Source organism: Numenius arquata, chromosome 10 (assembly GCF_964106895.1).
Source record: "Numenius arquata chromosome 10, bNumArq3.hap1.1, whole genome shotgun sequence".
Classification (NCBI taxonomy): domain Eukaryota; kingdom Metazoa; phylum Chordata; class Aves; order Charadriiformes; family Scolopacidae; genus Numenius; species Numenius arquata.
Window position 1 is genome coordinate 16,189,866 of NC_133585.1, and position 71,268 is coordinate 16,261,133.

The window sequence follows — 71,268 nt, forward strand, 5'->3', positions numbered from 1 at the left end:
TGTTTTACAGCCAAAATAAAAATATATCCAAACTGCTTATCTTTTATGGGAGTGGCTTACACGTATGAGTAGCATACAGTCTAAGCAAAAACGTTTATGCTTTTCCAGTGTGTGCTAATTGAAACCTCACTGGATGCATTGTTAAGGAGTATGACTATATCTTCCTTTTTAAAGCCAAGAACAGACAGCCAAAGACTCGAGCGTTGTTTTTCAGACTAGATTTCATTCTGCTATTTAATTTCCATTAGCAAACTTCCCTTTCAAGAGAAATCTTGCTCGGACTAAACCCACTAACTGTAACATGAAATAGTAATTATAGTTCATATAGAAGCAAAGTGATACTAACAACATCAGACCTAGTTTCTGTGTAGATCGTGCAGTACAGTTAAGGCTTTCATGCCAGACATACAGCTGGGAGACATCTATATTACTGCTGGTATTTCCAGGTCTTAGAAAAGCTTGTGTGTATATGACAGGAATGGAAGATGCTCCTGTCGTAACTTGCAGGAAAAGTCTAGCATTGGGAAGGGGAACTGGGCATGGCCAGCAAATTACGGAGTATATCAGGTATTTATATTTGCTTCCATGGCTTTGAGGAGTTGGGGAGGGTTCTTTTATTCTCCAACCTGCCAAATGCGGTCAAGTGAGCCTTCAGGATGTAGGTGTGTGTTTCTACTGTAGATGAATGCATCGATGAATGCCTGGTTCTGCATCAGTCTGTGCCAAGATCTCAGTCTGTCAGTAGGTGGAAAAATTGTTGTTGTCTCTGTTATCAAACTTGTTAAGGAAAGGGAGCTTAGCAAACGGCATTGACCTCAAAGTATCTCATACTGAACGAGTTTCTGAATGGCTTTTACTATAAGGGAAGGCTTGTGGCCCTTGTCTTCCTGCATTTCAGAGGAACGAAAGAATTAAGATCCTTGGTATTCCTTGCTTCGGGCAGTTCTTTGCCAATGTGAACAGACTGAAGGCTTAAATGTACTGTTGGTTTAATGGCTTAGTGTTTTGGGAGTTGGAGTGCAAGTAGTCTTTTTGAGCAACTTGGTGGCTTCCACTTGTATTTTTAAATTTTATTTTTTAAAAGATTACTTTTGGAGTTGTTCGTTATCCAGGTTAAGTATGCTCAGTGCCAGGACAATATGTGTGCAGGTGACTGCCAAATGCAAACGCAGTTGCTTTGCTTCAGAAGTGAATTTTTCAAATAGTTGTGCACTCCAAAGCATTTTAAACTGTAAGACTATAGATTATGTGATAATACAGAGAGCTGGTTATGTTTGTTTTAGAAAAACTATATGGATACACAAATACATTATTCCAATTTCAAGCCTTTTTGATACCCCAGTGCATTGGAGAAACATCTTTCTTTAAATGAGCAAAATGTCTGTGGAGGAAGTGGCTGTACCAAAATAGGGATGCTACATTAGTTGCTGAGTACAGCTGAAATAGCTAGGCATACAACTGGCAGTAAAATTATGTAGGTAAACGGGATTATCCATATATCTACTAGTAAAATAAGGTAAATGACATCACACTCAGCTGAAATCTGTTTCCATCTGTGGAATCTGGATTTGTGTTTGCCTGCTACGTTAGTGCAGTCTGCTGTTATCCAGTGTGAGATACAAACTGCAGTTTTAAAAATAACACTTAAACTTTTACATTTGCAAAGCCCTGGAATAATTTGGCACATCCTTGAAGTAAGTGTGTTGTATAATTACTATAGATAGACCAGAGGAGGGATGAACTTATGCCTAGCAGTACATGTTGCTAACAACTTTGAGATTTTTGGGGGTATTGATGCAAACAGGGAAACTATTAGAAAATGCTCGGCTGTTGTAGCTATCTATGTCAATAATACTGATAGTGCCTAGGCTCCCTGCTGCTCCTCTTCTATGTGTTTCTGCTTCAGTCAGCTGCAGCAATCTCTCTTTTGCCTGTATACTAATCTATCATGTACAGATGGAGGGTAAAAGTGAATTTGCTGACCTTCAACTACGCTCACTGACGACAAGTTGGCTTTTCTACTGTTAAATTGCCTGGTAGCTTTCTCTAAGATTAGATGACTTTGCCCGTGTGAAGGAGGTAGTGATGCTAGAATTGGCAGCAGCATCATGCCACACTTAAAATGTCAACTGTTGCTGTAAGGAGATAAAAACTTCACAGTACTGGTTCCTATATTTACTGGCTAAACATGCTGATGTTTTTCATTCTTAGTCCGATCTGCCTACTTTTTGGGGACAAATGGCAGTTTTTCTAACGCTTACATCTTACAACAGTATTGAACGCTAATAAGTAATAATACATTGGAGTGTAAAGTTTCTTATTCTTTGGTTTTAAAAGTGAGCTCTACAAGAAGTCTTTAAAGGAAAAAAGTGAGTACTAAAATAGGGATTTTTCTGACTCTTGGTTTGACCAGTATCGAGTAACATAAAGATTTGCTAGATGGGCAAAACTGGCTACCTTTATTGTGTTTGTCTCATGCTACTGTTCTTGTTTAGCTTGAAGTCATCTTTAGCTTAACTTTTATCATCATCTTATTGTTAGTATAATAAGCTTTCTGCTTGAAGATCAACTGTTTCTAAGGCAGTGTTCTCAAAAAAACCTCCTTTCTGTTTCAATTCTTGATTTTACCAGATTCTACAGGATGACACATTCAGAGCCTAAATTGCTGTTTAAATTTAAAAATATGACCTTTTTTTTTTTTTAAATAGAAGTGGTGCTACTTGATGGTAAAGTGAGTGGGAAAGTATAGACCAAAAATCTGTTAAGCAAAAGATTCAAACTGTTTCTCTTTCGTATGCTTTGTAGCAAGAAATTTACATGTGCTGTCATAGAACATGACTTGTGAGGAGAGTCTGAATGAACTGGGCTTCTTCAGCCAGAAAAGAGAAGGCTTTGAGGGGATTTACTAGCAATCTTATGGAACTGTTTGGAGGTTAGGCTCATTCTCTTGCTGTCCTACTCAGCCAAGAGAGACAATGGTTTTGAACTTCTGGTTCTGAGTGGATGTCAATAATAATTTGCACTAGGAGGCTCATAAAGCACTGGAACAGGTTGCCCAGAGGGGATGTGAAATCTCTTTGGAAGTCTCCAAGACCTGACTAGCTGAAGCCTTAATTAGCCTGGTCCAAATCCGATGTCAACCTTGGTTTGAGCAGGAGATTGGACTAGATGACTTCACAAGGCCCTTTCAAACATGAAGGATTCTGTAATTATGTTTCCAGAATTTTATTCTCCCCCATCATTTGTGGCATTTACATCTTAACGTCTGCCGATATGCTCCAGCCCCTGCAACAGGCTTCCTTCCACAGGTAACCTTGTGTTTGTCTTGCACTAAAGATGGAGAAACCCTCTCTCCATGGTATTTGTGATGTTGAAGAAAGTGTCACCTTTGCTGTTAATAATTCCATATTTTTTTTCACTTACGTACTATATGTTGTCTGTTGGAGATGACTTGAGTACTCTAAACTGTCTTCCTACCAAGCAGAAGACTCCTGCCTGTATATCAGATTATTGCTTGGAAGATGGTGGATATCAAACTGATTAAATTCAAACTTATATTGATATCTTGTATAATAAGAAAGTTCTGTGGTAGTCTTTGGAAATAACAAGAAGATGAAGGCTCTTGCAATAGTTGCTTAAAAAACAAATAGGAGTAAAGTGGGCTACAGGTTCTTAGAATTCTTTTCTTTCCTGGGTCTAACAGTAAAGCTTCGTAGAGTCATGCAGTCATCTGCAGTGGCTCTGTAGGTAGAACCACTTATTTACAGCTACCTGACACAATTATAACATCTTAAATTTTTAGTTCATTATTTAGTTTGGTAAATTTCAGCCATTTGAGTTGAAATCTTACATGCCAGGTCTGTCTTAGGTGGACTCGTTAAAAAAAAATGCATGATGCATCTTTTTTCACCTAACTGTGAGCAGTTAAATTACTTAAGAGTCCTGAACTTTGATAGAAGGTCTCTGGATATCCCTACAAGTGTGTATTTCACCCACGTAACCATCCTGAGCAAGTTGTAAGTGATGCTAGAGATGTAGCCGGACTTTGCTGTAATTGCTGCTTTAGGCCAGCTGGAATGAAGGACAGGCAATTGCTTGACTTCACAAAGTGTAACAAGCTGGTGAAATAGAAGTGTGGAGCTCTTGCATTTGTCAAGGAGATGGCAACTACTGCTGTTCAATTTCTTACAAAGAACTGTCCCACTAGTCTGTGGCCAAGACTCTTACTAGAAAATACCGTGTTGTAACAAAGTTGTGTTAGAGCAGATCTTTTCTGATCCTGCTCTCAGCATGGATTGCTTGGAACACTCTCACCCTGCTCTGCACCTTGTATCTGAAGAATTTTAGCAGAAATTGGCTGGCTGAGCAAAACTGGATTAATTCGTACTTGCCTCTGTTTCCATGTGTTGCTGTTGCAGAGTTGTAGTAAAAGAAGCTGAAGTTACGTGACTCCTGTCTTAAAATTGCTTTTGAAGAATCTTCTGGTAATCTGATAAAAGTAGATGATTCTGATTACCTACCAATTGTTGTTAGGGGCTTTTAAAGTGTGATAGCCCTGCCAATGCAGAAACAGTCTTTGGGTATGGACAGACTGCAGGACTGGTTTTGCTTGTAGCTGAACCAGAGGAGCTACTAGACTTTCATTATCTGTTAGAGGCAGTCTTATGAAACTGTTTATCTTCAGGGCATACAGCCTTTTACATTCATGTTGCTCTATTTTTGAGTATTGCTGAACTTCCTCCAAGCAACCTATAACGGTATGATTTTTTTTTTTTTCCCCAAGCTAGAGAATGGGATTTTTTTATTAATTTGGTTCCATGGCTTTAACGATGTATTGTCACCGTTTTGTCATATATGGTATAACAGGTTCTGAAAGCTCTTTTTTTTTTTTTTTTTCCCTATAGGCTGGTGTTTGGGATGCTGTATCCTGCGTATTACTCATACAAAGCTGTGAAGACAAAAAATGTGAAGGAATATGTAAGTTGCGTTCCTTTTAATTGCTGAATTAAATGCCTCTCCTGACATACGGCTGTGAAATTTGCATTAAGCAGTACAATAAGTCATGAAAACTTTATTCGACTATCTTTAATATTAGATATAACAGTTGTGTGAATCTAGTGGTAATCCTGTGATTTTGTTTGGAGAGCTGAAGTTAAGGTTTCTCAGTCTTCTCATAGACTTTGCTGAAAGGTGTTCAACACACTATGCTGTATACAAATATTTCTAGGAGGATTTTAAAACATAAACCTTAAAGTGTTGGCTGCATTTCAGCAAGGTGCTCAAAGTGCACTTTTGGGTAGAGGGGCAGAAAAAAGGATTCCTAATTCTGCCAACACCTGTAGTATAAGCAATGAAAAATTGATTCTTGGTGACCACTTGAACAGTAGCAGCAGTTTAATTGTCATTGCATGAGCTCCATTGTATGGAGCTCAGCAGGGGGCTCAGAATCTACCTGAGAAAAGGATGGCGCTGGTTAATCTATTGTTCCTCAAAGAGGAGAAAAAATGCAACCAGGGAAGCAAAAGATTTGACTAAGGTGATGTGGAGGGAGAAGCGGAACAGACAAAAGAGTAAAGATACAGTTACTGTAGTTATTGCAGTTTAGAATTAATCTGTTTAATTATTTACTTTTCAGTGTGAGCAATGGTGATTACCACAAGAATGTTACCCAGTTGCAGTCACAAGGAGCTTTGGTCACTGAGTTACTTACGTGTTTCAAGAGGCAGTGTAACTTGATTTTGGCAACTAACCTATATTCTCTTCTGAACCTTGTTCTTAACTTGGCTGCCTGACTCAGGATGGAGTCAGTGCCATCAGTTACTTAGGTCACAGCTACAGCTGCTGAGTTTAATGCCACTGTCTGGATGCGTGATGTCTGTGCTTTGTACTTCTTCATAGAAGTAGAATGCAGTAGCTGTTGTTTCCTCCCCTTTTATGTCTTCCATTTAGTCTGATCACTCTATCAAGGGTCCAAAGTGGGCATATTTATACTTCTGGTTTCTGTGAACAAGCTGATTAGAGTTTGTGCACATAGAGCCTAGTGCCTGCCAGAGCTAAGCTTCTGGGAGGAAAAACCCCATCAAAAATCAGAGAAGAATTTCCTTTCCCATGCTTACTTTACCCTCTCAAGAAAGTATATAATGCGAAGAATTTATAATCCCCTTTTCCTCACTACTCCCTCAAAAGGGATCCACATGCTAAGTAGAGGGTGGCAGTTTCATACTCTAATACAAGAAATCACTTTAAGAGGTTACTATTGCCTTTTGCAATATGCTTTCTAGAAAAAGAAAAATAATGTTTGTAGAATGCTGAGATTTTAACTCTTATCTCAATTGTCCAGTTAGCTATGCCTTACCTGTCTTTCTTGGGCATCCTTTTTTAGAGATGCTTGTCATTTACACAAGACCTTTAGTAGGGCCTGGAATCATATTTTTCCAACTGTGCATTTTCATTTAGTGTGAAAACCCTGCTTTTCAGTCACCTGGGGTTTTTGAGCAGTTCCTGAACTTGCAGTTGCATACAAAATGTTCATGGGGCTGAAATGAACGAGACCCAGTGAATTACCACTCCATTGCTGGCTGGGTTGAGTGTCCAGATAGATCTTAGGGATGATCTGTGGCTCAGTCATCTTCTTTCACAGAGGGGATGTAGGTTTAACTGTAGCCTTCCAGATGGCACAGCTCTGCTGCCAGTCATGTTACGGCCCAAGTGTAACTTCTTTTCCGAGGTTATGTGTGGCTCAGGAGCCATCTGTTTTTGTTTGCTGGATTGCAAGAGCTTTATAACAGTGAAATTTTTGACTAAGCCACACTTATGGACTTTAGCTCTAGAAATGAGGATCTGTGCCTTTGAGGAAATTTATTTGCTCTTGTAGTTATTAATTATTGATCTTATTATTCATACTCTGGTTTAATGGAGTTGACTAAGATCTTTGAGGAGTTTTTTCACTGTGTTGCATCAAAGTGCTTGTAATCGGACTTCTAAATTGCGTTTCAGATGCTTAATGACCAGTCTTCTCAAATTCTATTTTCAAAATCCTGGCTTGAAAGGATGTGCTTCAGCTAAAGCCAACAAAGATGAGTTTAACACTTGGATGGTAGGAAAAAAGCTCAACAAAACAAATCTGTGATAACCTTTTTAACATAAAAAGCAAATCTCAATCAAAGCTTCTCTAACTTCATCTTTAAGAGTTAAGTAGGTGATAGTCTTCTGGGCAGTGTCAAATATGATCTGTTTTTCCTGGATATTCTTTTTTTTTGGTATAAAAACCACTGTAAGTCACTCGGATTCATTTGTCAAGGATACTTTGGTACCATTTAGTGCAGTAGTTGTACTAGGAAGTGATTTGACTTGTTTTTGAGGATCCTTGCCCAAACTTCAGCAGGACTCCTGGCAGATCTCATGTGACCGTCTGCAGAGCATTTCTTACTGTTCCTAGCAGCCCAAGAAAAACTCCACTTCTACTGTTGCTCCTAATTGGAGAAATAGTTGTTGATTAAAATGAATAGCCTGGATAAAATATATTGGGAAAAAAAATTCAGTCTTGCATGGCATCTTAAAAATTGCATTGCATTGCCCTTAGGTTGATGGGGCAAGAGTGGGTGTTAATTTTATTTTTATTCAGGTGTTGACTCTGGTTCATGGAAGGGTCACCAGCCTGAATGTCACATGGCCTGTCAGAGATGACTTCAGCTGTTGTGTAGGTTTGTCTTAGCTTATTCAAGCCTGAAATATCTAAATCCTCTGAGAGATTGAAGTGAAGAATGTCATCACATGACTGAGTTTCTTTTCAAATTGAAATGCAGAAAAGCATTTAAGATGAATGGGTGTCAAGTTGTGACAGAGGAAGTGGTTTTAAAGCATAATGCACAGCTATGAAATAGGCAGCAGTGTAGCATTAGGTTTTGAGTACTTATTTAAGTCCAATTAAAAAAAAGATAGCTTTAAAAGTGAAGACTAAATCTGAGCCATGTCCTCTGTACAAAAGAAAGGTACCCTTTTGAAAGAGGGTACCATGAAGTTAGGACTTGAACTGATGTCTAGCAAATGTGGTATTTAATGCTTTGTGGGTATACCAGAAGAGTTGGTAGTCTGTGTATTGCAAATTAAATAAGGTTACTGCATCAGGTTGCAGATTGCTTTTCTTCTCTTTATTTTTTAAACTGTTTTTTTTTTCTAACAATGATATTGTTGGAATTTAAAGAACGTGTGGGCATTCAGTTGATATGAATAACCATTGGTGGTTTGCACTGACCTATTTTGGAAATATGAATGGCCAAATGCAATACATTTTAAAGACATGCTTGAAACTGATTTTATAATATTTATTCTGGAAGATGTAATCAGTTTAGACAACCAAATCTTAGCAGATGTTCAAGGTAAATGAGAGATTTGGTTAACTATTAGAAAACAAAACTTGTACTTTAAGAGCATTGTCTGACTTCAAAACAACGATGTATAGTGCAAGTCTTAAAAAAAAAAAAAGTATATAGATATAAACCCCTGAAGTATTTAGATACTTACGTATGAGCTCTTTTATTAACAAAACTTTGTGGCATGTGAATATAGTTAAATTTCCATTAAAATGCTTATTTCCTTTCTTGCCCTGGTGTTAATACCATAATGCTAACAACATATGTAGAACTGTAACTGCAAAGCATAGCTGAATAATATATATTGTGAAATGAAAGCAAAGGCTACCTGACTTACTAATGCTGACTTTTGTGTGTGCAGTATAAACATATGGATGAGTGCAATAACCTTTAGTACTATAGTGGGAATTGCATTTCATACTTATGATAATCTACTGGCTCTTTCCAGGGTTTTTTTTCTTATCACTAAAGCTTTCTAGAGGCAGAATCAAACCTGTGAAGGCAGCCTAGGTGAGGTTGTGACTGTGGTCACCCAGCCATTTCACTTAGCTTTTTGTAGCTGCCACCAGTTCTACTTATGAACAAAAAACCCTTAGGACCTTCATATAATTTAATTTGAAACCTGGTTGATACAGTTGAGGTACTGTTGAACATCTTGCTTTGACAGCTCTGAACTGACTGTACAGTGTATAGTGTATTATGTGAAAGATGAAATCACGATTCTTACTAAAGATGGTGTTTAATTTTCAGGTTCGCTGGATGATGTATTGGATTGTGTTTGCTCTTTATACAGTTACTGAAACAATAACTGACCTAACAGTCTCTTGGTAAGCGCCTCCTTTTAAGAACACTGGATGAAACTGTATTTGTTTCTGATGTTCTTCGATTTGTAATGATTTAACTTTAATAAATAAGTTGTGTTTGTTGGTAGCCCTCTTTTTTTTCAGGAAAAGATCTCAGTGTATGTGAAGAATAACATCTGTTTTAAAGCTTGTTGTAGACTGTCATTTGAAGTATGGACTATAAAACTTCCACCTTTGCTGGAGCAACTGAATAAGAGAATCTTAAGAACTCTTAAAAGTTCCTGTAGGAAGGACTGTAGTTTCTCTGTGCAGGAATGTATAATGTAAAGCAAGTATATTGTTTCCATTTCTTAAATGACAGTACAGTCAATTAAAAACATTAAATCCGTATGTCTATAATTAATTTTTGTCTAACAACTTTTATGTGAAGAGTCACATATATGCTAATATGTAATTGTGTTTTTTGAAGATATCTCTTCGTGATGATTAATTACTGTGCATTTTCTTATTGCAGTTGTTGATTTCATGCAATCTTTATTTTGTCTGTAGGTTTCCACTTTACTATGAACTGAAGATAGCTTTTGTTATTTGGCTCCTTTCCCCATATACTAGAGGGGCGAGTTTAATCTACAGAAAATTTCTCCACCCGCTTCTTTCTTCTAAAGAAAGGGTAAGAAATAACTTCTCATATTTCTAATGCCTAATATGGAAATAACATATGCTGAAATACTAACTGTTGCTAGATACACGATAAAAGCAGATCAGCGTGTTACTGGTTTGCCAGGCAGCATGAACTTGGACTAGCAGAGGCAAGTGCATATGACTGCTCATATATATGCTTCTGTTTCACTTGCATGAGCAGACAATGTACTATTTTTTTATTGACATGACATACCCTGGTGTTCTCTGGGCTATTTCATGCACTTTGGGGAACCCAGTGGAGTGGAAGTGATGCAGTTTGACTTTGTACTGGAAGAACATGTGTGGTACTCCCTGTGCAGAAGCATGAATGCGGTTTTAGCAACAGCTTTTAATGTTCCATTTTTTTCTAGCATAGCCTAGTAATAGAACTTCTGAGGACAAGTGACGACAATGACTTTTCTGGTGTGCAAACTTGACAGGATAAGAGGAGAGACATCCTTCTGAGGTTTAAGGGAAGACCAGTCTGCAACAGAAAATGCCCAAGTGGAAAATAAGTAAAGGATATTTAGCTTTAGCTGAAGTACAATAGGGCCACAGGTCTGCTTAGCTCTTTTTCAGTATTCTGTTTGGATGTGTGGAAAGAGTGATTAGCAAAGGTGTGAAGACTACTACTGAAAAACCTCACTGTACGGAAAATAGCATTCATAAAGGTCAGTGCTAGGCTTTGCCTTTATTAGGCAAAACAAGTAGCTGACATGATTGCCACTGATATGAACAGTACAGTCATCTTGACCTTCTGAAAGTTGAACTATAAACAGTTTGCAACTTCATAAGCTAAATGGATTTTTCCCTGTAGTCTGCTAGCTGTTGTGAACTACCTTGAGGCCTTTGTCTCCAGCTCCAGGTATTTAGCACAGCTGGGGATCAATGTCATGACTGTATTGTCCTTGGTACTTAACCTGTGTCAAAGCTCTGGCTTCAGAAGATCTTTGTGAGATGACTCTACCTTCTTAAGCAACTCTCTGATATCATCTTAAGCATGTTATTTCTTGAACAACTTTGGTCTGACAAGTTAAGCTTACTCCCTGTAACGAACTTGTTATATAGCTGCAATGTTTCTCAGCTGGACAAAAGTGATTTATTTTATCAACTTGTTTGACCAGACATAATCCTTTTCTAAATGAGAGAGTATAAGTGAATGAAACATCAGTATACAAAGGCAAGAATAATTGTCCCATTAAATATTTTCTTGAAGATTTCTTCTGCCTTCTTTATTGATGGAAAAATAATACTGTGGAGTAGTGTGACTCTCTTATGTAAAGCCCTCTAAAACTTCGGTATGTTTTGCTTTTAGGAGATTGATGACTACATCGTACAAGCCAAAGAAAGAGGCTATGAGACCATGGTGAATTTTGGAAGGCAAGGGTTGAATTTGGCAGCAACTGCTGCAGTGACAGCGGCTGTAAAGGTAACTTTCTGCTTGCGTTAATTACTTTCGTCCTTGATACAGAATGGTCTAATTGTACTGAGGATTTGTTGTTCCTAAACAAAAGGATTAATTCTGCGAATGTGTGGGAAATCTAGAACACCATTTAAGGGCTGCAGCCCTCTCATCCTCCTCACACTGTGTGTATTTGTTTAAGATGGCTTGTAACTATTTCTTCGATGATGGGGATCAGTTTACTGTAATTTGAAAGATACCATGCAGTTTTCTATGCAGGCTTTTGGTAAAGATGACCATTGTTTTCTTTTCTGTCTCTGTTGTGCTTTCTTGCTGGTAAACAAACTATTTAAAGGATTTCTGGCTTTTCTGCTGTTTTTCTCCAATCAACTTGAGGTAACTCCACATATGAAGTAAGGCATGAAAGATTACTACCACAGATAAAAGTTATTTTGACACAATTAACTTGTTTGCAACTTGTAGATTGAATTATTAAATTAATACACTAAGCATAAGATTGCATATCGCTGCTTAGCATACTCTTGCTTTGTTACATAATTCCCATTGAATCATGAAGTAACCTGTGGTTGTTCCCAAATCATCTGGAGCATCTGTTGTCCGTTTTGGTGGCCAGTCTGGCCCAAACCTTGTCACTTTCCTACAAAGCTCATGGCCTTCGGTTGAATTTCAGAGGGTTCTAGGTTTAGGAAAACAAAATGCAAGCTTGTAAATCAGAGTCTAAGCAACTTTTGGCCCACCAAAAGGTGTATAACTTTAGGCAATATGTATCTTACCAAATAGTCCTTTAAACCAAAACACACATACAAACTATGGAAAGAAAGATGTGTGTGGCCTGGTTAAATGGTAGTTTGAAGGTAATCAGGATTAATTTATTCCTGGGAATAAACAAAACTCCTGTGTTCATAGTAACAGGACTGAAAACCTGAACACGGTTAGCAGATGACAGCAGTGTAGAGATCCCTGGCTGTCAAAGTTAAGTAGGTACAGCTAGCATTCAACTTGAGTTTCTGTGCTTGTATGTGCTTGTATGTGAACTTCTTGCTTTATAAATCAAAGACATTTCTAAAAGCTACGTTGCTATGTTGCTCTAAAACTACGTTGCTGTGTCAAAAAGATTTGGAAAAATACTCATGTATCTTGTGTGCGTTCTTTTTAAAGACGTGGGTAACTTTTTGTTCTAAAATACAGACATAATGAGCCTAAAATATTGAGAAGGTGATTCAATTTGATCACTCTGGTTTTTTTCAAATTCTTAGTATTGCCTTGAGGCATGAAATAGAGTACATCTCTAAAGGGAGGAAAGTGTCCAGAGTGAGAATAGGTTATTTAAAACAAACAAACCCAACAAACAGAACCTCAAAGCACTCCACTGGGAAAAAGTTTAAGAACTATGCTAAATGCTAAAATGCAAATTGTTTGCTGAAAAGCAAGTCATAATTTGTTACAATGTGCACCTGTAGTGATACTTGCATTCTATGTGCTTTCCTTATGTCTGGCTAAGGTTGGATATTTCCTTGTTAATCTTTATGGTGTTACAGAAATATTGTGGGGGGGAAAAAAAACCCCAAAAAGCCAAAACCCAAAACAAACAAAAAAACCCCACCAACCCCCCACAAAAATATCTCCTCCCACTTTCTTATGGAATAATGAACAATTTTTTTCCTAAATGTCTGTGTTTAGATTTCATGGCTATTCAGCCGTGACTGGCAAGATGCCTGCTCTATTTGTTAAAACTTGTTAAACATACTCATGAATACTTGTACAGAATTAGTTCAGTGCAGATGAGATGCTTGGGCAAAACAACCGTCACAATACCAAAGACCTAAAATAGACATGATTTTTAAGCAGTATGAAAGAGGAGACTCACTGAAAATCTTTATTTTGGCATGTTAAAATTCTCTGAAGTTTGTCATTCCAAAAAGCTGAGCGTGACTGCTCCATGCAAGCAAATGAAGACAATGCATGTGTTCTTGATTTTGTGCTGTGTTTCTCAAGAGTTGACTGCTGCCTCCAGCGGGTGAAAAGATTATCCCTGCAGTATGAGGTGGTGGAGCATGCTATAGGATTTCAGAAACGGAATCCTATTAGATTAGTGTGAAGGAGACACATTTTCATCAGTCTTGTGGTTGGTTTTTTTTTTTTTTTTTTTTTAAGGAGCAGCCATGCTTATTCTGCCATACCGGATCTCAGATTAGGAGTAGAGAATGTGGGAGGTTAAATAGAAGAGGAGGTCCAAAGAAACCTTCTGTTCGCTTAAGTGTCCAAGCAAAAGATGCTGTGATGTCTGCTTGTGCTGACTTTAGGAGAGTGGTAAAATAGCTTGAAAACTCTCTGGAATCTTTTCAAGATCAAGTGTGGGAAAGAGCAGTTTTCTCAAAGGGCTTTCAAAGGAATATGGGATTAGTACTGAAAGGCTAGTTGGCTGTGTAGGGGAGGCTGGAGCAGCCAGCCAAGTTTGTCTACCAAAATTTGCCATAGATCTAAACCTGCTCCGCTGTAGTGAAGCTAAGATGTAATTGGCAGGAGCCATGGTTTGCAGCTTATGTTCCTGTACTGATATTTTTAGCTGGTACTAGTTAGCCACTGTTCATACAAAATTTAGTGTTTCAAAACCTGCTAAATAGCGTACATAAACTTAAATTGTGTTACTGCCATGTTAATGTAAGAAAATAATTCTTTGTGAAATCCTGATTTCAGGAGACTTAAAGATGAAATACAGTCTAGGCTTTTATATTTAATAAATTTATTTAGAGTATAAAAGAATCAGCAACAAGATGCCTTTAATGATAGGAAATTTGTTGGAGATCTTTCAGTTCAATAGTATGTGAAATTGTGGAAATTATGTCCACAGCACTAAGTTCCACCAATATACCTTGTGTGTATATATATGTATACCTTTTGTGTCTGCTTTCCAGATCTTGAGATGCCAGTTACCTGTACGTTCCAATTTTGGCCAACATGTAAATTCTGGTTTCTCAAGCTAGTAGTGAAAACTGGTTTTTCCGTTACCACATATGGGATGGCTGCTAAATAAGCTGTGAAATGCACTGTCCTTCTTTGAGGTCACACAAGTATTTTTCATTTGTAAAGTATTACTTGGTGAAAAAAAAAAAACCACCAACAGCATTTTGAGGGCTGTGTTTCTGCATGTCTTATAGTTATCCTGAATGTCCTGCCTCTTTGCTGGTTGAATATTATTCTAATGGCCTTGCTCAGACTTCCCCTTCTTCCCACTCAGGGCATGGCAGAGGAAGGAGGTGTCTTGCAGCCAGCTGTGGCGAGCAGCCAGTATCACTGAGCAGCTAAACTCACCAGCAATATTCCTTTCATCCCTCCTCCCTGCTGGGACTGCCTAGCATGCTGCAGAGGTCATTCACGGGACAGCAGTCCCTCTGCAGGTTGAGAGGGAACAGAAGTCATTCCCTGTCAGCACGCATTGGATCAAGGAGAGAACAGCTGGGAATGTGGGTGCCGCACGCTGCGGCTCGGCGGCCACAGGGCTCCCAGCAGCTCTGTGGACACGCGGTCCATTGAGAACTTATCCAATGAAGGCAAGGAGCTTCGTTCAGCGATCGTGACTACTGAGGGGGTGCAAGTCCAATTTAAACAACAGAAAAAAAGAGTCCCCGAGGCAGACATACTGTGTGGCGTCAGTTTACACCAACTTCCCTGGGTTAAGTATATAGACTATAAAAATACATGCCCAATAAGAAAATAGAGAAGGGCATTTCATACATGAGGGTCAGCTGATGAGACGGCATACTAATAGCTTACTAGAGTCTCAGTAGTCTCAAAAGGAGTCCCTTAAGTAGGCTATATTTATCAAAAACTAGATATAGAAACCCGTTACAACTTAAATTAGGGCTTCAGGTTGGTCGCTAGTAATGAACGTGGCCTCTGAAAAGCGCTCAACATATTTATTCAACAGTATTTCCTAAAACAAGCAGGCTTATTCTTCAAGACTTTTATTTTAAGACAACAGAAACTTCACAGTTTCTCTCTCTCCAACGTTCATTTACATAGAAATTGGAGCACTGAAATTGTTCTCTGCTTTTTTGCCTGCATTGTAACTGTAAATGTGTGTGTCTCAATCTTTTGTGGTGTAGTTTAGTTGGCAGCCTCTGGGCTGGTTCTTCTTCTTTACTGACAGGAACTGTTGAAATAATGGGACACCAGTGCAGGCATGGCAACTGCTCTGCCATCTTCTCCCGAGCAGCATCTCAGGGCTGTGTGTAGGGCTGGGGAGAGGTGATGGCTGCTGCTCTACCCGTGGTGTGAGTGTGGAAGCAGGAGATCCCCCTTCAGCTCCACCTGCAATTGGATTGCTCTTCCCTCTCTTCTGTGGGCAAACATCTTGCTTTCAAGCTGCGGCTAGTAACTCTCTGAACTTTCAAACAAGATATCAAAGCTTTTAATGCATTAATAGTCTAAATGTGAATGTTACTGTCACACTTCCTGCAGTAGAGGGCATGCAATGTGGCGTTTCCTGAAGCAGAGGGTACTTAATATTTTTCAGCCAGGTTTTCATTCTGAGCTGATTGTAATCCAGATCCTTGTGGAATGCTTTGTTTCAGCAGAAGGCAATTACCTACTGCTTTTGAGCATGGGATGGGTGGAAGAATCTTCCTAAATTTGAAGTACTGTATGAGCATGGGGGGGTGTGTGTGTGTGTGTTAATTATAAAAATATTTTAAATTTTAATTATTAAAAAAAACCCACCCACAGTCACACAAAATGCCTTGAAAATTGTCCTCCAGTTAGTCTATGCAGTGGTGTGCAGCAGAAATCAATCCTGATTTTTGCTAAACGGGATCTTCCCGGGGTGGGATGGAGACTGTATTCAGGCAGGAGACGGGGTGGGGGGGGACAGTAGGGAGTATGTGGATGGGATTAGTATAATGTGTGACCATGACTGTGAAGTACAGCAGTGGTTGTGTAGCCCCCATTCCTACTGTGACTCTCAGGCACGTGTGCTGCATCTCTTTTTTGTGTGTGTATATCTATATATCTATCTCCTTTCAAACTTTCTAATATTTGCTGGGTGTAACTTGAGTGAAACTTTCCATCTTGGCAAGTACTTTTGGAATGAAGGGGCCATTGTATGAATCTGTTATGTCCTTGCTGAATGAGACAGTGCTCCATGGGAGCTCCAGCCTCATTGAGTGTGCGGTCTGGTTAAGGGCACAATGTTATTTTATGGCACATAGTATGACTTTTTTCCCCTTACAAAAACAAAATTCTGTAACCAAAAGCTGCACTGAAAAATAAGCTGAACATTCCCAGCTTGGATCTAGTCCTCTATATCTACAGTGGAATAGGAAATACAAGCTTTTGATGTGACTACTTCTTAGCATGCTATTTATTATAATCCTAATTACATTATCTTGTATGATTTCCAAATGTCTCTTTGTAGCACATCACATGATGAATGAACTTGCTGTGTAACTGTTATGCAAGTGTGTCTTTTTGTACTTCTGGACAAATCCAGCTTCTGTCACTATTTTATAGTAAGTTCTGTCCACACTTAGTGAGTGGAGTTGTGCTGAATTTGTATGGATTGTGCTGAGAACCAACCGAGTCCATATTATGCATTCGTCAGTGTGCAGTGATTGAGACCTGAGTCCATTTGCATCTGTTCAAGCAGAGGATGCAGACTGATCAACAGTCTTAAAAGTTATAGCAGATACTGTAAGCTGTTATTTGTCAAAAGAAGCAGTCCTGTCTCTTCAGTTCTTTTCTCTAGTGTCCTAACAGCTGACTGTTAGTTCTCAGGCATAGCTGGTTCCTGGTTTGGTTTACTGTGCAAATGCTTTTCAAAGCAAGAACTGAAGTAGTGGAAGGGCAGGATTCCTGCTTTAAGGGCAGACAGACCTGCCATATATAAGCCATTTTAGGGAATAAAATTAATTTCAGAATTTCTAAAGTAGTTCGTACACAGGCTGTACAGTGTCAGCAGTGCATTTCAAATTAAAGGCCAGCAGTGGTTGTGTTCTTGAGAACTGTCAGTCATCCCAAAAGTATGTAGAAAGAACCAGAAAAGTAAAGGCTTCTACTTCTTTTATAGGAAACCCTTTCTTCATTATTTTCTTACACCACAAAAGGTGGTGTAAGAATTAAAACCTGTTCTTCTTGCCTGTGTAGCACACTGTCTTAGCTTTATATGCTGTACTAATGACTAGGCAATTAGAAAATAAGTATTAGGTTTCAGCCACTCTCCCCCCCCAGCCCCCCGGGCTTTGGTGGTCATGCAAGCTTAAGGAGTATCACTCTGTCTCTTCACTTTACCTGGCTATTTTTAGCATGGAATCATTTAGTGTTCTGGTCTACCAGCTGCAAACAGTTGTTGCCATGAGAGTGGGAACAAATGGCTGCAGCCAGTGGTACAAGAACTGCCTTACGCTGGTGCTGTTGCAGATAGAAGTGTGGAATTGTACCTGGATTTCTGGTACTGCTAGCTAACATAATGCTCAAATGAGGAATTTTAGTAAAAGCTTCACTTGTAAGAATGAAACAAAATCTTGAACCCTTGCTTGAAGTGGGATTCATGCACAGGCTTGTCAACCTTCCTCTGAAATGGTTATTTTTTGCCTCATATGCCATAGATGGAAGAATTGAATGTTATTTTAACATGATACTGAGTAATGTGCTTGTCCTTTTAGTTGCTTGTACAATAAATTAAGCTTCAATGCTTTAAGATCATTTGGTGTAAGATGAAAGAGCTGCTTGACGACCCTCATTTCCAAAGGGGAACTTTCTGTATGTCCTATATAGAAAAGATGTAAAGGTACTCAGAGAAAGAATACTAATGCTCAAATGTGATCAACTATCCTTATATGTAGCATTAGGTTTTGGGTTGGCAATATGTCAGTAAAGCTACATTAGTAAGAGAACCTGGACCTCTTTGGTTTGTGGTTTTAAGTTTCTGTCAACTAGAGCTTTTGTAGTGCTGCCATTTTCTCAGTTACTTGAGTTAATGTTACTGAGTGTATTTTTAACGCTTTTTTCCTTTCTTATGCATATTCAAATTTGTAGAGGGTAAAAATGTAAAAGGACAGAAATCTTTATCTTCAAACTTTTTAAAACTGAAGTGTTAAAGCCACTGTCATGCTACCTAGCACTGCTAGGGAGGTATGTTTGAAGTAAATTAAGCATTTCTGATGTTTTTGGTTTTTTTAACACTTCCCCTCACCCAGAAAGCCTTTATTTGCTCAGATTAAAGGAGTGAAATGAGACATTTGTAATGAAATCGCTAGTTTATCTGTAACTTTTTGGTCTAGGAGCATTATACAGTTAAGCTTGGGTAAAAGCAGTGCTTAAAGCAAATGTAAATCTGCCGCATGCTTATGTTTAATGAATTTTGTAGTGCAACGAGGAAGCATGGGCTTAAATATCCTAACCCAGCTTGAACAGCAAAGTCACTCCTCTGCTTTGTTTTTAAAGATACTGTTGTTGTATTTCAGAGTCAAGGTGCGATAACTGAGAAACTGAGAAGTTTCAGTATGCATGATTTGACTACTATACAAGGAGATGAGCCAGTAGGACAGAGGCCCTATCAGACATTGCCAGAAGCAAAAAAGAAAACCAGAGCTTCTGCAAGTGAATCTTCAGGTAAGTATCTATCTATTTTTTTGAGCTAGAAGAACAATTCACCAAAGACTGAAGGTGAATTGGAAAAGAAAGGTGGGAAAGCAGAAATATATTAACCCTAGTTAGAAATGGAAAGGGCCTCAAAGAATTCCAGTGAATTTGAATAGAGTTGACCTGGGCAAGATATATTACAACAGTTGAAAAATGCCACCTGGATTATCTTCTCACAGCCACTAACAGTGTAGTCATACTGTACTCATTACTCCTATCTTTGCCGATTAGCAACGAGAATTCCTTGCCAAAGTAAAGCTTATAGGTTTTTTTACTTACAGTTATGATTAAGTGGTGTTTCTGTGACAAACGTACAAAAAGTTAAACATGGAAATTTATGGAAGCTCAATAAATAGGAAGAGAAAATTAATGGAAACAAATTCAGTAGGTTTGTAATGATAGTTCAAAATACAAAATTGCTTGTAGTGATAGGAATCATGAAGGCATTAAGTTATCATAACTGATATCATGGCTTATGCACATCAACACCCAAAAGATGGTGTGGTGACCAAGATATATTTTTGCAGAGATACTTTATTAGTCTTATTATTTTATTATTATATTACATATCGTTATCATCATTTTCCTGTTGAGCCAATGGTGCTTGAAGGAAGGTTTCAGTGGAAGGCTGTCAGTTGCACCTTTTAAATGCTGAGGCTGCAATGTAGAGTAGTTGGTATTTCCGCCAAATGAAATAGCTCTGGTCTACTTACTTTCTTTTTGCCTAAGCCTGTCATTTCTTCTTGTTCCTCCACTTGGAGGAGGGGTAGTGCTTGTGGGGTACAAGGAATTCCAGGTATCGAATGATAGGTAGCCCATGGTGTTTCTGAGGAGTAACTGGCCACCTGGATGGCCTGAAGCTGAATTACTAATTGAGCCCAGAAGGTATCCTGTGCAGGTCAGTGCAAAGAAAGTGGATACTGGCCAGAGAGCCCATGAATTCATCAAGAGTTGCATTAGGGATGATGTCATGCAGCTGTTGTGCAGGGGCTCTTCCTTGGTAATAGAGCATTATCTATCTGAAACAGCTTGAAAATGCTCAAATTCCTTTTTTTTTTTTTTTTTTATTACTCAGTCACAGATTATACTGTGTAAATAACCGCTGATGGTCAGATTCAATCTCAAAAGTCAAAATGCTTTTTTAGAGCTAGTGTAAGTTAATTGTTCCTACTTCTGGACCCAAACATAGTATACACCTCTTCTGTTTTCTTTGAAGCTTCTTCAGTGTTAGAGATTTAAAATAAGAACAAACCATGGATAGACTTAGGAGCACTACATAGTGATATTTCATTGCACTTAACAGAATATTATTTTTTTTTTTTTTTTTTGTGATCTGAGCCAGGAGCTCCTGTGCAAATCAGTTGAAAAGACCTAGTTGTGGAAGAATATTGATCGTAGGATGCTGAGCTGCCAGTATGCTTGCTGTGAAAAAGACAAATGTAACTTTGATGCATCAGAAGAAGTGTTACAAATAGAGATAAGGAAGTATTGGTGTCATTGCAAACATCCCTAGTCAGGAGCTGTATGAGTAACAAATGTGATTCAAATCTTCCATATTGAAAATGATGAATTGAAACTCAATTGAAGGCAGAGACATGTTGCCTCCAGAATGGCAGATGAGGCAAGTCTGCCTTAAGTAGCTGTGGAGTAGGTGAATGTGATTCTAATTTCAGGGAAAAAATGAAATTACCAAAAGAAATCAATCTAATCAAGCCTAAATAAAATAGTGGTTTAAAATGAAGCATACATTACACATGAATAAAGTAGGATTTGGAGTCTAAAAGGTGCCTCCGAGTGTTATGGCTTGTACATTCTGGAATGGCCTTATGAAAGGAGAGCTTGGCAGGGGGAGGAACCAGACTACATTTGGGGTGTTTATGATAGGTGTGTGATGGGGATTCAGGGCTTTTGGGCTCCAAGGTCCTCAGCACCCGTTTTTAAGCAGCTTGCGCCCTCTAGTGAGAATCCTTGGTAATGATCTTGGTCCTATCTTTGCTGGATGTAAACATTTGATACTGTATCTTTGTGAGGACTTTGGTATTAAGTATGCAGAGAGGTATGCAAGTATGTAGAAAGATCCAATGAAGCAGAAAATGGCTTGGGTTGGAAGGGACCTTTAAAGATTATCTAGTTCGACCCACCTCCCATGGGGATCGTGGCCAAAAATCTTAAGTACTTCTCAAGATGACCACTGAGGTTTTTGCAGTTCAGTGTAAAGCAGAAGATGGTAGCACATCAGTGGGTTAACTTTTGACAATTAAGGGATCACTGCATTACTTATCTGTGGAATGAAATGGCTTGTTAATTAAAAATGACACGATTATAAGTATCAAGCTCCTGGCAGACTAGATGTTTTGCTGTTCTGAAACAGCTGGCAGACTCACCATATGGTTTAAAAGAATAGGGGATGTGTGTTAAAGATGAAACTCATGGCTTTCTTCAAAATCTAAAAATTACAGCTGCTTCTTATTAAACATTTTCATTAAACTGTTTTTAAAGGTTACAAAACTCCATTGGAAAAAAATCCTGGAGATGATAAAACAGATGAAGAGATGGAGGGGACACATTCAGAGGATGAAATGTTTGCTCAGAGAGGCCTTCGAAGAACTCAGAGCATGAAATCTGTGAAAACTATTAAAGGCCGTAAAGAGGCAAGTGTGACCATAGAATCATAGAATTGTCTAGGTTGGAAGGGACCTTTCAGCTCATCTAATCCAACCATCAACTTAACACTGGCCAAAACCATCACTAAACCGTATTGCGAAGCACTACGTCTGCCTGTCTTTTAAGTACCTCTAGGGATGATGATTCTACCACTTCCCTGGGCAGCCTGTTCCAATGCTTGATAACCCTTTCAGTCTAAAAATTTTTCCTAATATCCCATCTAAACCCCCCCAGTACAACTTGAGGCCATTTCATCTTGTCCTGTCACTGGTTACTTGGGAGAAGAGACAGATGCCACCTCGTTACAGCCTCCTTTCAGGTGGATGTAGAGAGCGATAAGGTCTCCCCTCAGCCTCCTTTTCTCCAGTCAAAATAACACCAATTCCCTCAGCCGCTCCTCATAAGACTTGTTCTCCAGACCCCTCACCAGCTCCGTTGCCCTTCTCTGGACTCACTCCAGCCCCTCAATGCCTTTCTTGTAGTGAGGGGCCCAAAACTGAACACAGCACTCAAGGTGGGGCCTCACCAGTGCCGAGTACAGGGGAAATAATCTTAGTTAAGTATTGAGCTTGATTTTAAAAGTGTACCTTGAGATTTTTAGTAATGCTTTTTTTTTTTTTTCCCCTTAATCTTAGAGGGGTTATCAACTGTTACTGGGTTGTAGAATGCTAAATGGAGAAGGAAGTACGTGATAACAACTGCTAAGCTTGGAGTTTTTGTACTTTGGGGTTTTTTAAGGGCAATACATGAACGAAGTGAACAAAGCAAGGAGAAAGGGAGGAGGAGATGAACTAGACTCTGTGCTTGGAATACTAATGCTGACACCAGCAAGCCCAAATTCCAGGAACTGCTCACCTTGAAAGGGGTATAGATCGCAGTATTGTTATCTGCATTTGCATGTCTTGGTTGTGCACACTTAAACATCTGCAATTTAATGGATTAAAGAACATTCAGAATTGTTTAGTTCCCATAGCCATATGGCCTGCTTTGACTTGTAACCCACAACGTGAAGATTCTACGTAGGATTCAAAGTGCTTTATATCTGTATGTGCCACAACACTTAAAGATACTTCAGAATAAATATGGAATCTTATTAAATTTTTTGGGTAATTCTGGGAAAACCTTTGAGACTTACCCTTCTTGCCCAATTCTCTTGAAACTGTATCTTGTTCAGTCATAGGTAGATGTTCTTACTTAATCTGGAGTGTCCAAAGCACATTTAAAGGCACTCACTAGATTCACTTAGTGGAAAGGTACTTAATATTTCTGCTTGAAGTCATCTCAGGTCTTTGTTAAGTTATAATTATTGTTTTTTCCCCTCAGATACGGTATGGATCACTGAAATACAGAATAAAGAAGAGACCCGCTGTATACTTCTAAGTGTATTGCACAATGCCTGCAAGACAAACTGCTGTATTATAATAACTTGAATTCAGTGTGTCGAGTGTTAAAGATCTATGTATGATTCATATAATGAGTATGTATGAATAGATATGGTAGGACTTGGTTTTATGAACCGAAACGGTTGGTAAAGTATTGCTCTGCTTTTCTGTAATTGCTTATTGTTTAGACTTAAATCTGGACACATTACAGTATGAACTTCAGCACTCCTTAAATGGGAGTTAAATGTGTAATAGGAAACAGCCTTTTTCCAGAGGTACTGAACAGACCGAAATAATTACAACTCTGATTGAATTAGCAGAAGTTTTAAGTGTTTGGAACTTGTGAAAATCGAACCCATAGTGTCCCTAAGTTTACATGGAAAGATAGGTATACTTGAAATATTTTGCTGAACTACAATTCCTGGAAAGGCCTTTGTGTGATTTGGAAATGTACAGTTTAAAGGACAGTAGATGATGGTGGGGAAGGAATAGGAAAGATGAGGTAGATATCGTACATCCTTAAGATCATCTTCTTGCATCATATTGCCAAGCTTAACAAACTTATATTAATAGGTGCAAACTGGGGGTACATTTAGCACTTTATGCAAAACTGTATAGTTTTGCACACTCTTACTGATTTACAGCTGCACATGTCATTTTAGTAACTTCTTAAGTAGGTTAGACTTACCTTTTTGAATGCCAGCAATTCTTGTGTTTCATGGTCTTTTTAAAACTTATCTTGATTGCTTAAGCACACTTAGAATGCTGTAGATAATTGCTACTAACAATTAACAATATTATCAGGTGCCTTTCTAAGTATTACCAGGCTCTGTGGGTTTTTGTGGGGGGTTTTCTTTGTTGCTGTTTTGTGTCTGTCTTCCTCCTTCACCTAGAGAGATCTAACATGATTTAAGTCAGTTTTTGGTTACAATTGTGGTAAGCAAAACTTGTAGCAATTCCAGTGATAGACCTCAGGGATCTGATCAGCCCATCAGCTGTGTATTAAAGTCATGCTGACATGAAGGCATGTATGGTAGATTATTCAGGTCCTGGTTTGGTTTTGCTCTGCGTTGTTTTAAGAGTGAATATATATATATATATAAGAACATGTATGTATGTTTATTTCATATCGTATGTAGATTCTAAAATTGGCTGGGTAGTACTTATTGCTAAAGTTATTACTAAAATATTTACATGCAGATAACTTTTTCTAGAAGTCTAGGTGATTTAGTCAGCCATTTTATTAACTTAGAGTCCCATGGCGTAACTGTTTGCACAGAGATTAATTTTGGAATGTCATTCAAGGCAGGGACTTGTAAAAATGACTTTTTGAGGTCCCCTTTGGTTCTACTTTCTGAATTAGGCTGATTTTTCTTTTTCTGTGTAATTATATTTCTACTGTGGATTCAGGGAGAAAACACCCACTTTTTGTAGATAGTATTTTATTACTTGGCAAGGGGGGAGATGGCATTACTTCTCTTGAAAAGAAAATGCTATGTGATCCCTCTTATCCTTGGATGTCAGACTCCAGTCCTTAGACCTTCCTCCAGGTATGGCAGTCACCTACAACTCTACTGCAGTGCTTTAAACAAATTCTTAAGGCTTGCAGTTCTTTTTCCTTATATTACAGCTGTAGCAGGTTCACTGCTGGCAGGCACTTAATGACCTGTTAATATATACTGGCATGTAAAATAGTCTTCTGTAGACTTTGGGCCAGGGTTGGAATTGTATGGATAAAAATGCAGCTGGTCTGTGTTAGCCCTGCGTTACTCACTTGCTATTGTAGGCATTTGTAAGCCAAGTGCAAAGCCTTGGTCAAATATAACAATACTGATGGTGCAGCGCTTTTAGCATCTCTGAGGAAGTTGCACCAGTCCATATGTGATTAAAAGGCCGAAACCTGTATTACTGTATTCAAAGAGGCAGCACCAGAAGACAGGAAGGCTGCTCTCTCCCAAATGAGCATAGTGCAAAAATCCCATCCTCTAACCAAAACTGCAAGTTGTGATCTAGCTTTTATAAGGAGATGCATATACAAAAGCCTCAGTTTCCTCTAACATCTTACGTCTTGCTCCTTTTCGAAAATTGGACTAACCTGGGCCTTGGGTGGAATCTCTTACACTCCAGTTGAGGGTCCTCCTTGAGCACTTGCTGCCACGTGTTGCTTTAACTCATTACGTTTGTTTTACTGGCAAGCATGGCAATAAAATTGTCATCTTTCTACAAACCAGAACCTGCATGAAGGAGCAGGGTAAGCCCTTCTTTCAGAATTACAATTCCTGTTACAGGTTCATGTAGATCCTGTTTTGGGGGTTGTGTTCTTTTTGCATTTCCAGGGCTAGAGATCATTTGAGTAGTTTAGGCTTTGCCACACTCGTGGTCAGTAAGTTGTGCTACGTGTTGTTATGTATTTGAGGCTGTAACTTCTGGCAGACTTAACTCGCTCATTAAGTAGTGACAAAGGCTAAATAACCTCTCCTTTTTCTGAACTATGCATGGAGCTAGGAAAGCTGGCAGTATTATTCGTATTCGTTTCTGTTCACGTATAAATGTTCTTGTGTTCTCTCAGATACTGTCTTAAGTGATAAAACTTCCAGTGTTTTCCTAGCTGTTTTTTTCAGTCTAATATCCTACTGTAAAATTCTTCTCTTGACAGCTCGATTTTGCTCTTCGAATTAATTAATCCTGAAACTGGTTCACTGTATTATCTTAATTATTTTTTTCCTTGCTGTTCATTGTCAGCTGATGCTGGGCAGGGCACAATGGTGTGATTAGCTTTCATCCCAAAGATAGGTATTTCTCTCTGCTTGTTGGATTTAGTTTCATTTGGTTTTGAACCACTACACAATCTTCTAAACTTTGTGTACAGGGAATTTTCAAACTCTTCTGCCTTAACAACTGCAAAATTGATCTGTCTAGCTTTTGCCAGTAAACTTCTTGGAAAAACGTTGAAAATCAAAATTTAACCTCACTTTCTTTTTGGTTTTGGAATGTAAAATGTAGTTGATGTCAAATTATATATTTTTACGAACAAAGCGTTTCCTGAGAATTGACTGATTGCCACCAACAGGACTGCTAACATAGCTAAAGAAAAACTTACACAGAAGTTAAAGGTACTTTCAAAGAGAATATGTATTTCTTGTTAAATCGTATAAAGGTTTCAAGCCTTCCCAAAATATATCTGAACTGACTCGGATTTCTTAGCAAGAACCTACTGTACATATTAAAATGCACGGCTTGAGATGAGGATAAAATTGATGGCCTCGGTTGCAAATAAACCTAGGCCAGACTTCAATTACAAGGTAATTGCCAATATTAGCTACTTAATGCTAATTGCTTTGCTATCTGAAAGCAACTGAATATTATCCAAGATACTTTTTGCAAACTACTATGAATTCTAAAATTAACACAAGATAATTTGGTTAAATGGAATGGTGGAGTAAATGCTAGATGCATTTCAATGCTGTTCATGACAAAAGATGCGTTTTATTTTTGGTGTTGCATTTATTAATGGAAAGTTGGTATTTTAAAGTATTTTTCTACAAAAATGTGTTTGTGCAAAGGCAATACTTTAACATTTTTCAAGAACTCTTATTTTTAAATGTTACAGACCAGAGACTGTCTACATTAAGACTGAAGTTAGTAGCTTTAAAAAAATGCAATGTAAGCTTTAATTTTTATATTGTAATAATAACTTGCTGTCAACTTGTTTACATATTTGTAGGAGGGAAAGCTTCATTACGCGTTGACTTATCTTGATACTATCTTTAATAAATGCTGCTTTGAACAGGATGCAGTGGATATTTTATTACCTGAGTTATGATTAACAAATCAGTCACTATGTCATCTGTGTTCTGTTATTTATTATAACAATTCCAGTACTGAAACAGCCTGTCTGAATTTTGAAGAGACTTTTAAAACTGTTCCAAGTATGACACACCTAGTAAAACCCAAGCAAAAAACCTCAGTAACCACATTTTCTGGACCTTTTTCGCAAGGCTTCCTGACTTACTGCCTCAAAGGAAAGAATTTCTTGATACGGTAAATTGGGAGGAAAGACTTGAAAACTACTGTTTATTGCTACTGTCTCCTAAGCATTTTGTATTTCCCAGAAGCACAAACTGACTGTAAGGGACCTTGCAGTGATTCAGTTCTGAATGTCAGAACAGTTGATACAGTACAAACCCCCCGCTTACTGAAGAAATTGTGGATGTCAGAAAACAATGCTGACTTTTTTTTTTCCCCTTTATTTGTTCAACTAATGTTTAGCAGGTAGCAGGAACACTTGTGAATGTGGGCTAAAAGCTGTCTTCCTGCTGTCTGACATGATGCTGGTGAGACCTGCTCAGGGAATGATTATCTGGTGATTCTAAAATAGCGCTGGTACGTATGTCCTAGGCTAAAAAGATGAAGCGGATGCAGCAATGGTGACAGTTTTGGGGGGCTTTTTTTTTTCTTGAGTCCTTGTGTTGTGTGTTTTCGACACTAATGTGGGAAAACAGATGACTGAACATGAGGGGGAACCTAATTGGTCTTGTAAAATCAGTAGACTTCCAAAATTATTTTCTTCCTTTCTGTAGATCGGTTCAGGAACAAGACAGGAACTGTCTTGTTTATGTCTGCCTGCCTTTGCCAAGGTTCAGCAACAGATTGCTCTGCTTGAATTAGGGTAGGAATCGTGAAAGCAGCTGGAGCAGAGGCTGTGAAGACTTCAAATAAAACCTAGGATTTCACTACCATCTGCTAATGTATGGTGACTACGTGGATGAGGAAGCTCAGAAATTATTTAGAAAGCAGCTTTTATCCGTGCTGTCACAGTTCCAAGGTAAGCAGCACTTTGACCCTCGCTTAGCTCTTCCTGGGCAACATACCCACTATGTCGCGTGGCACTCGCTGCTTTCTCGGTGAGCTGCGCTGTCCCATCTAGTCTTTCTGCTAATTTTAATTTTCCGGGACCAAGAATACTATGGGGATGTAATCCTAATTTACTGCCTCAAAGGAAAGAGTTTCTTGATATGGCTAACTGGGGAGAAAGACCTATCCCCAAAGCAGAGACTTAAAAAAATCTAAGCCACCCCTATATAAAGCTAGCATAATAGTAAAGCTGCATCTTTAAACCTGATGACAGGAAAAATGCAAGCATAACCATGTGTATTGCAGCCCTGCAGGAATTACACCAAAGGCCACCTGCTGTGCTTTTGTCAAACCCCTTTTCCCCAGCCCTAATTAATAATAGTTAATGTCTCTCTTCTTAATACAAGAATCACCACCTTAGCCGGAGTTCCTCCTATTGTCCACAGCATGTGGAGCTTTTAGGTGGCACTCTGCAACCTGGATGGAGGCCACCGGGTGAACAGAGTATTTATGGTAGTTAAATATGTTTTATTGAATCAGCAAGCAGAACGGACTTGTTTTGTAGGCGCCCAATTACCCGATCTGGGGGGAGGCAGCAGCCTGGGGAGAAGGCTGCAGAGCAAAATTAACCTTCGGGAGCAGCCTGCAATTACCTAGGCTAGGTTAAATCCTGATGAAAAATCCTGATGATCCCTTAAAAACCGAGGTCATGGGAGAGGGAGGGGGAGCTGCTCCCGTTTTCGTGCAGCGCTGGAGCTGAGCGGTCCCTCTCCCCTCTGGGGGTGTCCCCTTGCAGCTGGGTTTTTTGGAGAGGCGATGTGGCCCTATCCCCTTCCAGCGCCCTCCCCTCTGGCCGGCCTTGCGAGGCTGTATCCCCCACCCGTGCTCCCCGCTCCGCTCATAGAGTCGATTCTTCGGGATCGCTGCTTTTTTTTTTTTTTTTTTTTAAATACTAAATCAGCGGATGATCCGCGCCGTGCAGCGCTGGCAGGTGTGTGCGGAGGCGGGCGGAGCGGGGCCGGGCCGGGGCGGGGCGGGGGCGGCGGCAGCAGCTCGGGGCGGCGGCGGGCGGGACATGGCGCTGGGGCTGGAGGAGGCCTTCGGGGCGGCCGGCGAGTTCGGCGGCGTGCAGCGGCGGCTCACCGCCTTCCTGGTGCTCCTGCAGGTGAGGAGGAACGGGCTCGGACTTCCCTGCCTCCCGGGCTTTCCCGGGTTTGGGGGTGGTGCCTCTCGGGGGGGAGGATGGCCAAGCAGCCCGCCCCTAGCAGCGCCGCGGCGAGCATCCTCTCGGACGCCCCCCCCCCCCTCCTCCCCTTCCCGGTTCCGTGTCCGCTTCGAAGGAAGGATTTGGTGGGTTTGGCGCCTGTTGCAAGTTGTTTTTCGCACCCCTTGCTGCCCTCAGCGCGGTCTTACGCGCTTAACTCCTCAGAGTTTGTGAGCGGTTTTCCTTGTGTCTGCGCCTGTCTTCCACGTCTCGAGGAGCGCCCCTCCAGCTGCTGCTGGGTGGAAGGAAATGGAGCCCAACCGCAGCAACGGGGGTTTTTCTGGGGGGGGTGTGTGTGTTTTGTGTGAGGGTTGTTGTTTTTTTTTTTTTTTTGGTGTTTTCTTTTTTTTTTTTTTGGTTTTTTCTTTTCGTTGGTTTATTTTTTTTTAACTCTCCTGTGAGAAGTGGTTTGCAGGGCGCTTGTCTTGAAATAGCGTCCACACCCCCGCGTGCAAACACTCATCCATTTCGCTCCCTTAGTTTCTTCTTAACGGGCTTCCTCCTGTTAGGGCAGTTCTGCATTTGGAATTAAAACCCTGTTGGAGGGAGGGAGGGAGGGAGATTGCGGGGTTTGGTTCATAATGTGTTTCTGCAAGAAGGTCCAAGGTAAGCAGAGGGTAGGATGGCACACTGAAACTATGTCCAGCCAAATCCACCACCCAAAGACTTGTGGCCCAACGAAGGAAGCCATGCTATATTCAAAACACTTCCATCGGTGGTAACGTGCTGAAAATCACCAATACGCGGATATGCTTAAGGATGATGTTATTCGAAGTTAGAAAAAATAAAATCACATGCAAAAAGCCTGGAAGACATTCAAAATATCTCGAAGCCCATAGCTTCATGAATAAATATTCCCATAAGTGTTTCTTTATGAAAATCTTTATTATTCCTGCACATTCTAGTTCTCCTGATGATCAGGTTAAAATTTCAGCCTCTGCATTGGAAAGAACTAGCAGAGACTTCTAAAAATATAACATTATATTTCTTTTTGACTTGTCACTACGGGTTGCATTCTTTTGAGTATAGTGAGTAAAATATTTATTTATAATAATAATCTTGGTCTAAGTATTAGATCTCGGCTGCGAAACTAGGATGAAGGTCTCAGTGTCTTCCTTTCCTGTACCTGGCTACAAAACAGCAAGAACTGAAGAACTTTGCAAGGGGGGGGGGGGGGGTGTCAATACAAAGCTCTCACTGAAAGTGCACCAGCATCCCAGGGGTGGTACCCGCTGCTCCCAACGGCCTCGATGATCCCATCTGGGATTTAAACACAGTAGACTGCATTTTGTTTGTGATGCTGGGTGGAGGGAAATTGGTAATTGATAATGAAAAGCTTATAGTATTCCATCAGGTCTCCTTGGGATTGTTTAGGGTAAATAATTCTGTCTTATTTTAAGGTGTATGTGGCCTGTCAGTCGATGCTTATTGTGCTTGTGGGAGCTGTGCCCGAGTATCATATAGACCAAGAAGTAATTCCAGCGAGCAGAGCTGAGCTTGCCAGGCATATCCATTTTGCGGACAACTTCACATCTATCGTAACTGAGGCAAGTACTTCCGTCGCGCCTGACCATTTCTGCTCCTCTTGGGATTTGTGCCACTAGTGCAGGATGTGGCGCTTGTAAAAGCTGAGTGGGGCTTAGTGTAATGTTTTGCTTATGCTACGAAAATTAGTGGAACCCAGCCATCACATCCTCTCTTATTATTATTTTTAAATCAGAAAGTATATGACTAAATTTTTAGTTTAGCCTTCCTAGCATAAATCTAATACTTATTAATATAGGGTAAACTTCCTTTCTATTATTTATTTTGGCTTCAGTTTTCTTTATCTTCAGATGTCTTAGGAAGTCATTACTAATGAAGAATGATCATTTAACTACAGTTTATAATTCGAGAATTTAGGATGAGCTCCTCCTGATAATTTGTTTTCTACCAAGAAAAGGTTCAATGTGTCGTGTAATCTGCGCAATCTGCATGTGAGCTTTACCATGAGCTGGATTAGTTTCTCACAGAAGATAAAGACTAAAACTAGTATGAAAATGAAACTCATGCACCACGTGTCTGGGTATTTTTAGCGTGTGCTGAGAGTGGGAGATGGAACAGATTGAAGTTTGCCGAGTGGGACAGAAGCTTGACCCTTCGTCCTCGCGCCTTGTGAATTCCATGCAAAAGGCTGTGTTCGCTTTCTGCTGGTCCCTGGGCTGTAATCACTCAGGCGAGCACCAGTGACCTAAGCGTTGCTGCCGGTGCCAGAAAAAGGACTGCGTGGGTGGCTTGGCTTGTGGCGTGAACTGCCAAGAGTTCTGCTGATGGAATTCTTGGAGCGGTTGTCAGTAAACTCGTCTAAGACAGGTTAGCACTTGGTGCAGCCGGTGCCAAATTTTTGCTTCCTTCCCATTATTCCAAATGTGAGTGTGTAATGTTTATCTTGGAAAAATGTAGTGACTAGACATAAGAATGAATGATGTAATATTGGATCACATCCTCTGTCAGAAACAGATTTTGCTTGATTGGAGTGTTTTCCAAGATCACTCTTCAGTTTCAGACTCTCAGCAGGATGCGTGAGATGGGGTAGTGCTTAACTTACAATCATAAATCAGCAGATTTTAACTAATAATGTGTTTTTAAATGGAAAAGTTAGTGTCCCTATTTCCAAAATATGTAGTAATTCTCAAGACTTATTGAAACAAATTTACATTCCCGTTCATTTCAGTAACTTTATGGTAAGGATTCTTAAATTACATTGTTAATAGTTTTTCATGGAATCTCTAGGTGCTGGCCAACATCTCGCCGTATGCTAGCAGTCTAGTAACTAAATCAAGCTGCCATGTGAATTTAAAGAGCTGAGAGGATGTCTGTTTTGGTGATAGCAAAATTGGCAACGTTTTTGTTGGCAAGCTACAGTTAATTTTGACAAATATTTAACAAGTTCCTTTTGTGCAAATAAAGTAGGCACATTCTTTTGAGTTATTCTTCACAGATTATTATAGCAGGCTTATTAAAATATGAGCAACTTTGTGACACGCTAAGCAGCACAATTAATAGTTTGCAATCTTTTCTCTTGCTCTATCTCAAGAGAGGAAACTGATTTCGTCAAGTTTATTTCCTTTATTTTGGTCATGGAGCTTAAACTGTAAATATTTCCAGTTCTGTTCTGGTTTGGCAGGGGCACTGTTCTGCTCTGGAGCACAGTGAAACTTCAGGGCAGCTCTTCAGTTCTGTTTCAAGAACTAACCATTGCAATTAATTTTGGTGTAACTAAGACTTTGTAAATAATAGCTCAGGCTTGGTTCGTGGAAAATACAGTTGGTAGAATTGCTTCTTGGTCTGGCATCAACTCAGTCCCCTGCTTTAACAAGTGATGATGCTTAGGAAGGTGAGTTCAGGAATGTCTTACATCTGGTATAGAAACGGTCCTTTACTCAAGTAGATTTTTAGAACCATATTCAGAAGCATAAAGTTTATTTTATCTCTGAAACACTCCGCAGCCAAGGGCGGGGAGTTTGACATTTGTATGCTGTGGAGTGCTAGCACGGAGAAGAAGGACTTAGGCCAGCAGTGCTCCGTGCCTTGGAGAGCACACGCTGTGTTATTTTTATACTTGAAATTTCCTGAGGGTTCGTGCCCAGGAATATTTCATTGTTGAAGTCTCCTCAGAAAGTTAAGAAACTGTAAGTTTTGGGGCCACATTCTTTATCCAATGTGATAGGGTAGAATTTACTACCCAGCAGGGTATAGCAGAAACCAGCTGCAAATGCTGCTGCACAGGAATTTTACCTTCGCGAGGTATCCAAAAGTCCCTTAAAATTCCACAGTGCTGGGACACTGGGTACGTTGGACTAAAGAAGGTGTCCTGTGAATGTGGTAAATCTTGTCCTGCTCCTGCAATCTGCATCTTGCAGGCTGCTGGATGAGTGGAGCACCGGTAACTGGTGGGTTACTGGGTGGACGGAGCCAGGTCTTCTCTGTACTTTGCCACTACATGAGCTCTGATTGAGTAAAAGTACATGTTTCTTGAGATTGCTACAATTAAAAGTTTCAGTAAATTCCTAATATTCTTTGGGGATCTGTATTAATTCAAGACAGACTCTTCAGGGCTGAGGTCCTAGTACTCTGGATTGGATTTTGGTCGTGGGCCTCTTCCCTTAAGCTTTTTTTTTTTTTTTTTTAAACCACCTACTTCTTTAAAAAAAGCAAATCGGATTAGGATTCTTCTTCCTTTACCCAAAGGACATACTGCACATGCCACTTAAAAAAAAGTCAGTATGACATTCATCCACTTCTGTGAAAGTAAATTTTCTAGTAAATACTGGGAGGTATTTGAAATACTCAAGTAATGATTAAAACTTTTTTGGGGGTAAAGCTTTCATTCAATTAGTTAACTTTTCTTTTTTTTTTTTTTTTTCCTGGAAAATCACTTAGGATTTTCTGATTGCCATTCTTTCCCAGGTTCATGATGTCAGCAATGTCTGTGTAATCTCAACAATCTCAAATCTATGAGTGTTGATTCTCTGTTTGAAGCAGGGGGGCTGCACAAGCTCTCTGCGCCTTGCCCTGTCAGGAAGTAGTATGAGCTTCATTCCCATTTCAACCCGCTGTCAGTTCGTTTTCTTCTCTTCTGACAATTTTTGGTAATGCTGCCTCAGTTTAGCTTTTGGATGAGGTAGAAAGTACATTTCTAAAGAAAACTGATCATTTGTTTATAACTCTTGTTTGAACATAAATGTATGTGCACCATAAGACACTAAAACATCAATGAGTAGTCAATAAGTAGTTCTTAAAGTTTTTATAAAACAAGAACATCCTTCCATAATCACTCCCTGCTTATCTTCTAGGGGGAGGGGAAGTAGAGACATGAATCTGTTAGGGAGGAAAAGGTATGACTATTGTTGGCTTACCTATCAACCTTTGAACAAAATTTTAATTGGATATAATGCAGGAAGTGGGAGATGGCAAGAGAAGACTTTTCATAGATTTTTATTAGTTTTGAGGAAGCTAGTGAGTTGGTGTTACTACTTCTAACAATAAGGAGATTCTTTTTTTGACAGTGGTACCTGATTGAACAAGAAGCCTACAAAGTAAACCTTGCATCATCCCTGTTTTTTGCTGGATTGCTTATTGGAAATATCACATTTGGCCCTTTGTCAGATAAACTGGGCAGGAAACCAGTGTATATCTCAGGTAAGATTTTTAAAAAGGTTTTTCTTAAGCATTCTGTGTGGATAACATCATCTCTTTTCTGCCTGTGGGCCACCCTACCCGGAGGCTGCCCGTGGGTCACCTGCTCTGTCAATGATACGGACTCAATGATCTGTGTAAGCTTACACTCGGAGTAGAGCAGCACCAAAATTTGTTAGTGTGTGTGGGCTGAGCAGCATAACAGCCACTGGAATATCCATGGGAGATGAAAAAAACCCTGGTTTTGCTATGACTATTACTGTTGGAGCACAGTATTCCACACATTGCCAACCATATTGTTCCCAATAAAAATGATTTGCTTTTTTTGGAGGGGCTGGGAGAGGATGGCTTACCCTAAACATCTTTGGAGTGGGTTACTCGTGTCCTGGTGTTTTCCAGCTGTGTTTGCAGCCAAAAGGTCTTTTTGTCTCAAGGGAGCATCATCTTTGGCACTGCAGACCTCAAGTGTGGCTTGAAAATTATTGTAACTTTCATATGCTGTGATTTCAGAAAGCCAAATGTGAGAGGTTAGAGACAAGGACTAGAGAGTACTCATTACAGTCAGTAACTGACTGTTCTCCTTGCCTTTCTTCTGAGTTCAAGCTGCGTAGCACAAGTGCTAATTACATTTTATTCTCTCTCTACAGGTCTATTTTTTGATGTTGTTTTTGGGTATGTCACAGCATTGGCTCCGAATTATGACATATTTGCAGTTTCACGTTTTTTTGTTGGAATTGTGAATGGTGGAATGGCTCTTGTGTCTTTTGTCCTAACACAAGAATATGTAGGAAAATCATTTTGGTCATTTACAGGTGGGATTTGGGAATATTTAATCATTATTGCTGTGCCACATGTTGTTCTGACTATCAATACCTTACATTTTAAGTTCATACCAAGTAAAGTCAGCTTGTAGCGTAAGTGTGATGTGATTCGTCCAAGTTCTAACTTCTGTGGGAAAGGTGCTTGACTAAGGAAGATGTGATCAAATGTGATAAATAGCAAAACTGTGGTTTTAAAATTGGTACATTGATTCCTAAAATTTCTCTGTTTGTACACTGCATTACATTAAAAAAATAATATACGTTTTGGCAGATCCTGCCAACTTGTGAATGATGTTGTATGGTGTCTTGGGAAGGTGTTCTTGAAAGCATTCTCTTGAAGTTTCCTTGCACCACAAAATGACTTAATGCCTGGAGAGTGTTTTTCCCACTGCTGGATGTGCTGACCATCCAGTATTTTTAAATGTCCTTTTTTGTATGCCTCTGCCAAGACTTAAAATAAATTTAACGCTTGTTGTAAAGCTGGAGCAGCTCAGACTGTAACGCCTTTTTGGCTGGTGCAACGTGGGGGAAAACTTGGTCCAAACGCTGACTTTCCATGGATGCGAGCAATTTCTCTCTCTCATTTCTTCAGTTACCTCATTCTACTATTTTTCTTATTTCTTCTCTGGACTCTTGGGGATGTATGAGATAGTTGTGGTTAATTTTTTTTTTTAAGTACTGAATTTTCTTCTTCTCCTGGGTTCACTTTTTTGACTCACGCCCTCTCTCTCTCTCCTGCCCCTCTTTCCCCCTCGCCCTGTTGTCTCTCTCTGCTTTTCCCAGCCTTTCTCCCTGCAGGGCCAGCCTCCTGATGGACCGAAGAGACAGTCCGTTTCCTGCCGCTTGTCGCTCTAGGTGCTTTATTCTAGTTCTGCTCAGCTGTTGAGAAAGAGGTGCTGAACAACTGGCCAGGGGCTGAAGGAGAGGGAGCTGCTGGATGCAGCTCAGCAGGGTTAAAGAAGCTCTCCTCCTGGGTGTTGGCTGTGAGCTGGGCTCTGCGGGTGATAGCTGGGGGTTTCTGGGTTAGTACGAGATCTCTTGTGCTAGTCTGCAGAGGGTTTTTTAGGCTTTTGGAGTTCAAGTTGACCCCTTATTTTTAACATGGTGTTGTTTTTTTTTTATATGCTTGTTCAGAAGCGTGCTGTAATAATCCTGTGGCTTGCAGCTGTTTTTGTACTGAACTCAGTCCTCGTACTTTTATAACTTCCATTCTCTGTTCCAGCCTGCCACCTCTATTCAAGATTACCTTAATAGACTGAAATAAATCACTCACTCTTAGTGCTTCCCCTTCCTGTCCTCAGGTTTTCTTTTAGTCTGTAGGTTCCTGTTAATTTCTTGTGCTTTCCTATGTACCACCCTTTATTTTTGAAAGAGGAAATAAACCCCAACTCTGCTATATGTTAAACAAAGCTATTCTTAATTGGGTTTGCATAATGCACTTAAGCCAGTTCACAGCTGCCCTAAAGATACCTCATAAAATTGCTATTTTATTTAGATATATCATGGGCTGGGAATTTCAGGCTTCTGCTTAAGAACTTTTTTTTTTTGCCAGTGGTTTCTGTAGTCACCGTCTTGGTCTTGTATTTTCAGGTTCGTTAACTAATTTGACATTTGCAGTTGGAATTGCTGTTTATGCTTTATTGGGTTACTATGTAAGAGAATGGCGCTACCTGGCCTTGGTATCGAATACTCCAGGAGTCATCTTCTTCCTTCTTTCTTTGTAAGTGTTTCACATGTGTTATAAGAAAAAATAAACAGCAACTTAACAGTTACTTTTTTTCCTCCAAGAAAGTGGTATAAAGAAAGATGACACTTTTCTGTATGGTTTTGTCAACCAAGCAAGAGAAAAATCATATTGTGCGAAGAAGCAGCAGTTTTAAATTAAGCAGGTGGTCAGGGTTACCCAGAAGAGAAGGTTGTGTTTCTGCATGCTGTTACAGTTGTGGTGGCCAGTGCTGCGAAGAGCAGCTGTGTGCCAGCTGTCCGATAAAACTCGATTACAAATCTGCTTGGGGAAGGGAAGGCCTGCCAGAGGCTGTGAGCTGGAGCATCAGCCAGGAACACTGCCTTCTGCCAAGGAAGGGCTTCAGCGCTTGAGAACTTTTGGAAGTGATCCTAGAGGGATTTTTAGAGTTTCTTTTCATGAGACGCATGCATGCAAAGGGGAAATAAGTGAGAGCACTTGGAATAGCCTTTTTAGTGAGATCCGCTATGTATCTGCTTGCTTCTGAGGTCCGTTGTGTCTGTTCTCAGCAGTGTTGTGTTTGGGGGCTCCTATTTAGAACTCCTGCATGGACATTATCATAAAGGTTATGAAATGCATCAGTATTAAAGGAATTAAAAGTGCTAGTTTTGTCTAGCCTGCGTTGTTACAAAATACTCTTTTAACAAATAAAGTAATACACCTTATATACTTCTGATCCCTAGTTGAAGCTGCAGAAGAAATCAAAGAATTGGTGTAGTAGGTTGCCTACATGTTAGTACAGGGAATGTCTAGCATACAGCATAGATAGAAAAACTTTTTATTTAAATTTCTAAAATTTTCAATTATTTTTTAGATAGAACTGCTCTTGAAATAAGTTATGTTTAAGAATATGCCAGCCCTGTCCCCCTTTTCCTGGAGTCAAGGAAAACAAAGCCCCAGGGCTGAGAAAATAAGTTCTGCGTATTTTCCTCTATGGTGTCCTGTTTCTGATGGAAATATAATTCCCCCAAATGCTAAAAATACTGAGATCCTCTGAAGTAATGGAAGTTTAGTTTGGTTGTAGGATGTATATCTCTGTTAGGAGTACCAGAGAAAATAAAGGTTCAGTTAAAAAGATTCCATTCTTTGTTTTATGGCTTGTATAAAAGCAGCAGCACACTCTATAACCTGAGAAAAACAGGAATCATGAACTGAAGTTGTGGTAAGGAAGGTTATTCTGATTGTACTTGGAAAGAAGAGTTTTAAAACTTAGGTGGCCAGTGATGAGCTAGTACTGGATCCTGGTAATTAATTCCCCAGTAACGCTTCTTTTTCTCTCTGCTCCAACTCAGAGCTTCCTATAATAGAGAAGCTTGGAATGAACTTTGTGAAAACAAAGTTTTATTCAGGCTGTTCAGATAATTGGGATTTGAGATGCTTGCTGGACAATGTTAGTGTAGTGTTTCCTAAGAAATAAGTTCAGCACAAGTCAAGATTTAGATTTTAAACATGACTGAGTGCTTTGTCAAGCATCTCCAACAATCCTTCTGTGAGGTTAGCTGTATTATTGTCAGAGTATGTGGAATTTAACATGCAGAACAGTGCGAATAGAATGTTCTTCTCTGAATTTTGTATTGGTTTTTTTTTTTTTAAAGTATTGATCTACAAAATGTCAAGATTGACTGTAGTGCTGTGTTCATAGGAACGAACTTGTCATCATTGTTTTTCTGTTCTTTCCTGTTAGTATGCTCCCAGAATCACCACGATGGCTGTATTCCCAAGGGAAAATAGCAGAAGCTGAAGATGTGTTGCAATATATTGCCCTTGGTAATGGAAAAGAGAGATTAAATATAAAATTAAAACCAAGTGCAGGAACTTTGAGAAGGGATGAATCGGCACCTGGTATCTTAAACTTAGTAAAACATCCAGTCCTTCGGTGGCGAACCATCGTACTGATGTACATCTGGTATGTAATAACAAGATGCTGAGATGTTGTGCATTGGGCTAACATGAGGAAACAATTAAGATTTCATCCTTTTCCTTTAAAAATTCTGTCCTCAAACTAAATTGCTAATTTTTCAGTTGATGGCAGGCAATAATAATCTAAAGTGATGTGTTGTAAAGTTGATGTTTCATTATTATTGCTGCTGCATTTTATTTTTGGTGTGTTACTTAGAAACCGTTTCAAAACCTAAGAAATAATCTGGTGACAACATATTTACATTGAGTGAAATGAGAAGCTGAAGCAGAAATTACTGAGAGGACGTGTACTTGAATCAGTCTTAGGAAGAAAAGGACTACGTGGATTAGACAACAGTAGAGATTTAGAAGAGGAATAAGCGTTGAGAGCCCGAAAGCACATTACACAGGTTCAGTGGAGGAAAACCGTGGGCAAGATAAAATACAGATTGGGTAGATTTATATTAGGTGCTGTCTTGAAAAGTGGTACAACTTGGAAAAAAAAAACAACCCCACCCCAAAGCGCAAGAGGATGTAATATAATATATTGGCAATAAATGGCAGGGCAGAGGGAACCCCTGGGGTGGGGAGGGTGTTGGGTTGGTTGTTACAGCAGCAGCTGTTGCAAATTGGCTTGAGCTAAAAAGTGTTGGAGGAACAGCTCTTTTCCAAAATGCCAAGAACAAGTTTTCCTGTTGAAGTTCAGTGTCATTTGTTGTTCAATGATTGTCAGGATATAGATGAGAAAAATCAGTAGTTTGATGTGTGGGATTGTGAGATGTGCAGGATGTGGGAGAAGTGGCAGGAACATCTTTGCAAAGTGGGACCTTTCCAGAAGCATCTTAGACTCTTTAAGTTGCTGGTAGGTAAATATAAGTATGGTGATAAGAAATTACACAAAGGCGTCCTTGCCTTCTGGAAGAAGAGGTCGCAGCACTGTGTCTTCTGTCTCAAACCCTGTGAAGATACAGCGCACGGAGCTGTTGGAGTGGTGTCACGGTGGTTGTCACCCAGCTCTTTGTGCTGTTGCTTGGGAGCCCCTGGCACCATCCTCAGCTGCGACTGGCAGAGGACGTGCTTCTCCCTCTGTCAGGCAAACCCTTTCCCTTTCTGCATCACTTGGACAGTAAGGGAGCAACTAGGGAATAGGCAAAATGTCTTTGTAAGATCTGGTGGCCTTTCCAACCCACTGTTGGTTGTTGTGGGGCGGGGATGTGGGGGCTTAGTCTTTCCAAGGACAGTGATCATGCATTTATTGGGGAAGCCCTTCCTAGGTTTGAGGAAGACACTCTGTGTTAAGCAATGACTGTACTTATTATTTTCTTTCATAGAATTGCTTTACAGCAGTTAAGCTTTACGTCAGCCTCTAGTTAAGCTTATTAGACTTGCTAAATAACCTAGGAAAAAACCCAAGCTAATAGAAAATTCTGAAAGTTATGCTGTGCATATATATATGAGCACTTGTCTTCTTTCAAGAAGTTACTTTAATTAAATAGGAACTATTCTCTTTGCATTGTTTCCCTTTTGGGGAGGAAGTAAGAGTTGTCTTGCTAGCATGTAACTCAATATAGCTCATCCGTAAATCAACATAATTTACCTTTTAACTGCCATCTTAGTCCTAAAGATTAGTTATGGTAGTAATATAACTTTTGTGGTTATTTTTAGGTATGTCTGCAGCTTTGTGTACTATGGACTAACTTTAAATGCTGGTGAATTAAGAGGAAATCTGTATTTAAATGTGGCTCTTTCTGGTCTTGTAGAAGTTCCAGCATTTCCTCTCTGCATGTTTTTTATTGAGAAGTCCTGGTAAGAAAAATTTAATTCCCAGTTTTCTGCATATATTTGTAGATAGTCTAGGAAAATATTAACGTTTTTCTTAGCAAGGTACTTCATTATTTTTCTAAACATTGTTGATTATTTGGGGGTTTACTCTGTTGCAGGGGTTTCTGCAGTTGTTACAGAAATAGGACTCTGATTTTCTACCTCTTATGTTTTTTAGTTTTATTCGTCTCTTGAATTACTCAAGAGATGAGCTTTTCAATGATTAATGTTATTTAAAAAAATTTGGTCTTTGTGGAAAAAATGTGAGTAAGCTAGTTACTTAAGTATGTATAACATATGTATCTCTTACATATTATATTCAGAATGACTTGGTTTTGTACTGCCTACCAACTGCTGTTAAAAGTAGTTTCCAGCATTGTTCACTCTTACTTAAACTTTTCAAAGAGAACTTTGAAGTGAGAGCTGTTGAATTTTCAGTAAGGCATGAACAATCGATGTCACATATTTTCATACTTTTTATTATACTTGGAGGCCATCCTTTATGTTGGGTGCTTATTTCCAAAGGCCGAACAGTCTGGCAACCCAGAGCTACTCAGGGTTTCGCGTAACCTTCAGTTTGCCTATCTTTGTAGTGATACTTTTGGTGTCACTGAGGTCAGTGGCAAAAATCCCATTTTCCTTAGTCAGGTGAGGATGTCACCTTTTGGTTTTTTTGGGGCAGAAAAAAGCTGTTGGCTTGGTCAAGCTAAAAAGCAAAACAACCAGCCAACCTTCGCCTCAAGCGCACAAAGCCTGAGTCAAGGACATGCTTTTAAACCACAAACTGCCAAGTCCTCCTCTGTTTTTATTTTCATTGTAATCTGTCAAAGTAACGCTAAATTTCAAGCTTTTGATTTCCTGAAGTAAGGATATGTGTGGTTTTAGGTGCTTAATGAAAAACAGTATGTGACAAGCTCTGGTTTTGTGCGGTTTTAGTGAGCAGTATCCTTAAAGTATAGCTTTTTTGTTGCAAAAATATTTACAAGATTTTAAAAACAAGTGGTGTATGTTTGTTATAGATACTGCCTCTCTACTAGTATGGGATAGTAGTTAGGAATAGCTGTGAGGCTTCATGAAGTAACAAGCATGTATAGTATTTCTACATGCCTGCAAACTGTTATTAAGAATATCTTTATTTGAGATCTTTTGCAAATAATTATGAAATATTTAAGTATGGCAGATGTGGAGAAGGGCCGGCGACTTTCTATCCTTTTATCTTCTCTCATGTTTTAAAACATTAGGCAGTAGAAATAGCCTCTGCCTATTTCCATGTGTATACTAGTAGACACAAAAGCTTACAAAATAGTCTTACTGTGTGTCCTAACTGCATAGATTTATGGAAAGTTGTAAAAGAGAAATACAGAGTAGGGAGCATTAGAATTACACTTTCTTGAGCAATATTAATTTGATCTTTGTATGCACTGTAATACCCTTTTGGTGACAGGGCCCATTGCCTTGCTCAGTACAGAGAAGAAAAAAGCCTGAGTTCCTGTAGCTGAAGTAGATGGGTTCTTCTCAAGGCTGCAAATTCAATAACTTAAAAATCAAAACTTGGGTAGACGTAGGAAAGCTTTTGTGGGAGGACTTCAGTACATAGAACGAGTGAAATAATGCAAGATTTGAAGCACTTACAATAGCTCTATAACTGTTATTAATGCTGCGGTCTACTTCAGTTGATATTTTGCAGACTAATTAAATACTGAAGGACTTTGTTTCCATTCTTATCGGGTGTTCTTTTCCTTCTAGGTCTGGAAGACGTAAAACTACAACATGTTTTCTGGTATTTGCAGGATTTGCTTGTATATTTACCATGTTTTTACCAACAAGTGCTGGTAGGTGTGTACTGGTGCTAAAGCAGATGTTTGTTAATTTGGATAAAAGCTGACAAAACAACTTAATGACTTTTTTGTGACCGAGTATATCAGGGCGTAAAGCCCTATCCACTTATACTTCTTTTTCTCTTCCTTCTGGGGCTGCTCAGGGAGCCAGGGTCTTGTCTATATTGCTTTTAATTTCTTGCAGGCATGATTTGAGCCTGTTAATTGACTAAGTTTGACTGCAAGCCGTTGGCTCTTTGAAGGTCAGGCCAAGCTATCATGTTCTGTCTCGAATACTGACACTGCATTCATTTATCGCTATTAAGCAGTTTACCTTAAAATGCTGGATTTAATAGCCAGGGTGCAGTGCAGTGTAATGTTAGACTGGACCTTGACAGTGTGAGATGCCAAGCTTAATTTTGCATTTGTTTTGGTGGCATGTAATATTTATAGAAGTGGTAACTGAGATTTTCCTGAATCAGAAACTTAATTCATCATTAAAAAACTCAAACCACTAGAAAGCTTTTAAAAAAAAAAATAAATTTTCTGCTTGAAAATCAGAAATGGAAGTCAGAATTGCAGTATGGAAGCCATAGGGATGGCAAGAAGCCTGCTGCTTTCCTCAATCTCACATTGCTCATTGCTGCACCATGCAGCTGTGAGGACAGTTTATGGCAAGAGTGGAGTATCATCAAGTATACTTTTCATCTCAAAAGATGCATTTTTTCTGACGTCAGTGACATTCACATGTTAGCTCTTGTATTTTCACTTTTCTTTCCAAATACAGTTTTTCTGTACTAATCTTTATTTTAGCTACTGAAAACTTAACGCGTATATGACACTGACAAGCAGAAGTGGCTGCTCTGTGCTTGTATTTTTCTTAATATTGCTTCTGTAGAAACGCTTTAACCTTAACAGTGTTTTGACTGAGGAGCATGAGTGATGTGATTACAAAGTAGCCTTCTATAGATTATGTTTGTCCTTAACAGCTATAAATGCTGTCCAGCATCCAATTGATCTCGGAAAAGTCTCAGGAAGAAAAACAGAGATGAAATATCCTGTAATCCTATTTGCCATGCCGGTGTTAATTCAAGTTCTCAGATGTTTTGTTGCTCCTTTTATTGAGGCGGTTTCTTCCGTTGTTCCAACAAGTTTACTCATTAGTAATGACTAATCAGGATAGGGTAATAATTCCTGGAGAGTTGCTAAGTTTCAGGAAGTCTTCTGCCTTTTCCAGTTGACTTGACTTTAACCCCATTAAAACGTCTTACTTTCCGCTGTGGTAAGAGTAAAGCTGGTTCTTGGCCCGGAGCGATCTGTGTCAGTTAAATACAAAGAAATTCAGCTCCGAGCGTGATGAATTTGAGTCTACTTCGGATGAAATGAGGATTGTTGCATCTCTAGTCTGACCCTCCTGTCAGTAAAGAGAACACCTCTTACGTTTGTCTAAGTCTGCATCCTTCCAAGTGGTTTTATTACAAGGGGTTTAAGATTTTAATGAGATCTTGGGCACTTGCCTCTCATGTCTGTAACCTTCACTCGATTTCTAAATAATTCTGCTAACTTGTGAATGAGAATCTGATCCGAGTAATTTCCCCTGTGGAATAAGCCAAGAACATTTCTGTTATTAAATATATGTACTGAATTTGAGACTAAAGCGGTCTCAATGGCTAAGTAGAAACTGATATATCCCTCAGCATCCTTTTTCGTTATCACTTAGAACTCGTCAATTAATTTGTGTGAGTATCAGATTGGAAGATGGTGAGGGAGAGTGGCAGCAGAGGGGGAATGGAGCCATAATATTTTTTTCTTTCAGAAGTTGCTGTAAAGCACGAAGACATCTTCTGTGTTTTGTCTACTTTATACTACAGCAAGAAAAAGAGACTTTTAGTCTAGGGGTAACTAGATTTTTTTCTTCCATTGAGATTTATCTGCTTCTGTTGAACACATAGTAACGTTTTGTGACTTTGATTAATGCGCTTTCCACTGAAGAAGGAAAGAAAATGTGCAGTTATGAAATCAATTTTGTCTCAGCTTTTCTTCATTTTGGATATTTCCTTGTGTATTGAGAACTGCTCTTTCTTGGTGGATATTTTTTTCTGAAGTAAATTTAAAGACTCCTTTAGTTTCAGAAGTACTGCTTAAGTGAACTTTTACTCATCAAGATGACAGCCAGAGGGTGAATCTACATAATGGCACTGCAAACGAGACTACTAATGGCATTGATGGCATCAAAACTTAGTCACAGAGTGACTCCTGTTCCAGAAGGTCTAAAACGTCAGCACTGTTTGTTACCGCTTTCCCCCATTTTACTTCTCTAAATTCCAAAGATCAGTTAATGGAAGATTATCCCTTATCAATAAAACTCAAATGCAATAATCTAGTAAGAACTTTTTACCTTTTACCAAAGTTTGAAAAAGTTTCCCTGACTGTACGGTTTCAGGCAGAACTGTGTGCAAAGTGTGCACTGCTACTGGATGTTCAGGTGAAAGGGTGTTAGACAAAATACACCAGAATTGTTAAAGATGCTGCGTGGACATGCTTGTCTGGGCCTAGCGAGTCACCTATAAATGGTCACCAGAATCCCGGTAGGAGAAAGTGTATTCCTGCTTGATGGTGTGAAATTTTATAGATGTAAAGAAAATAATGGACTGTTCTGCAAGAATTGCTACAAATGTGTTCCACGACCCAAAGGAAAATATAATGACTATGTCTGGGCTTACATACAGAAGGCAGCTGATGTGCAGTGAATTTCCAGTGTGCTTCTAATCCTGCAGTAATTTCCTACGTGGCAAGCCTTCAGCCTCCCCTGAGGGGGGGCACCTGGAGAAGACAGTGCACTTTAAATTCACTCCTGAGCTTCTGAGTGCTCATGTCTCTGTCTAGACAGACTCTTTCTTCTCTTTTGACAGAAAGACCAAAACTTCCCAAGTGCACTAATGCTATATTTCTAATATGTGGATATGCAGTGTTCAATTTAAGTCTCCCTGGGAGAGAAACAGCAAGTTTTAAAACACATTTGAGAATTACAAATCTCTTCTTCATTGCTTCATGTTTGGTTGATGGGAAAAAAGGGATGTCTCAGCTTTCTGATGGCACCCAGCAGGGCTCTGAGGACCAGGTTCACACCTTTGCATCTGGCAACTCCTATGTAATTTTCCAGCTCTTACTGCGCAAAAGGAGAACTTGGACGAAAATGCTGCATCTGTTTTGCATGAATTACAGAAATAACTGTAAAAATGCATCACGCTTAAAGAAATGAAATCAAACTTCTGGATTTCAGTTTACATACAAATGAATTTCTGTTTCAATCGAAATAGAATCTGATCAAATGAATAGAACTGAAAATATTCAAGGGCAAAATTAAAAGAAAAGCAACTGAGAAGGAATCGGACTTTCTCAATAGTGAATCGACATTGTTTGATCCAATCCAGGACATGCTGAACTCAGTGCTGAGGAAGAGAACCTGAAATACAGCTGGTTGTACCATTCGTTCTTTTTTGGGCTTGAAAAATACATAGAATCATAGAATCACCTAGGTGGAACATTAAATTCCCTTTTTATTAAAGTGGACGGCACAAACATAATCGTAACCAAAACCAGGATAACAACAGCCAGGTTTCTTTTGGATTTTCAAAGATGCGCACTTCAGTTTAGCCAACTAAACTCTGTCTGTTAGTAAACTGGGTCGCATTAGTATTTGTTCTTTCCGATTAGAAAGCTGTTGCATTTTAAATCCCAACAGGATGTCCTCGGGGAGCAAATAAACTGTTGAGGTGAATCAAGTTTTATGGTTTTAATCTAATAAATTAGTCTAGGAGGCGACGTTGTCTGTTTGTGTCCGTCAAATACGCGGTTACCTGGTAAGGTATTCTGACTGCAGAGCTGGATGCATCAGCCCGTCCAATTAGAGCTGTGATAGTTTTATACTTTCCCAAATAAATGGGTGAGATTTTCTTGGTCCTAAATATAATTTTACGTATCCGTTATTATGCTAGCTCTTAAAGTGGTTGGGAAGAACTGATATACTGGTTTTTGTGCTTGAAGCTGAATGGCTGAAACATTGGTTTTGTGTGACAGTCTCTTAAAGAGGACTGGGTGTTTTCAATATTGTGTAAAAAAGAGGAAGAAAACAGATTATTCACGCTTACAGCTTGTTTTCTCTTTCCTGAAAGGTCTACTCCTTGGCCCCACTTTGTTAGCTTTGTGTGGAAAAATGATGGTGAGCGCCGCTTTCAACATCATGTATATTTATACGTCTGAACTATACCCAACAGTACTGAGGTAACTTAACAGAGTTTTTGAGTAAATGAAAATACTTTTCATGCACAGCGTTACTGATTGCTGGTGTGCTTTAATATTTATCTGTAACTAATTTTACCTAAAATGTCTATGTGAGTAGTTCTTGTAATTAAGGCACCTTGCCAGGGCTTGAAAAGACTTCGCTTATTAGTGAAACGTTTTGCACCAATGCACTTTCCTGGGCTGTTTGTGGCACCTTCCTCTAGGTCTGAATCCAGAATAAAAATATGAAAACTAGCTTCTTACACTGCAGTGCTAGGTGCTCTATTTCTCATTTCTACTATTGATTTTTGGGAGTAAAATTGCAGGGTGCAAAACCAAACATAATGATGTAATGGAAGTGTATGCTAACTTAATCATAAATATAGACTGTGCAGTAAGGACTATTTACAGTCCTTCTGTATGCTTATGTCTCCTATATGATTGTTTGTTTGCCTGCTGAAAAACAAGTGCTTTCCTATGTCTTTTTTATTTAATTAAATATTCATAATGCAACTCATTTTAATAGTTTCTGCATGACAGTAATTTGCTTTACACCATTTAATTCATGAACAGGTGGGCTAAAACCTTAGTTTATGTTTCGTAGTTCTCGCCCAACTCTTTGCGAGGTTACTCTTTTCCTGTCATCCCAAGATAAACCTGAGACAGGAAAATATAAGACCATACAGTCTTGTTCTTCTCACCCCCATCTTGGTTCCACATGACCTTCTGAACGGTGCTCCAAGTACGTGTTCAGAGTCTGAGCTGTATTGCACTCCTTGCTCAAGAACAGCAACTGCAAACATTGAGCCAGCCCTCTTTAGAGAGAGCAGGAAAGTTGGAAGCTGATGTGGAGTAGGGAGGTGTCCCAGCTGGTAGATGGGTCCTATAGCACCGTAGAGGTAGTTTGGATGGTGACATAAATCACTTGATTCCAGGACACTGAGGGCTTTGGGGGGAGGTAGTGGTGGAAATAAATGTGGGTGACTCCTTGGATTGGCTTTTTTGTTCTTTTGAGGTTCACAAATTACCATATGTTACGAAGGCATAAAAGCTAGTCTGCAAATACAGTTTTTGCAATAAAACTTGTGAGGATGGAGGTGGACTGATTGTTTCTAGATACTGAGCTTGTGATTCTTGGCACAGGTTTAGGTTTAATATGCAAGTCCCAGGCACGCTGACTGCAATGGGATGTGAGGGTTTGTTTACATCCCTGTCCAAACTTTTGTATTCTTTGAGCTCTTTTTTTTCTTTTTTTTTCAGTGGGTGAGTTTTGACTTTTTTTTTTCCTGTCCCCTCTGTTTTTCTAGAGTTGAGAATCAAGAGAATTAAGTCTGAAAACGTTTTAATTTCTCAGCTTTTGCTTGTTTGACTGTGTTTTCATGTTACGCTGTCTTCCTAAGTCCCACTGATATTTGGTGCCAAGTATGTGACGGCTCATACCTAGCAGAATTACAGTAGTGGCTCTGGGTGTTTGAATCTAGGTGTTTGTGATTAGGAAGATTTTAAAAATGATCAAGTGAAGTGCTGCTTCATTTGAGAATCTGCACTAATATTCTGGCAAAAAAAGTAACTTTATGTGTCAAAGATACAGGCTGCCAGTGGAGAAAATGAAATGCAAGAATAAAGACGGTTTAAAAAATTAGCAACTTTATTACACCACTCATGTTTAATAATATGGCAAACTTAAGTTAAACCGTATGAAAATTCCTCACACAAGAGGAATTTTCATACATTTAAAAATATGTTTTATCCTTCTGGTACTTCAATTGCAAGTACAGTTTATGCAAGAAAAGCAGCGATGGGCAAGTGTTTAGTTTAGAGCGAAGCATCAGCACCATCTGGTGGTCTTCGCAAAGCTTCGTGGTGATCCTGGCACCGCTCTGGCAGCGGAGCTGAGGCTGTGATGAGACATGAACCATTCCACAGCAGTGGAGAGGAGGTAGAATAAACCTTTTTCTAGATTTTTTTTTTTTTTCATTCAGATGTTTTGCAGAAAAATTAAATGTTTTCAGTATTACTGTTCCTTATTTAAACCTACTTATTACTTTAAGCGTGAGGACTGTTAGGCATATTTTTTTGAAGTTAACTGGTACATGGAGTAATGACATATACACCTCGTGCTAGAGATGAGGTGCAGGCTGGAGTGTGTGGACGTGCTTTGTGCTTTTTTCCTTTTTGGTGTGTGTTGGAAATACCTGCTAGGGAACAAAAAAGCTGAAGATAGTAAAACATCGCTACTGTTGCATTTTGGATAAAAAGGAAGGTTGGCTTTGGGAACGAGATGCCATCATGGCTCTAGTAATATGGATGTAAAAACAAACTCATGGTTTAGTCGTGGGGAAACGGTTGCAAATGATGACATCCTTGTATGTGATGGGTGGAATCAGACTAACTGGCTTGAGCAAAGCCCCGGGCTGATGTGATTACCCTTCCTGTAGAGCTATTTTGGCTGGCGTTAGCTCAGCGCCGTGCTTGTGGGGTGCCAGGAGCACGAGCAGTCAAGTTTAGTAGGTCTTCTTGTGAGCGTGGTGAAACTGTGGCAGTAAGGTGAGACAGGGCGGGTGGTCAGCTATGGGCAGCGCGGCATCTTAAGAACACTTCCCAGTAGTATTAGTATTAACTTGGGCAATAATGCATTTTTCCTTTTGGATACTGTGACGTTGTTCTGCATAACCCCAAAATCTGTTGAATTCTAAATTCAAGATATGCTAAATTCTTTTAACAACTGCTGTCATTTTGCATCAGGATTGAGATGACACAACTTGCGTTTAGGATCACCTTTTGCCCTGCTCCCTCTCGGCAGAAAAAAAAGCAGCCAGTAACCCTCTGGATGTGGACAGGCTTAGGGTCTGTGGGAAAGATGCTCCTAAATGAGTGGTTCACACACAGACTGGTGTCTCTTGTCTGTTCAGGGATTTCTTTGACGGGGAGGTGCTTGGCTTTGTCTTGTGGGGTTCAGGTCGATGTTGCCTCAATGTGAGGAAGCGTGGGTTGCTATTTTCCTTTTCCTAAGAGGACCCAATGAGATAAAAGGTTGCTTTGTCTATTTATTTTTCCACCAAAGTCAGTGGCTTCTCATCAGTTCCTTCCATCATCTGTTTCCCTTAACCTGTGCAAAGGGCCATTAGGAAGGGACGTGCAGGCAGGTGGTTTTGGTGTACTAGCGACCCGTGTTGCGTCTCTGCTTGTCATATTAAATCCTGTCACTGTCTTCCTGTCTCTGGAGGAGGAAAAGGAAATGGGATGAACAGGAGCAGCTCAACTCAGTGCTGTGACTGAGGAGGAGGATGATGAATGAGAGGAAGCAACTGAGAGAGGCAGGGAGAACAGCCACCATGAGCCGGTTCTTGCTGTCCCACTGATGACTGGTGCCGATGTCAGTCTCTGAAGGGGCTGTTAAATTTAGGAGTGATACAGAGATGGAAGATTTTTTTGCATTTGATCAGGAAAATGGAAGACTTTGAGGATTTTTGTAACTTTCTTTGAAGAGGATCTTGGAAGAGGATCCTGCTGTTCCAACGTGGGCTTTGATTATCACAGTCTAGATGAGATTGTTTTAAACTTGTCTGAAAATTGAAAGGAGTGCAGAATTCAGCAGCCCCTCTGGTGACACACCTGACCAGATGTTTTCAAGCTTTACACTGGCAAATAGTTATTTTCTGCTTGGAGGTAAGCACTGACTTTTCATCTGTGCAACCTGAGGTGGCAGAAGAGAGGCTGCTGCTGAGGACCTGAGCTGGAGATAACATTCGGGACGGTCTGTCTGAAGATCCTGCCAAATATTAAAATCATTCCCTATCCAGCACAGGGGTGTCTGATTAAATTGCCCTGTAAGGCAGGTTGCAAAACTTCTCTGTTTAAACTTCTGTGAAGGATTGCACGACAGGGTGGCCTTGCTAGGGTTTGAAAGGTGGGATTTAGCTTCCTCGCAGCTAGTTGTAGAAAAACTTCAGAGTAACTCCTGGAGGTCTGTAAAAACCTTTTTTATTTTTCCTTTTCTGTTAAATAAAGGCTACTGATAACTTTAAGTTGGTTCTGATAGTGCCACCACGTGTTCACGCATGATTCAGTTGTGTATTCTGAAACTATGAATCTTTCGTCCTTTGTTTGAAACAGAAATGCTGGCTTGGGTGTCTGTTCCATGTCTTGCAGATTTGGGGGCATTTTGGCTCCATTTGTGCCATCTATGGTAAGATTATCTTCCACTTTTTATGTAACTCAGATTTACTAAATTTTCTCAAAAGCATTTTGCTGAATTTGATACCGCATATGCCTGTATTCCTTGAAAAAAATGTTTTTTATTAAAAACTAAATAATGTTCACTCAATTTCAAGATTTAATGAACAAGTTTTTTAAAAATACCTAGAATTTTTTCCCTTTTGGAAATAATCTAATGTTCTGTGTTGTGTTAATAATTAATCTGTTAGTGAAATGACTGTCATGTAACGCTTTCAGTACTGCTAAGGCTCACTCAGTATCTTTAAGGCACATAAACAAAGTTTTCTTACGAAGCTGTTTCTCTGAAATGACATTTATTGGGTTTCTTGGTTCTACCAGTGTACAGGTAATTGCACAGATTGCTGGTTTTGACTGCAGTTCATACGCATCGTATATTTTAAGATCAGAAAACAACGTTTGGTGTTTACTATGGATTTTTAATTTTAGAAATCTCTTAGTCCTTCTGTACCGTTTGTGGTGTTTGGAATCAGTGGACTGTCAGCGGGATTCCTGACTCTCCTTCTGCCGGAAACGCTAAATAAGCCAATTGCTGAGAGCATTGAAGATCTCCAGAGTCCCAAATACCAAGTGCTTAAAGACGAGGAGGCAGAGTATTTTTTTCTTTTTTTACTGTAGCTTTGCATTATTTTCCCCTCTGTCTTATGCAACCCATGATTTAGTGCATATTGCCTACATTGTGCATGAATGAATGTGTGCATGAAGTTTTTAAAGCCATTTTTCTGCCACGTTCAGTGAAGACTTCTGTTTCCATAAAGGAAAGGCTGCCTAAAATAACCAGGGATGACAGATTCAGCAGCACTCCTATGCTTTTGCAGTAAAACAACTAGGTGTATTTTTCATATATTGGATTGTGCCTTTTTGTCATGTTTTACAGTGGAACATAATCTAAAATTAATAGATATCTGTGGAAGTATTTTATCCTTTACTAGTCTCCTGGGTTAGAGCCATTTAAAGTGTGTTCCTGTTGTTGATACGCACTAAATAAAACTTTTGATGTGGGCAATGAAAGTTTTGTTTGTTGAAACAGGTAATAGAATAGAAAATGTGAAGTATATCACCTAAGTTTAGGAATGGCTTCCTGGAAGAATTAGTTTTAAAAGGGTGAGGGGGAAATTCCTGTAAGAAAGGAATTACTAGCTTAGAACTAAGCAGACTTAGTGTAGATATAAAAGAATATATGTTTTTCTTATGTTTCTCTTGATGTGTTAGCTTGTTAAATATCTGGTAATTATTGTACTTAATCAGTTTAATCATGCTACACATTCTATTATGCTTTATTTTTATGCCTAATACATAGTAATACTGCATTCAGCCGAAATGAGAAAAAGTATAATTTTTAATATTTTTGAATATCATTTCACTTCTAATTTTTTTAAAAAAATCAATGAATTCTGCTTTTCACATTTAGTACTAGTCTGTAAAATAGGACAAGAAGAAAAACATCTGTAAAGTGTTTTTCAATAATTATTTTTCTTCTATCTGACAGGCAAACCAGTTAGAAGAAAACACTTAGCTTTCAGAAGGCCTGTCTGTCCTGGAAAATGAAGCTTCCAATGAGAAGGTGCTATAAAAGTTGAAGGGCAGAGTCTTGCTCTATGCGTCTGACAAGAAATGTTGGAGGACTCATGTATAATGCTGTTTGTAGCATGTTGAGCAGTTTTATATGGAGGCAAATTAAGAAGATGGAAGAAGTTGATCAAAGCTTGTGAGAAAAGAGGTGACAAATCTGCATTAATTTAATGACTTAACAAAAGCGTGCTTTGGATCTTTGGACTTCTCAACAGCTTCTTAAAATGAAGTATTAATATATTTTACAAAACGTAATTGCTAGCTTCAGATTAAGCTATGATGTTGTAATTGAAGTGATGTGTATAATTTAAAATTCAGATGGCCTTATATATTCAGGCAAGCTGTAATCATGAAAAGTAACAGCATCCTGTATATACTAATTTTCTCTACAGGGTTTTTTGCCTCTAAAATACAGTATATATACCTCACATGATGTGAAGAGACCAAAGATTTTTATGGGTTGTTGGCCTTAGTATGTCTAGCATTAGAAACCTGAACAGGAGATCTGAAAGGAGAGTAAATGGATTTTATTGTGGGAGTAAGTAATTTTTATATACAGTTGTACGTGAAAAGATAAAGTTAAAAATGATGTCGGATCTTTAGGAGGTGCATTTAAAGGAGACGAGTAACCTTTTAGACAAAGGTTATTAAGTTCTAGCTGTACATGTGGAATTAGAAACTGAGTTATATATTGGATAATATATGTAATAATATGTAATCCAATACATTTCACATATGAATTGGGAATTCTTCCTGCAAGGGGGAAGCGCTGTTTTTTAAACAGTCAGTATATTTACGTTGGAATAAATGCATCACAAATGTTACAGTTTTTGATGGCCAACACATATTTTTATTATTAAAAAGAAAATTATTTAACGTTTGTATTACAAATGTTGCTTTTTTCAGGATGTTTACCCAGACTTTTTGAAGAATACCTTTATCATTTTGAATTTGGCCCTTTAGTGTATCTGATAGGAAAAATTAGTGAAAGGCCTCTGTATTTTGAGCAATTTCCATAGTTAAGTAATAGTTCTGCGAATGAACATGCGCCCATGCAGGTGCGTGTGCACTTACGCACGCAGGTTGCTCTGCCTGGATGCCTCGCAGGGCTCTGGGCTGTGTGCAGGCGTATCGGGCCATGTGTGCTTTACAAATAGCCTGATCAAGTCGCCAAAGAGGTGAAAATCAATTGGCCATCAGAACTACATTTATATAATGTTGATGTAAAGGTGGATTGCACGTGTGTTTGCTTAACCTCTGGAGCTGAAGCTTGATGACAAACAGCCTATAGAATATGCTGCAAACTTTTATCTCCTGATCATTTATTTATTCATCATTTTTGTAATGTTTTGCTTTTGTGAGCATTAGAATTGAGTGTGTGAACTTTTTTTTTTCCTGAGTAACATTAACGTCTTCCATGGCATTAACGTTTATAACCACAGTGACTGATTATACCTCTTCAAAGGATAATTGGGTCAGCAGGGACATGGTAAAGACCGGGATTTGTTACTGTTTGCTTCAAATTTTTTTTATTACAAGAAATAAAATTTAATAAGAAATGGAATGATATAAAGTTGTATTCCCAAAGCAGAGACAAGACTCAGGAACAGGAGGATCGTAAAGGTGCCATTATGTGGTGGGAGTGTATTTCTCCCTCCTGTCACATGTATCAGGCTGTATCAGAGCATTTTTCCTTGCCTTTTATTCCACATGATGTGAAAAACAGAAAACAGAAATCATTTACATTTTGAACGTGCTTATTTCTGCTTTATTTGACTTGGAATTAATGAATTCTTTGCCTGGGGTGACTTCTGTGAATTTGGTGGATTGATGACCAGAAAGCTCTCTGTCCCGAAAAGAAGTTAATGATCTTTTCAGCAGCCCTGGTGTGACTCATGGTACCTGCAGCTCTTCTTATGAGCACAGGCCGGTGGGGGAGCTGGTTTGGTACTTCGTCTCCAAGATCCAAAAGAGAATATGGACAGAAACATTGACTTCCATTTTTGCTTCTTACCTTTTCAGTTCAATTTAACATCTGGTTTGACTTTCTACTTCAGATATCCTTGCTGCATTTTGCTATTGCTGGATAAAAAGATGCTTTTTGGAAAGAAGTGCTTTTCCAGTTACGTGTTTAGAAATAAGGAAATTATTTGCAGCTTTATTAGAAATATTTTGTAGGGCTAATGTAATCAGCACATTACATCTTACAAGGTCCGAAAGTTAAGAAACCGTGTCATTCATTACTGTATATTTCACGGCAAATCAGAAAAGGCAGCATTTTTGGTCAAATAATTGCTTTTTTTTGGAACAGATACCTTCCCTTAAAGCTTTCGACTTTGTAGAATTAGAAATTCTTCACTTAGAGCAACTCTTTTCCCCCATTATTTTTAATGAAGACAAAGCAGTTTTGGGGAGGAATGCCCTAATAAATTCTTTACTCAGTGTGGGACTATTATCTATTGCTTTCCATTTCTCTGTAAAAAAGAACAAAGGGAGCTGAGTTAATTTAAGTGGCTTAATTATACACATTAGGTCGCAATCTCCTCATCCTTAAGTATCACTTCCAGCTCTTCCCCTGTGCTTTATATGCATGTAGAAATTTGATTATAATGTTGCATCTGCACTGTTCATCTGTTTCTGTGTTAGAACAGTGTCTTCAGTGCTTTAGCGCTTAGTTGTGAAATTGCCTTTACTTCTTTATCTGTTTTTAAACTGATTTGAAGTCTTTTGCATAGAATGGTTTGGGTTGGAAGGGACCTTAAAGATCATCAAGTTCCAAACCCCCTGCCATGGGCAGGGACACCTTCCACTAGAGCAGGTTGCTCAAAGCCCCATCCAGCCTGACCTTAAACACTTCCAGGGATGGGGCATCCACGGCTTCTCTGGGCAACCTGTTCCAGTGTCTCACCATCCTCATAGTAAAGATTTTCTTCCTGGTATCTAATCTAAATCGATCCTCTTTCTGTTTAAAACCATTACCCCTTGTCCTATCACTAGGGTGAGTCCCTCCCCATCTTTCCTGTGGGCCCCCTTTAGGTACTGGAAGGCCACTATAAGGTCTCGCTGGAGCCTTCTCTTCTCCAGGCTGAACAACCCCAACCCTCTCAGCCTGTCTTCATAGGAGAGGTTCTCCAGCCCTCTGATCATCTTCGTGGCCTTCTCTGGACCCACTCCAACAGGTCCTTGTCCTTCTTATGTTGGGAGCTCCAGAGCTGGACACAGTACTCCAGGTAGGGTCTCATGAGAGCAGAGTAGAGGGGCAGAATCCCCTCCCTTGACCTGCTGGCCACGCTTCTTTTGATGCAGCCCAGGATGCGGTTGGCTTTGTGGGCTGCCAGTGCACATTGCCAGGTCACATTGAGTTTCTTATCAACCAACATGCCAAGTCCTTCTGCTCAGGGCTGTTTTCCATCTGTTCTCTGCCCAGTCTGTGTTTGGGCTTGGGATTGCTGTGACACAGGTGGAGGACCTTGCACTTGGCTTGGTTGAACTTCATGAGGTTCACACAGGCCCAACTCTCAAGCCTGTCCAGGTCTCTCTGGATGGCATCCCTGTCCTCCAGTGTGCTGACCACACCACACAGCTTGGTGTCATTGGCGAACTTGCTGAGAGTGCCCTCAATCCCAACATCCATGCTGCTGACAAAAATTATTACACAGCACTGGTCCCAGTACAGACCCCTGAGGAACGCCACTCTTCACTGGTCTCCACTTGGACATCAAGCTGTTGACTGCGAGTCTTTCACTGTGAACATCTAGCCAATTCCCTATCTACTGAGTGGTCCATCTGTCAAAATGCAAATTACTTCAGCATTTGAGAAAATTCTGCTGCTGTCCTTAAATACATCTGTGATACTGATGGGTTGTCCAGAAAGGAAGTCTGAACTGATTTCATTTTCTTCACTCCTTTATGTGTTTTTAATCTTACTGTGTCTTTTCCCTAAGGAGTGGTGGTGGTTTTTTTTTTCTGCATTAGGTTCTAAGAGTGCTGAACAGAGGCGACGCTTGAGCATTCATTTTGTCACCAGCCAGTGATGACACGCCCCCATATCATGTTAAAAGCAGGTTAGGTATAAAGGCAGGGCTTGAATTCCTTTTTCTGAAAAGTAAACTTTGCCCAATATTCATGTCAAGCTCATCTTGGTGATCTTTTTCATTATCTCATTTGATGTTTCATCAAAGCTGTTTCCTCCATTGTTGGAGCACTGTATGTTTTTGTTTGAAGTGAAGGCTATGGATTCATTTTTAGAATTTATCCTTTTTAATCTGAGCAGAGTGAAGTACAAATAATCCTTTGCTTTGTTGACTAATACTCTTGCAGCTAAGCAGCAGAGAAAGGAGGAGGTGAACTTTTCACACTACCATCTGTAACCAGCTGGTTCTGCCATTCAATTTTTAGTTTGCTTGAGGCAAATAACTGTATTGTGTATTACAGCATGCAAGAGATCTAATTTTTTCCATGCAGTGAGTTATCGGCAGTTCATTGGAAAGGTCATCTTTTGTTGTATCACTTGCTATCAGAGATGTGAAATGTACTAGAGAGGATTTTTGATAGATGCAGTCCTTCCATTAAAGTTAAATTTGTGAAAATAGTGGACAGATGTACTGCTACAGGCAAACTATATGTAAATTTGGGACGATCTTTTCTTATAGTAGCAGAATTTCTTTTCACCAAGAGTTCCAAATCTGTAAAGAAATGTGTGGGCTATAACGTGCAGGGGGAGGACTGTGCACACCTGAGGAGGGTGGTAGACCACAGCAGCTGGAGGTGTTTGTGAGGGGAAGGGAAGGGAAATGTGGCTGAAAAGTAGAAGAGGAGATTTGGGAATCAAACTGTGTTTCCAAGTCCTGCATGCTTGTGGTGTGATCCTGAATTACGCCAGGCTCCTTTTAACTTGATATTAAATAGTTACTTTCTATACTAGATGAACTCCTCTTCCTCTGGGTAGTCTCCTGGTTTAGGAAACAAGCTGCTATTGGCATAAATAAACCAGAAAACAAGTACGTTGCAGCAATTTTGATAGCTTATGAAAGCGCAGTGTGGCTCTGACTGGACTGGTTTGACAGTGTGGGTTCCTACAGTGGTCCAAAGAGGTTCGAAGCTGTGCAGGCTGATGGCTTTTCATGGCTGTTCACCAAAGAAAGGGGTGTGTGAAATAATGTTTCAGTGACCTCTTCCCACGTAATTAGCAACCTCGTCGTGCTCATGACAGGTAAGGCTGAATAGACCGGCTCAATCTAAGTAACTTTTGCAACAGCTTCAGTTGCTTGGGCTTGAAAATTTCTACCCTGGGCTTTTTTCTGCCAGGTAGCAGAACTGCCAGCGTTCAGTTGGCTGTATTTAAGTGTCCCTGTCATGAGAGGCTCCAGGAAAAACTGGTGATTACATGGGGTTTCTTTAAACTCTTTTTCAAAGAGATTCTGCATGTGCAACGCCTCACTTCTTTGTCACAGCCTCACTCACATCATTTTCTACCTTCCTCTGCAGTTTTTTCCCTCCTGTCCCATCTGCAGTGGTGCAGGGCCTGACTGAATTCTCATCTCTCTGTACTGATGTGTGAAGGAAAGAGACTGCAGTATATATTGCTGGCACACACGAGGAAACTAGAACCTGTGACACAAAGTGAAGTTACTCCAGATGTGATCGGGCTGAAAGAAATTGCCGTTTCTTTTTACCATCCCCTATCTTGTGGTCGGTCAGGCTTATAAATGTTGGCGTCCATTCGGTGACGGCTGGCTGCGAACATCGCTGTGAGAAGCCCAGATCCTTCCACCAGGTTTCTTCTTGCAGCTTCAGAGGCATTTCATCTGTTTGAAATCATTATTAAATCTTTGTGATAGTGTATGCTATTGCTCATACAAAAGTCCAATCCTTTTTTAAGTCCTCCTGATCTCTTGATTTCAAGGCTATGATATGACAGTCCATCAGTCTGTCATTGCATTACATTTGTGCCCCTTTATCGTTTTAGATTTGCTGCCTCTCGGTTCCACTGGAGATACCAATGATTGGGAATAATGACAGCGAATAGGAATGCTTGACCCTAAAGACAAACCCTGCAGTTTAATGCTATATTTTTAGTATTGTCTTCTTTCTGTTCTTTTGAAATTGTTCCAATTATTTCTGTGAATGGATACTTTTCCAGGGCTCTCATTTTTATATCTGTCTGTGTGCCTTGAAATGGGTGAGCAAGTGACTCGAGGTGCTTGTGTGAACTCCTTCAGTACGAGCCCAGTTTTACTTGTGCTAATACCTGCTGGTAGACCAGCAGCCGTAGCCTCTGTTGAGGGGTCAGAGCGACCACTCTGACTCGCAGGAGTTTACCCCTGGCTATGCCTGACAAAATTATTGCCCATCCTCACTTCTAACTAGAGGGGAGGCTCTTCAGTGTTGAATTCCTAAGCTGCTTTGATGGGATTTGAGGGGTGTTTTGAATGCTGAGATTTTCCTGACCGGTTCCCCCGTGGGTGGGTGGGTGACCCAGATGGTTGGAGTTAGAGCTGGAAACCAGCTCCACCTCCCGCAACCCTTGTGATGGTCCTGCTCCCTGGCACGGGAGCTGCAGTGGACTGAGCAATTTCTTGGTATTTAGCTCTAGGGAAAAGCTACTTCTGCTGTGGTTTGCGGAGTTTGTCCCAGCTGTTGTAGCATCCTTTGAGTGCAGAAATGGAAATATTTTTGGTGGAGCAATGCGTGCGTGTGCCCGTACCGTGCTGCCTCAGGGGCCTTCGGGCTACAAGTAGGTGCGGGGCCAGCTCAAAAAAGTCTTGTAACCAGCAGTTTCTCTGTCTGAGAATAGTTGGCTGCTTCATGTCCATCCCTTACTGGATGCGGGGGGAAACCTTGCAACCAAGGATGAGGAGAAGGCTGAGATACTTAATGCCTTCTTTACCTCTGTCTTTAATAGTCAGACCAGCTACCCCCAGGGAGTTCAGCTTCTTGGGCTGGAAGATAAGAATGGAGAACAGAACAACTCCCCTGTAATCCATGAGGAAGTAGTTAATGATTTGCTTATGCACCTGGACACGCATAAGTCTATGGGGCCGGATGGCATTCACCCAAAGGTTCTCAGGGAGCTGGCAAGAGAGCTCACCAAGCCTCTCTCCATTATTTATCAACAATCCTGGTCAACAGGAGAGGTGCCAGATGACTGGAGGGTGGCCAATGTGACGCCCATCTACAAGAAGGGCCGGAAGGAGGATCCTGGAAACTACAGGCCTGTCAGCCTGACCTCGGTACCAGGAAAGATGATGGAGAGGATCATCCTGAGTGAGCTCTCAAGGCACGTGCAGGGCAGCCAAGGGATCAGGGCCAGTCAGCATGGGTTTATGAGAGGGAGGTCCTGCCTGACCAACTTGATCTCTTTCTATGACCATGTGACCCGCTTTCTCGATGAGGGGAAGGCTGTGGATGTTGTCTACCTGGACTTTGGTAAGGCCTTTGACACCGTCCCTCACGGCATTCTCCTGGAGAAACTGGAGAATCATGGCATAGATAAGTGTACCCTCCGCTGGATAAAAAACTGGCTGGATGGCCGTGCTCAGCGAGTTGTGATTAATGGAGCAAAATCTGGTTGGCGGCCGGTCATCAGTGGTGTCCCTCAGGGCTCAGTTTTGGGGCCAGTCTTGTTCAATATCTTCATTGATGATCTAGATAAGGGGATTGAGTGCACCCTCAGTAAGTTTGCGGATGACACCAAGCTAGGTGGGAGTGTTGATCTGCTTGAGGGTCGGCAGGCTCTACAGAGGGACCTGGACAGGTTGGACCAATGGGCCAAGGCCAATGGGATGAGGTTTAATAAGGCCAAGTGCCGGGTTCTGCATTTCGGTCACAACAACCCCAAGCAACGCTACAGGCTTGGGGAAGAGTGGCTGGAAAGCTGCCCGGCAGAAAAGGACCTGGGAGTGTTAGTGGACAGCCGGCTTAACATGAGCCAGCAGTGTGCCCAGGCGGCCAAGAAGGCCAACGGCATCCTGGCCTGTATCAGGAATAGCGTGGCCAGCAGGAGCAGGGAAGTCATCGTGCCTCTGTACTCGGCACTGGTGAGGCCTCATCTCGAGTACTGTGTTCAGTTTTGGGCCCCTCACTACAGGAAAGACATTGAAGTGCTGGAGCGTGTCCAGAGGAGAGCCACCAAGCTGGTGAGGGGTCTGGAGAACAAGTCCTATGAGGAGAGGCTGAGGGAACTGGGCATGTTTAGTTTGGAGAAGAGGAGGCTGAGGGGAGACCTCATTGCCCTCTACAACTACCTGAAAGGAAACTGTAGAGAGGCGGGGGTTGGCCTCTTCTCCCAAGGGAATAATGACAGGACCAGAGGAAATGGTATGAAGCTGCGGCAAGGGAGGTTTAGATTAGATATTAGGAAGAATTACTTTACTGAGAGAGTGGTCAAGCACTGGAACAGCCTGCCCAGGGAGGTGGTGGAGTCACCATCCCTGGAGGTATTTAAGAAACGTGTAGACGTGGCTCTTCAGGGCATGCTCTAGTGCCCGGGATTGTTGGTTTGTGGTGGGGTGTTGTGTGTGGGGTTTAGTTGATGGATGCTGCTTTTTTTTTTTTTTTTTTTTTTTTTTTTGGGGGGGGTGTTGTTGTTTGTTTGGTTTTGTGTTGTGTTTTTTTTGTTTGTTTGTGTGTTTTTGTTTGTTTTTTTTTTTTTAATGTGGTTGGACTCGATGATCTCAAAGGTCCCTTCCAACCACTAAGATTCTGTGATTCTGTGATTCATCGTTTCTCCCTGTACCTCACCTGGAGGTAACATTTTACATTTGACCTGGCAGTTCTTAAAAGAAAAACAAACACCGCTACCCCCACCCTCCTCCCCCACAACCAAAAACAAATCATGAAAAACCCAATGCAGGTAAAAATAGTTTTGGAAATGAAAAAGCAGGGAAAAACAATGACTTATGGAGCAGTTTGTCATCTCTGTTGAAGAATGTATCAGAGAAAAGAAAAATTGGCAGCAGAAGGGCTACTGCAGTCATGGTCTTAACAAATTGCTGTGGATCTGAATTGGCTAATTATTATCTTTAATCCTAGTGGCCTACCACGAAGGAAGGAAAATAATTACTAATAACAGATTTTAGTTAAAGCTAATTTCACAGAATCTTCATGGTGGAAGGGACCTTTGAGCTCATCGAGTCCAACCACAAAAAAAAAGAAGACAAACCCAAAAAACCCCAAATAAACAAACGAAAACAACCCCCACAAAACAAAAAAAAACCCACACCACACAAACCAACAATCTCCAATATTCACTTGGGAGAAAAGGCCAACACCCTCCTCTCTACAGCCTCCGTTCAGGTAGTTGTAGAGAGCAATGAGGTTTCCCTTCAGCCTCCTCTTCCTCAAACTAAACATGCCCAGTTCCCTCAGCCTCTCCTCATATGACTTGTTCTCTAGACCCCTCACCAGCTTGGTGGCTCTCCTCTGGACAGGCTCCAGCACTTCAATGTCCTTCCTGTAGTGAGGGGCCCAGAACTGAACACCAACACCACCATAGAACACACATTTATTGGTGGAACTAATTGTGTGTTCCAGGTGTTCGTCGGTTTAGCAAGACAACATTTAACTATCCAATGTTCCAGTTAAAATGTGGTTAATTAAACACAATTGAGCTGTAAGGTTTACAAACAGGCAATTAATGACACATAATCACACTTGCAGTGGGTTTGTGACACGTGGCAGCCAAGGTAGAGGCGACTTTGAAAAATTGCCTCCTGCAAGGGACTGCTTTGGGCTTGTTCATAGAATCATAGAATGGTTAGAGTTGGAAGGGACCTTAAAGATCATCGAGTTCCAAACCCCCTGCCATGGGCAGGGACACCTCCCACTAGAGCAGGTTGCTCAAAGCCCCATCCAGCCTGGCCTTGAACACTTCCAGGGATGGGGCATCCACAGCTTCTCTGGGCAACCTGTTCCAGTGCCTCACCACCCTCACAGGAAAGAATTTCTTCCTGGTATCTAATCTAAATCTCCCCTCTTCCAATTTAAAGTCGTTACCTCTTGTCCTGTCGCCACATCTCCTGACAAAGAGTCCCTCTCCGGCTCTCCTGTAGGCTCCCTTCAGATATTGGAAGGCTGCTATGAGGTCTCCCCGGAGCCTTCTCTTCTCCAGGCTGAACAACCCCAGCTCTCTCAGCCTGGCTTCCCAGGAGAGGTGCTCCAGCCCTCTGAGCGTCTTCATTGTCCTCTGCTGGGGGTTACGATATCGGTGGTAACGCTGGTTCGTTAAGATACTGGTGTCGGCAGCGTGCTGTGAAGGGCCCGAGGCTGGCAGCTCTTGAACGAGTGGTGTGGTGACGTCAGAGCTGGTCGTTGCCACGTGGGAAGAGGGGCACGTGACCCACCGGCCCCGCCCACCGCCGCGCGCTCCGGGAGGTGGCGCTGTGGAGGGGGGGGTGGGGCGGGGTGAATGGCGCGGGAACGGGGAAGGCCTGAGGGGGGAGCGGTGACAGCAGAGGGGTGTCAGAGATGGCGACGTGGAGGCGTCCCGTCCCATCTGGCGAGCGCCAGGGCTCTGCGTGGTGGGGAAGAGCCATCCTTACGGCTTTTAATGACGGGACCAGAGGAAACGGTGTGAAGCTGGGGCAGGGGAGGTTTAGATTAGATATCAGGAAGAATGACTTTCCTGAGAGAGCCGTCAGGCACTGGAACAGCCTGCCCAGGGAGGTGGTGGAGTCGCCATCCCTGGAGGGATTTAAGAAACGTGTAGACATGGCACTTCAGGGCATGCTCTAGTGCCCGAGATTGTTGGGTTGCGGCTGTTTGTGGGTGGGTGTGCGTGTTTGTTTTGTGTGGTTTTTGGTTTTTGTTTTTGTTTTGGTGTTTGGTTTTTTTGTTTTGTTTTAGTTTTTGTCGTTGGACTCAATGATCTCAAAGGTCCCTTCCAACCAAGAAGATCCTGTGATTTAGAGGGCTGGAGCACCTCTCCTGGGAAGCCAGGCTGAGAGAGCTGGGCTTGTTCAGCCTGGAGAAGAGAAGGCTCCGGGGAGACCTCATAGCAGCCTTCCAATATCTGAAGGGAGCCTACAGGGGAGCCGGAGAGAGACTCTTTGTCAGGAAATGTAGTGACAGGACAAGGGGTAATGGTTTTAAATTGGAAGAGGGGAGATTTAGATTAGATATTAGGAAGAAATTCTTTCCTGTGAGGGTGGTGAGGCACTGGAACAGGTTGCCCAGGAGAAGTTGTGGATGCCCCATCCCTGGAAGTGTTTAAGGCCAGGCTGGATGGGGCTTTGAGCAACCTGCTCTAGTGGGAGGTGTCCCTGCCCGTGGCAGGGGGTTTGGAACTCGATGATCTTTAAGGTCCCTTCCAACTCTAACCATTCTATGATTCTGTGATTCTGTTATCCCTGAAACCCCTGCGTTTTCAGTGGTGCCGTACACGCTGCCGTCACCGGCTCTGCTGGGCTGACTTTGCCCCCAGCTGCCTGCCTGCGATCCACAGGGCACTGATTCTTCCTGATTTGGTAAATTTTTTTGTAGTTGGTTCTCGCGTGTTCGTGGGAGCACAGCGTTGGGTTGCCTGGGGATGTTTTGCGCCTGTCACCGTCCCCAGGGGGATGCGTCGGGGTGTGCGCCTGCTGCCTCCCACTCCCGTGCCTACCCTCACAAGCTGCACAACTGGACACCTGTGGCGCTGGCAGGCAACACCTGGAAACACACGGTAACATCGGGCAGCTCAGGTAAGAACTCACGTCCTTTCCTTCCTGGTCATCAGTGAGCCTGATCGTTAGTAATGAAATCAAATGAAAGTCAAAACCTGATTGTAAATAACTTTTAAATGGTGCTTTTTTAAATTTGAAATCTGTTCTATCCTGACACAGGCATTTCCACTTGTTCTCTCTTTTTATGGGCACAGATATATACCAGAAAGGGAGAACAGTTCGCCCTCTAATTGAGATTTATCCTTGTGCAGACATCCAGCGCTAGTAGGATATATTGGAAATACTAAAACTGCGCGGATTTATAACTGTGCTGGGTTTTCCTGAACCAGGAGAGCACTGTGTGAAGTGAGGTTGCCTTAATTTTCCTGTCCTGCATTGAAATTGAATTTTGCATTTGAATTTAGCGTCCGACTTGGCAAGGCCTCTCCTTTGGGGAGAAAAGACCTTTCCTCACAGGTGGGTAACCCAGAGCTGGCCCTCGGGTGGAGCGGGCTTTGCTCTCGCCCCCTGGCCCTGCTGGATTCATGGCCCTTTCCCTAGCGGTTGCTAGAGAAATAATTTCTGTTTAACTTAGTCCAGGGGCAATTAGTAGCTTAAAGAAACTAATGATGTGTGTGGCTGTGGCTGGGAGATCAAAGCATTAGGATGGGGACTCTGCCAGCCCTGAGTTGGTGCTGTTCTGGGAGGAAATGGGAAGAAGATGGTTAGCGCTCCCCTGGCCCCTTCATATTACTTTTATCAAAAAACCCCAACAGAAAAAGAGAACAGCCCTGGGGATAGCCACATGCTCCCATTTCACTGTTCCCAAATGCCTGTCCGTCTGTCTGCAGGCTGGTGAGCGACCCCAAGCTGAGCTCTGGTTGGTGCCAGAAGTCTTTGTCAGCATGGGCACAGGACAAATACTTGGTGTTGTGTTTGCGGCACCGGCGGTACCTGCGATGGTGCCTATGGGAGCGTGCCGTGCACGAAGCACGGGGACTTCTCTGGCTCCTGCTGATGTGCTCCTGCACCAATACATTGCCCGTCAGGGCTCCTGGGAGCCCCATGCTTGATGCTGTACTAGCCATGAAGGTATGGAAATGGCATTAAAAAGTTTAATCTTTTTTCCTTTGGCTTTTCACGAGCAACAAATTACAATGAAATAAAAGAGGATGAAAATAAAATTTTATACTGTGCCTTTTAGGCAGTTTTATACTTCTCTCTGACAAGGAGGCTAAAGAGCAAAATAATATTGACTAAGTGTCTGGTCTTTACTTAAGTGCTCTTGAAAGTTAATCAATCCACTTATGCCCTAAACAATGTTAGCTTTTCAGTTCAGAGGGGCTGGGGAGAAATTCACCTGGCTTTTCTGGCTTTAAGCGAATGGCAGGGCTGGAAGCAAACTTGTTTGCTTGTGCCTTGATGGGATTAAGATGGGATGTTGTACTGTCACTCAGATGATGTTTTGTGTGTATTTAATCGACCATTGCAGCTTGCGAACAGCCCATTAGCTAATGTATTTATGCTTCAGGAGGCTAATGCTCAGTGGTGATAGTCTCTTCATCTTGCATTTGTTATATAAAAACTTAAGGTAATTTGAATGAGTGTGGGGAAAGAACAGCAAAAAGGCAGAAAGGTGCGTTTTGTCTTTGTGCTTATTAATACGGATCTAGAATTCGGAAGCTTTGTTGAAGAGCATTAAAATGCATAGACTTTTAATGGAACTGCAAGGGAAAACAAAATGAATCCCTATGACTAAAGTAATCCATCACTGAAACTTTGTTCTTGAAAAATGAAAAGGGGTGTAAAAGTCCTTCTGACCTTCAGACCACTAGGCAGGGAGAAGAAGGGTGGTCTCTGGCTTTGCGAGAGCTGTGGAGAAATTTGGCTGGCTTTGAAAAAAGAGCCTGGTGATTCCCGCTCCTCTGGCAGTAATATGAATGAGGGCCCATCTCTGGTGGGCCTTCGATGTAAGGGTGGTTGTTTTCATTTTAGGTAGTTTGTTAGCTGTAGATTTTAGCAGTATTGAGATTTTCTATTTATTTTAATACCCGTATATTTGTGTATATGGTAGCAGGTTTAGATGGTTTTCATTTGGAGGGTTTTTCTGTGCTAAAAACTGCAGACACAAGTACTTTCCCCTAGACAGACACATTTTTCTGCATGATTTTTTAAAATCCATCCAGGAAGACTGTTTATCCAGCCTGGAATAAATTGCCTGCTCTGGGTAGAGGGGACTTTCCTGTCTCTGGTTCCCCTCTGATCCCATCTCCTTGGGGAGGCAGCCTGGCTGCAGTCGCACCCCTGCTCCAGAGGGGACACGGCTGCCGCATTCGCAGGTGGGATGCAGTAATTTTGGGTTATAATTAATAAATCTTCCTGTCAGTTTTAATCTCTGCTTTCCACTATACAATAACTGTGCTATCTGCAGTGAAACTGTGAAATGACTGTGTGGTGGGATGGGGGAAAAAAAAAAGGGTAAGTCTCAAAATGTGGCTTTTGAAGAGACTCCTGTTAACTCAGTCTTGATCTTTGAGCTTCGTTTTACTGCTTTCAAAATGAAATCCCTGCTCTTGTTCACTGTGGCTTCCCCCTGGCCCTGCCTGGTGGCTTCACCTGCCAGATGATGTAGAGAGATGAACAGTAATTTGCAGATGCCTTCGTGCATGACAGCTGGATTAGTGTTTTTAATCTGGTTCATTTACACTCTGCAATTCCCTTTCTTCCCCCCCACCCCGGCTCCCGGGGAAGCTGCCTCCTTGTTTTGGCGAGCTTTAGTGGTGAGGTGTGGATGCTGGTACTTGCTGCTCGGCAAGATCTTTGCCTTCAGGTTTCTGGGACCAGCTTAGTGGTGGAGCAAGCACATGGTTATGCTTGCCCAAAGTCTGCTAAAATGGCTGGGGAAAAGAAAAAGTACAGTCAAATGCATGAAAGTCTTGAAGAAATTGCAGTGAAGCCACTTAATGACTGAGGAAAGGGCTAATTAAAAGATGAAAGAAAATTACTTCAAATCATAGAATTGTCTGGGTTGGAAGGGACCTTTAAGATCATCTAGTCCAACCATCAACCTAACCCTGATAAAAAACCATCACTAAACCATGTCTCTAAGCACTATGTCAACCCGTTTTTTAAATAACTCCAGGGATGGTGCCTCATCCACTTCCCTGGGCAGCCCGTTCCAATATTTAATAACGCTTTCCGTGTAAAAATTTTTCCTAATATCCAATCTGAACCTCCCCTGGTGCAACTTGAGGCCATTTCCTCTTGTCCTCTTGCCCGTTAATTGGGAGAAGAGACCGACCCCCGCCTCTCTACAGCCTCCTTTCAGGTAGTTGTAGAGAGCAATAAGGTCTCCCCTCAGTCTCCTCTTCCCCAGACTGAACAACCCCAGCTCCCTCAGCCTCTCCTCGTAAGACTTGTGCTCCAGACCCCTCACCAGCTCCATTGCCCTTCTCTGGACACGCTCCAGCCCCTCAATGTCTTTCTTGTAGTGAGGGGCCCAAAACTGGACACAGCACTCGCGGTGGGGCCTCACCAGTGCCGAGTACAGGGGGACCATCACTGCCCTAGTCCTGCTGGCCACACTGTTCCTGATACAGGCCAGGATGCTGTTGGCTGCCTTGGCCACCTGGACACACTGCTGGCTCATGTTCAGTAGGCTGATGACCAACACCTCCAAGTCCTTTTCCCTAATCAGTAAGGGCTCTCTGTACCTGTCGTGGTTTCACCCATGAGTTTTTCACTGTTTTCTCCCCCGCCTTGCTGTAGAGGGGTGAGAGAGCGGCTGGGCAGCATCTGGCAGCCAACCGTGGTCAACCTGCCACAGAGAAATACTTAAGTGACCTCTAAAACATAACTGTGGTAGGGTTTAGAAGAAGAGATTCTGGTACTGATCACTGCTGGGACCTCTTGTGCTCTCCAACATGTGTGTGATCGTGGGTAGCTGCCCGCTGAGGCACTGGTCTCAAATGCAAATTGTACCATCCAGGAGCCCATATACACACTTAGATATTAAATTGTGTCCCCCTGAAGCAATGACTGTATCACTTACATATATATTAGTGATTTTGAAAAAGCATTTCTGGTTCTTTTTAATTTAATTTATTTATTTGCAACAGGTGGTTTTGGGCCGGCATGGTGTTGGCTCTGGCAGGGAGGAGCCACAAGGAGCATGGCGCAGCAGAAGAGGCGATGGCCCTGCCAGAATTCGTGCCAGACTGGTAAGGCCAGAGAAAGAAATCGAGAAGTGCACAGATGCTGTTTGGCACCAGGGTTTGCATATTTGGATATTCACATTTCATTTACACAAGGGACAGCAAACACTGCAAGGCCAGAGCTTTAACCTGGCGGATCTCCAGGCTGCATCCCCGCTGAGTTTGGTGGCATTTTCATAGGTTTTGGGTGTGTGTGTGAGTGAGAGCAGGATGCAGCCTGCTCTCATACAACAAGCATAAGGCAGTTAAATATTAATTGTGATCCTTGCTGTTGCCTGGTTTGAGATGGCAGCCCAGTTTGGTACCCAGGGGTGTGCAGCAGCTTCTGCTTGGAAATGGAAACCTTAATCAGAGAGCACATTTTTATGGGAACTGCAGGTGGCAGTAGGGACTAAGTTTTACAGAAAAAAATGTATTAAATTTCCTTTCTCCACAATAGCTTGGCATATGGCAAAAATTTGAATCTCTGCAAGAAGCATTCTCTTAAAGCCAACACTCCATATTTTTGAGGACTTGTCAGTTCCTTTTAGGTGTAATGTTTCCAATAACTGTAATGACACTTCCCGCTCTCTTTGGGATGCCCTGCACTGCTTTCCCCCCAGGGGCGTTCTGGTGGTTGTTTTGCAGCATTGGCCCTGTTCTATAAATGCTCATTGAATTCTGCTTTTATTTACTGTGTTCCAACTGAGCAATTAACTTGACGTATATTACTTACATTTACCGCAATCAGAATTATGTCCATTTGAATTTAAGAAGCAGGTGAATTGCTGTATGTTAACTGTAGGACTGAAATCCTGTGTATTACACAAAAAAATCTTGAACAGGTCTGAATGAACTTAAATACATGAGATTTTATCAACCTTGGTTTGGTTTATAGTCACTGAGAAAGTCTTAATTGAAGGTTTAGCAAAGGAGTAATGAACAGACCGTTGTCCCTCATGCTCTGTGTAATTTTGGCTGTCATCTAGTGCTTTCTCGTTTAGGATACACACATTTATTTGTCCGGTTCAGTCATAATAAAGAATGTACTTTATTGCACGCCATAGGGAACCTAGGAGGGACAAAGTGCTGAAATGAAGGTGGGATTGTGTGGTTCAGACAACTCATTGAATAAAAGGGCACACGCTCACATGCTGCGTATTGCTGGGATCAGCGGACTATGTGTTTTTTAAGTTACTCTGCACTGGATGATGATTAAGCTGGTAAAACTGCAAACGCCTAAGGCTGCTATTTCTGAGCTCTGAGGTGAGGCTGAGTGCAGAAGAATCAGTTTCTAAAAAGTACTAATTGTTGTTACTGATAAAGTTGTACCACAGTAAGTGAAAATCCCAGAGGGGCTCATTCTGATACTGGCAGGGTCAGTTCAAAATCTGCAGTAAACGTTCCTGGTAACGTGTTTTCCAATTAAAAAGCAATAGCGAAGCACTTAAATGTATTGCTGGGAATTAAATACTTCTGTAGAGCTAATTGCTTTTGTTGGTAGTTTTTCAGATATACTAGAAAGACGACAGATAGTTTGGACTGTGAAGGACTCATCCGTGTTTTAAAAGCCTTCCCTGGCAGGAAGCACTGTGATGTGGTTTTCCCCTTGTGCTTTTTCCTTGGCACTAAGTGCTGATTACAAGCCATATATCTGTGCTCTTGCTCCCGGTCGGAGCAGGAGCGTCAGTGCATCTCTGTACAGGAGCCAGCGCTGTTAGAGAGCACGTCCCGGCCTCCCAGTGGGAAATACTAACATACAGTATGATGTAGAACTGTATTACCTATTAAAAAGCAATTATTTAGGGCATGTAGAAAAGAGAGCGAATTATAAATTAAACAAAGAACAAGATGCGTTTTAATAACTGTTCCTGAGTAATGGGAAATCTCAGAGTGCGTGTATAGGGTTTTACTGTCAGTAAGCTGCTGTTGGGGAGGATCCTGGGGAGGGGGCTCGGGGGGGAGAGAGGTGTTCTGTGCACGTATTCAATCACAGTTTAAAGAGAATTAGCTCAAGCTGCACTCGTGGACCCTTCCTATTCCCTTACCATAAACATTCGCCTGGATTTATTTGGCTGAATGTCTGATGAAAGCAAATGTCAAGGTTGTGTTGCCTGCCCTGAGTGCCAATTTTGGCTTGCGTGCAGGAGCGCGCCAGTACTTGTCCAATCCAGGGAGAGCTGGAGCGCCCTCTGATTTACCTTAACAATTATAATCAAAGCCACACAGCTCAAATTATAAATGTTTGATCTTCAGAGCTTATAATCAACTCGGAGAAGAAACATCCCAGAAGCTATTTTATTGAATAAATTTAAATAATGCATTAATTTTAGAAAATAATCGCATATGAGCAAATGGCTAAGTTAATCAAAGTATTAATTTGTTCAGCTCTTAGGGATATGTAAAAACTTAAATAATGTGTAAATATCACATTTGGCATGTGCATACTTACCACAAGGTACGACTTATATGTAGTGCACACATAGCTGAATAGAGACTATGAAAATGTGTTTTAAAGGTGCTTAATGGGGGACTGATATACATCAGGTTTGGAAATAGTATAGAAATTTACACAATTCCAGTTTTGGTGTGCAGGTTAATGCATATTTCCCTCGTGCTGAAGCTCTTGGTGGAGAATCCCAGTCAACATCGTGCATGGAATCATGCTGGTGACACACCACCTTTTGGCAAAAATTCTTGCACATAGTAAATTCAGTGCACAGTCTCTCTGTATTTATGAAGTATCCCAAACTGTACAACTCAGCTGGAAAAAGAGAGTCATGGGAGAGGTGCCATTGCCGTGTGAAATGCCATCGCAGCTGGTGCCGCAGGCGATGAGAGGTGGGTCATGGTTTGCTCCTCGGCTGCACCGGACCCCTGCAGCCCAAGCAGGTTGGGGTGCAGCTTTTCCAGAGGCTCTCCTGGGGGTTGCGGTCTTCTTTTTGAAAACAATCGAGAAAGTAATGAACCTGACTTATGG

At 40.9% G+C, this 71,268-nt stretch overlaps 2 protein-coding genes across 2 annotated transcripts; both read left to right on the forward strand.

The window, feature by feature from the left end:
• The first annotated feature begins 4,910 nt into the window (after positions 1-4,910).
• REEP3 (receptor accessory protein 3) lies at positions 4,911-26,748 on the forward strand. Its single transcript, XM_074154745.1, has 7 exons — positions 4,911-4,977; positions 9,123-9,199; positions 9,725-9,845; positions 11,172-11,285; positions 18,740-18,887; positions 21,417-21,568; positions 22,905-26,748. Exons 1-7 carry the CDS (start codon positions 4,918-4,920, stop codon positions 22,959-22,961), a joined length of 729 nt encoding a protein of 242 aa, XP_074010846.1. The 5' UTR covers positions 4,911-4,917; the 3' UTR covers positions 22,962-26,748.
• Positions 26,749-28,889: 2,141 nt separating this feature from the next.
• Positions 28,890-53,282, forward strand: LOC141469395 (solute carrier family 22 member 15-like). The gene is made up of 12 exons (XM_074154909.1): positions 28,890-28,982; positions 30,482-30,628; positions 34,130-34,262; positions 34,907-35,071; positions 36,671-36,800; positions 38,509-38,730; positions 40,389-40,529; positions 42,291-42,376; positions 46,537-46,645; positions 50,762-50,834; positions 51,311-51,469; positions 52,371-53,282. Exons 1-12 carry the CDS (start codon positions 28,893-28,895, stop codon positions 52,395-52,397), a joined length of 1,482 nt encoding a protein of 493 aa, XP_074011010.1. The 5' UTR covers positions 28,890-28,892; the 3' UTR covers positions 52,398-53,282.
• Positions 53,283-71,268: the final 17,986 nt, after the last annotated feature.

What these genes read in the sequence shown, in the direction of transcription:
- REEP3 (XM_074154745.1), top strand. Translation starts at nt 4,918, where the DNA reads ATGCTGTATCCTGCGTATTACTCATACAAAGCTGTGAAGACAAAAAAT. An exon ending in CAGTGACAGCGGCTGTAAAG is followed by an intron (nt 11,286 to 18,739) that starts GTAACTTTCTGC and finishes GTTGTATTTCAG; the next exon opens with AGTCAAGGTGCGATAACTGA. An exon ending in CTATTAAAGGCCGTAAAGAG is followed by an intron (nt 21,569 to 22,904) that starts GCAAGTGTGACC and finishes TTTTCCCCTCAG; the next exon opens with ATACGGTATGGATCACTGAA.
- LOC141469395 (XM_074154909.1), top strand. Translation starts at nt 28,893, where the DNA reads ATGGCGCTGGGGCTGGAGGAGGCCTTCGGGGCGGCCGGCGAGTTCGGC. An exon ending in GAAACCAGTGTATATCTCAG is followed by an intron (nt 34,263 to 34,906) that starts GTAAGATTTTTA and finishes CTCTCTCTACAG; the next exon opens with GTCTATTTTTTGATGTTGTT. An exon ending in ATCTTCTTCCTTCTTTCTTT is followed by an intron (nt 36,801 to 38,508) that starts GTAAGTGTTTCA and finishes CTTTCCTGTTAG; the next exon opens with TATGCTCCCAGAATCACCAC.